Consider the following 72,089-nt stretch of genomic DNA (forward strand, 5'->3'; position numbering starts at 1 on the left):
CCTGAAATCATCATCTGTGCTGAAATCGAGTTGGATACTTAATCATCTGAGCCACCCAGGTTCCCCTAATGTACATTTTTCATAAGAAGTAATACAATTCTCATTTCAGTGATAGGCAATTAAGATTTTGCTTTGAGCAAAATCTATAGAGCTAAAAAATCAACTCACTTATGCAGAGAGGAAGGAGTCCTGCTGGGTGCTGAGATGTAAATCTAAACCAAGCCTTAGTTGGATGTAGAGAGCCAAGGCTTTTGACTACGCACTCCTCCAGGAATCCAACCTGTGCCAAAGCCAGGAGTTCTGAGAGTCTGCAGAGAAAGATGCAAGACTCGGATGACAAAATCCTCCCCTCTACAGGGCAGGGCAAGACTCCAATCTCAGTGGGATATTGTGTGCAGACTAGCTCTGAGGAAGAAGCCTCATCAGTGGCCCACTCACCCAAGCTTCCAGAAAAGATGAGAAGGTAAAATAAGGCTGCAGTTCACCCAGACACCAGGGGTAGGCAGGATACCTGGGGTTCACCAGACTCAGGGCAGAAGGAAATGGAGGTCATTCTAGACCCCATTCACCCATGGAAATGGGCTGGTTAGTACAATGATCAGAACAGGCTGAAGGGCCAAGGGTGGGCCTGCTGGCAGATGCGCTGGGCCAAGCTGGGACGGGCACAGTCACGATGAATCCGGCACACAGTCGCGAGGCAGCAGCCCAGGGAAGCAGCAAGCACTTGCACAGTCCCTCTCGAAAATCAATATGTAAGCTCCACATCCCATGTGCCTAGAGGCAGCACTTCATTTACAGGAGCTGCCAAGGGGCTGAGGCCCGTGGTAAGTGAGGCTTGAATAGAAATCACTCTGGAAGCACTTGCTCCCTTCATTCCTCAGGCACTCACTGAGCACGTACAAGATGCTGGAGCTTGCAGATGAGCGGGTGGTCAGCATGAACACATCAATGCCCGCAACGGGCTAAGGAACCACGGAAAGTGCAGGCCCCTGCTAGCTTCTTCCTTAATTTACACTTAGCAAGGAGAGTTCAGCTTGAAAGTCAAGGTTAGCACAGACAACAACCTTTCCAGGCTTCTGTTTGTTTTGTTTTGTTTTTCACCAGGTCTTATCTCGGTGGCTGTTTCTCTAAAAGGCTTTTCTGCCAAATTCACTGTACATGTGGGTTTTGTTTTTTGTTTTTTGTTTTTTGTTTTTTTACTAAATGGGTTTTGTAACGAATTTCCTATGCATTGTGTTAAGGGCATGCAGAGGTTTCAGGGTCTGATGTTTTTATCACTTAGCACTTTGGAAACTACAGAATTAATAGGGACTTATTTATATAGTACTCGGTGCCATTTTCACACAGCAGCTATGAAGGATGTGATATGCTTTCTCGTTGTATTTAGGAATAGTAAATGGCAGTGTTCCACTAAGTTGAGCAGGACATGGACCTTCTTAATAGGAAAAAAATTTCCACATTTACCACCTACTCACCTTTATTTTTTTTAAGATTTTATTTATTCAGAGAGACACACACACAGAGAGAGAGAGGTAGAGACACAGGCAGAGGGAGAAGCAGGCTCCCCATGGGGAGCCCGATGTGGGACTCGATCCCAGGACCCCAGAATCCAAAGGCAGACACTCAACTGCTGAGCCACCCAGACATCCCCACCTACTCACCTTTAGATCCCACATGTGCAGTGAGTATTTGAGAATGGGCTGGAGTTTATAAGCTCCTGATTTCTATGCAACACCAAATGCATTATGCCCCAAGTCTGAGTAATTTGCTTATATTGTAATATTTCTTAAATAACCCACCAAAAACTAGAAATAAGTTTCCTCCACTTAGAACACTTCAGCCACTATAAAATCACAATAACACTTAAAATAAATGTAATCAAGGTGATAAAAAGCCACAAAACTTCAAATTAATGCATCTGTTTTAACATGGCAGGGGCTAATGCAACTATAAAAGTCAGTGCTAGAGCTTGTCTGGCCTATGGCAATATTGTGTGTACCACAAGCAGTGGGATGCTCCCAATACTTCCCTTTACTGAAACTACAATAGGCCTTTGCTTGTACAACACCAGGTGATAACCTTGGTCCTTCCCGTGGAAAGGAATCTCATTGCATATACCCTAGGTCCACCTCTGTTCTTGCACTGGCATGTGACAACTAATATCTGCTGTTTTGCTACTCCAGGACCTCTTTACCACACACATGACCACAGGGTGCTTATTCCCTTCTGGTTATCTAATCAGGTTCACGATGATGTGTCCCCCTGCTATCTCTAACTGCAGCTGCTTTTTCTGTTCAGAGGTAGGTGCTGAAATGCCTCCCAAAATCAGACATGGAATTATAGCCCCAGATTGCACTGGGTTCCCAGAACCCCATGGCGTTTAGGTTCTAAAATCAGCACCAGAGGCAAAAATTAAAGTCTAAAATACCCTTAAAATTGTCTTACATTGCAAGACAAGCATGAGATCCATCACTTCATCTATACAGCCCTTTAGATATAGGGTAATTCTTAAGCTCACTGAAGTTTGAGAACCACTGACAGACTATAGGAAAGACCAAAAGGGATGTCTTTCCACAGAAGTCTGGGCATCCGAGTCAACCCCGCCTGCAGACAACTGTAGTCCCCAGGGATAAATGGGAGGCCAAGGAATTCCAAAGTGTTCTTGCTTTCTGGGAGAATCTATTCTCTTCCAGTATGGAGTTTCTAAACCTAACGTATGTTAGTAGATGTGGACATATTATAAGATCTAAATAAGATAATTATGGACTCTCATCCCAGGACAGGTATATAAAGTAACTTGGTAGGTTACAAGTGTGTGCATGTCATTCGGTTATTCAGTTTTGCATGGTGGGTTGATGGCTTTTCCTTGTTAAGTCCCATCATTAACTCATGCCCAAACGTATTTGTCTAGAATCTTCTTTTTGCAAAATGTGAACCTTGTTGAAATATACAATTCTATATGTGTTCACTAAAGAACAAAATGAATCTTATTAAAAATCAAGGTTATACTATACTGTGCCCAAAGAATCATTCTGTCATCGGGCTAAGGATCAGAAGAAATATACGTGTGCACAAAGGTATCATGTGCAAGGAAGCAAAAAGTATGTTTGGTTATTAAGATGGCGAGGCTGAAATATGATAACAGATCTGTCACCCTTAATCAAACCAAACCAACAATCAGAATATTTGGTCTGCGTAATTTTCCAGAAGACATTTTAACTGTGTGTACTGAGTCCTCTTAAAGCAATATGGCAAATAAATAAATAAATACATACATACATACATACATACATATGGCCTCTGCAGGCAAAGTATCCCCAGTCTCTTGCTTCAACAGTCTTGGGATCAAACAGACCCAGGGATGCCCCTTCCACCAGTCTGCAACCACCCTCCAACCTTTTATATAGGCACAACCTTCAGAACCATCTTCTCAGTCACCCTCTGACTTCAGGATGAGCCAACATCCTCACTTGAGCTTAGCTCCTTATTACTGATCTACCATGAGCTCCCAGATTCAACAGAATTATTCCATTGAGGTGGAGGTTGCCATCAGGTTCCTGGTCAACATGCATCTGTGGGTCTCCTACACCTACTACTGTCTGGGCTTCTATTTCCACCGTGAACAATGTGGCACTGGAGGGCTGGACCACTTCTTCCATGAGCTGGCTTAGAAGAATTGCAAGGGTGTTGAAGATGCAAAACCAGTGCAGTGGCTACAGCCTCTCCCAGAACGTGCAGAAGCATCCCAGGATGAATAGAGTAAAGCCCTGTATTTCATGGAAGCCACCCTGGTTCTGGAGAAGAACCTGAACCAGGCCCTTTTGGATCTGTGTGCCCTGGCTGTGTCTACACACAACTCCATCTCTGTGGACTTCCTGGAGAACCATGTTCTAGAGAGGAGGTGAAACTCATCAAGAAGATGGTGGCCACCTGACTCACCTCAACAGGCTGGCTGGCCTTCAAGCTGGACTGGGCAAATAGTTTTTCAAAAGGATCACCTGCAAGCATGACTAGGCATCTCTGAAGTCGTTGAGGGGCTCCTCTGGCATCCCCCTGGTGCCAGGGCTTGTCCCTGCAGCCACTAGGTAGCTTAGCTACCCTGGAGACCTCTCCCAAGCCATGAACCAAATGGAAACAATAGAGCTTTTGTGGGGGGGGGGGGGGGGGGGACAGTATGGCCTCTGTAAATATTCAATTACAAGAACTAAAAGGAATGATTCTGCTAAATTTTTCCCTGTTGCTGCTTGCTGGCCTCCTACCACCATGATAAATTTTCTTTCCTATATTAATTGTCTTTGCTACTCCTACAGACACTTGGTTCTGGTCATTCTCACTCCCCTCCACAAGCCTGGCGTTCTCTAGCGACCACTGTGTCAACATGAAAGGCCTTACCCACTCTGATTATCCCACTTAGAAACTTGAATATGTCTCCCTTACTTCACATTCAGGCAATCCCCAACCCTGCTATCTGCTCTGGAGAAGAGCCCAGACTGGCCTCTCTTCACCTGCAGTGCCCCATCGTAGTCTAAGCCATCAACATCTCCCACATGAACTACTGAAATACCCTACTAATTGTGTGCACTTATGCTCCCCTCCAACCTGTTCTCTACACAGTAGCAGAGTGATCTGAAAATGCAAATCTATCATGTCCTTTTTTTGACACTTTTACTTACTGTCATTTTCTCCTAGAATCATAACGGAATCCTTCCCCTACCTGCAGGGCATGTTTCTGAAGATCTGATCCCTGCCATCCTCTCCACCCACAGCAGGAGCCACTCCTCCTCCTCTATTCACCACATTTGGTCACTCTCAGACTTGGTAAGGCCCCAACTCTGTGGCTTTTCAGAGGCTTTGCACCTCCTTGGTCCTCAGCCTGGAGTGCCTGTCCCTCCCGGGAAGCCTAAGCCCTTCCTATACCCCTCAACTGCTCCCCTTGTTACATCATCTTATTGTATGGCCATAGAATAGTGCCCACCCCGCAAGATATCCCTAATCTTTGGAACCTGTTACTATGTCACCTTACATGGTAAAAGGGGTCATGCAGCTATGAATCTTGAGATAGGGAGATTGTCCTGGATTACCAAGTGGGCCAGACATAATCACATGAGTCCTTAAAAGCAGAGAATCTTTCTCACTGGTAGTCAGAGAAAAATATGAAGTTAGAAGCCTGGTCAGAGAGAAATGACTCTGATGGCTTTGAAGATCCAGGAAGGGGCCATGGGTCAAGGAAAGCTGGCAGCTCTAGCTGGAAAAGGCAAGGCAATGGGATTCCCCCTAGAGCCTCTGATGGAATGTAGTCCTGCCCACAACTTGGCTTTAGCCTGGTGAGACCCATGTTAGATTTCTGACCCAAAGAACTTTAAGATAATAAATGTGTGTTGTTTCAAGACACTAAGTTTGTGGTAATTTGTTACAGCAGCCATAGGAAACTAACACATGTGATATTTGTGGTATCTGTCATCCCTCTAATATCAGTAATTATTTATACCACGTGGTGGTTAAAAAGCACCAGCTCTGGAGTCAAACAGTCTGGGTCAGTCTCCCGCTTTCCCGCTCACTAGCCAGATGGCTTTGGGGAGTTAAGATAACAAATATGCTAAGCTACCATTCCCTTATCCAGAAGAAAGTGATAATAATGCTTATCTCCAACGGTGGTAATGAAAATTCAATAACATAATATGAAGAAGAATTTAGCATAATGACTGGCACGGAAGTAAGCATTCTATAAGAGTAATCCACCATATTGTGATGGTTAGTTGTGTAACTATTTCTTTTCCTCTACAAGATTATAAACTCTGTGATGATAGGCATCATGACTTTATTGCTCATTGCGGTATTTCCAGGACCAAGCACTGAGCTGGATAGAATATGTAGTCAATGTAGAAATGGATGGATGGATGGATGGATGGATGGATGGATGGATGGATGGATGGATAGATGGATGGGCTTATATGTAAGCTACTTTAGGTACCAACCATTACATAAAACCCAATTTACCTGGTTAGCTCCACAATATGTGCTGAGCCATTGCTGTGCATGCTAGGCATTGTGCCCAGTGCTGCTGAAAAGGAAAAACAGAGTGTCCTTTATTGTCTATGAGCTTATAGAAGCTCAAGATTCTCAATGGGAACATACAGGGCAACAGCCCTAGACAGCGTGGACTGAGCATCATGAAGGTGACAAGCCAGGAGACTCTTCGAGGCATAAAAGAGGAAATGGTCTCATTTATGTTGGGTGATCTGGGAAGTTTTTCTGGAGGTAATGAGATGTGAGACAGTGTTTTGAGTCTGGGCAATGTTGCTATTGGATGAGAGCAAAAAGGGAAAATCATTCTGGTAATGTTATAGGATAGGGGAAGTAAGCCTGCAAGAGTCAGTCTGACCCAGTGCTTAGATGGCTTGGAATACTGGCTAAAGACTCTGGGCTGCCGCTTAAAGGAGGGGAGGATGGGTGATGATTTCTGACCCAGGAAGTAACACAATGAAGCAAGTCTATAAGACAATGGCAGTCTTGGCCTGGACAAATAGCTGATCCAACCCAATTGTGGGGACTCAGTTCCTAGTTTTTAAAAATGGGGGTGAAGCCAGATTATAAGAAGTTGCCGATCTTCGATTTCAACACCTCTCTGGAATTTGTTGTTTTGAGGGCATGATCTGGATCCTTGCCCTTGACAGTCTTGATATCTAAGTCTGCTTTGTTCACTCTCTTGCCCTGTTAATGATCACTGTGATTTCACTGGCTCCCTGAGCTGGGCAGCTCCTCTTCTGTGGGTTCCCACTGTGAACCTATCCTCATGCTCCTCCCAGGGTGCTGGAAGTTTCCTCTTCACCTCTCAGCAGGGCAGTTTCAGGAATCAGTCATCCATGGGGCTTGTCTCTGAGTGTTGAAAGTGGAATAAAGGATAAGTCAGATCTTTAGCAGTCCTTGCCAAGAACCCCAAAACCCCAAAACCTCAGTCTGTGGGTGATAACCCTCCCCATCTGGGCATAAAAGTAGCCTCCCTTAAAAAAGCAAGTTTCGTCTCATCAGCAGCTGTCACAGACATGGGGCGGAAACCCAGCCCTATCCTGGGAATCCACTTGCAAACAGACAGGTACAGAACCTTTCTCCATCCTTGATTTGTGATGCCAAACTCTATTGTAAAACATTTGCTTGAAGAAAGTATCAAAGTGGGTTTATTTCTATTACAAATAACACCCAAATATTTCCCAAATGGTTTCTGAAATCAGTCCTGTGCACTTTTTAAAAGCTTTAAATGTTTCCAAATTCTTTTGAAATTTGTAGTGATTGATACAGGTTTTTGAGTTTAGTATTACTGCTCATGTCACATTTTCGCCTGATTTCCAGTCTTTTGTGGTATCCTTGATTAGTAAGGTACTTGATTTTATCTTTTACTGTGGGCCTTTGAATGTAGGAAAATGTTGAAATGATTCATCAATCATAATAAAAGACTTCAAAGGGATCCCAGTTAAACTTCAGGATTCTGAAGCACAGTCAACTTCTTGTATTTCAACTTCAGGACAATGAGACTAGTGGAGAATTTTGCTTAAAATGCCTAATGAGTATGTTAGTCACATCTAAAAATCATCTGTTGTCCACATGTTCACTATATATGTATACATATATATATGGAGATTGTGCATTACATCCGACAACCATTTATTATGTAGCAAGATATGGTTTTGGCTATTCATTTCCACTGATCCAGTCCCCGAACATCAGAGGCCACTGTTAAAGAAAATTCCTTGGGGTGGGAGCCCTGTCCCACCAAAGCCAGAGAGACTGCATCACACCTGATTCATGCTGTACAAGCTCCAGTTTGAAACATAAAGTTTAAACCCAGCAAATGATTACTTTTAAATCACAATTCGGAAACGTTTTTTTCTGTTGTGCTTATATGAATCCTACCTTATAGTTTTCAAATTAAGTGTTTGGACGAAGTATTTAAAAAGACAAGATATCTGGTATGTGTTTCATATTAATAAAGATTTTAGAAATAATAGTGCAGATGTAAAAAGGAACACCATCAAAAATAAAGAACGCTTTTTTAGATCTTAAAAGTTCTCATCACAAGGAAAAACTTCTCTATGTATGGGGAGATGTTGACTTATCGCAGTGATCATTTTTAAATATATACAAATACCGAATTATTTTGTTGTACACTTGAAACTAATATAATGTCATATGTCAATTATACTTCAAGGAAAAATAGGAACTTTCCTTTTGAAATAGACGTTTAAAGTTCATGGTCTTTATATACAGGCTTCCAGTCGTTTATACATAGGCAGGCTTTCGGTTATGGAATGAATAAGTCAGGGGAATAAAAGGCACAGCAAAGAATATAGCCAATGATCCTGTAGTACTGGTGGCATGTAGCATGGTGACCTGTAGCATGGTGACAGCTGGTAGCTACACTTCTGGTGAGCATAGCATAATGTACAACCTTTGAACCACTATGCTATGCACCTGAAACTAATGTAGAATTGTATGTCAACTATACTCACATAAAAAATATCGTAAATATAATATAGTACATGGCTCCTATTTCTTGTCATGGATTTCATGAGTAGTTGCTAAATCGAGGTACTGAGGAACACAGCAATCAAACACATCCCTTCTCTGGGGTGTTGTCCACAAGCTCAAGAGAAACAGACACTTAAGTGCCTGTAATTCTGGGCTGACTGGCAAATTGCAAACCAGGGTCGTAAGTGACATCAAGCCTGTAAGGAAGGGCAGCGTGGGTGGGCTGGTTAAGCATCTGCCCTCAGCTCAGGTCATGATCCCAGGGTCCTGGGATCGAGTCCCACATCTGGCTCCCTGCTCAGTGGGGAGACTGCTTCTCCCTCTCCTCCCTGTTCCTGCTCTCTCTCGCTATCTCTGTCACTAAATCTGTTTCTCTCAAATAAATAAAAATAAATAAAAAAAAAAACTGCAAGGAAAAAGTGATCTGTTCTCAGTGGTGGAATCAGGAGAGTCTTTACATGGTGATTCCATTTACGCTAGGTCTTAAAAGGTAAGCAGGACTTCAACACCCAGAGAAGCCCCCAATCAAGAATAGCATGGCCATAGGCCAAGAACATGAGAAGGATGGCTCAGCTCTAAGGCAGCTGGTACTGGGGGGGCTTGGAGGGCAGGCCAGGTGAGAGGCACTAGGAATGCAAGATGGGGGTAGGGTGGGGGGACATGACAACACCTGTCCTCAACATGGTAAATTAGAACCAGGTTGTAAAGGGCTCCAAATGTGTGCTAGGGACTTAGGACATTTCTCTGCGGAAAATGGGTTCAGAGAAGGTTTTGTTTTTTTTTTTTTTTTTTTTTTTTCAGAGAAGGTTTTGAACAAAGAAGGACTTGAGACAGATGAATCTCATGGTGAGCTGAAGGTTGGAATGAGGAGGAAAGATTCACTGGGAGATGAGTGTACGGCTTATGCCAAAATCAGGTGGGCTTCAACCTGAAAATCAATGGTGGAGACAGGAAGAAAAGCAGGTGCATTTCAGCAGTAATTCAACATGGGTAACTGATAGCATCTGAGGGGCTAAAGATGACTCCAGACCTTCCAACTGGGAAAGGTGGACAGTTAGGGAGGGAATTAAGAAAGAGAATGCAAGAGAAAATGCAGATGTGAAAACAATGAAGTAACCGATGCTTCCTCTTTTAATAAGTGACCCCCAATTTGAGTCTTAAAGTCTTCAGGTTTGCTGGTTAAAAAGGAAAAGCTAGGGACGCCTGGGTGGCTCAGTGGTTGAGCATCTGCCTTTGGCTCAGCGTGTGATCCCGGCGTCCCCGGATCGAGTCCCACATTGGGCTCCTTGGGGGAGAGACTGCTTCTCCCTCTGCCTATGTCTCTGCCTCTCTGTATCTCTCATAAATAAATAAAATCTTTAAAGAAAAAGCCAAAAAAAAAAAAAGGAACACACTCCAGAAAAGGAAAAAAACATAAGCAAAGCCACAGAGATGAGAGTCTGAGGCTGTCACAATAGGCAGAAAAAGAATATGGTGGCATAAAATGAGGCCCAAGTGGCAGGATGGCAGAGGGGCAAATGTGAGAAATATTTAGGAGGCAAAAATCAATAGCATCTGATGATGTAGGGGATAAGGGAGATGGGGAGGATCAAGAAAGTATCTCAGGTTTCAAGCTTAAGTGACCCCGGGGAATTCGCTCCCACATTGGAAATGGAGAAGAGATGGGAAGAAGGATACAAGCCAGGGAGAGATGATTGATGCCATTTTGACAGCGCTGAGTTTAAGGTGTCAGGAAGACAGTTTCGACCCAGAGAGGGGTGCAGAGGTGAGCCCAGGGAACCAAGGAGCGGAGATGATGATGTAGATTCGAGGAGCATTACATTGCCAGCAGCAAAGAAAATCCTGCCTGTCGGTGGCATTGCTTTGAAAAAGCAAAGAGAAAGAGAGCCTGCAAATCTCTCTCTGCCGACAAAGGAACCAAAGACTGAGCATTCACATAGGTCAGAAGAAAAGAAATAATCTGAAAGTAGTGTGGTCAAGAGGTCTCGATACCATAAGACCCCTTGGCGGTAATGAGTGCAGCAAAGGATAAGTTCCTGATTCATCCATAAGCAGGCCACGTGCTATTCCACCCACCATGGAATCATCCGGTTGCGCAGCAATTCGGCTCTTCATTAATTCCTGCTGATAAATGGAAATACCTTTTATGCCACCAGGATCTCTGAAGGATGCTTCCTGCTTCTTGCACCTATGCTCCAATCAATGCTTCGCACTTTGAACATTCATACGCTAGGGCAATCGGAGAGGCAAAACCATTTACAGAACAGATTAGAAAATACCCACCTGAGTGGCTCAGCTGGGGAAGCAGCTGCCTTCCGCTCAGGTCATGATCCCGGGATCCTGGGACCAAGCACTACCTGGGGCTCCCTGCTTCTCCATCTCCCTCTGCCCCTCCCCGCGACCACGCTCTCTCGCTCTCTCTGGCTCTCTCTCTAATAAATAAATAAACGCCTATTTTTAAAAAAAGAAAGAAAAAGAACAAGACAATGTCCCTCTAATGCTCTATCGAAAGGCAAGAGATTTCTGTATCGTAGGCCCCTAGTGATGAAAGGTTCAGACTTCAGGTGTTCTTTATGGACAGAAACTTCTTACTTAATCGGAGCTGGTGAAAGAGCACGTCTGCCCAGATTCATCCACTGAACTTTTCTGGTTTCAGCCCGAGCAGCCCCGGGGAGCTCTCTTTTGGAGACTTGCATAAATGTGGAAAGTGGATGACATCACCCGAACCGGGCCCTCGGACGAGCTGACACCACACTTAACACAAGCCCAAGAAAGGCAGGAACCCAATCAGCTCAAATAGGCACGGCGGCCGAACTTGATCCGCCAGGACTTCTCGCTCCTAGAGCAAGATGAAATAATCACTGTCTAGAACCTCTGGGTCTTCCATTATTAAATGGAGCAACTTCTGTAACCGAAGTCGAATAACCTCACAGGCCTGCTGACCACCCTTGGCGACAGAAACAGCCAGCAGCGCGGGTAACGAGGCCCCGGCTCGCGCAGCAGAGGGAGCCAGGGAAGGGAAGCGGGTCTTTAACCCTTAGTTACAGGACGGAGTGGCTCATCAGGCGCCCCCCCCCCCCAGCCCTCTCTCCCCGGCCCTCTCTGCCCGCCTGCCACCCCCCTGGGGAGGTTGTGTCCTTCTTTCATTCCTTGTGTCAGATTTCGGGCTGACACGTGGTAATTGATTCCGTTGCTGGTTAGACCGGTGTTAAGTGGGAGGGATCAAGTTTCAGTGAAAACAAATAGCACTTCATGGGTCTGACCTTTCCTCTTTGGAGCTTTTGTTGTGGTCGGCCCTGGGATGTGCAGCCCTGGGATGTGCTGCTCCAACGTGCGGGTGAGCCCCGGTGCGCCTCTGCCTGCAGTCCCCGGCTTCACCTTCACCCGCTCCCCGTGCGCCAGTGGCAGCTGGGCTGTCTCAGTGTCACTTCTGGCTTGATGACAGCCCAGCAGCAGGTGGGAGCTCGGATTCACACCAGAGAACCCGTGTCCAAGAGACCAAGGCGGCTGAGCGGGGCCAGAGCCTTCTAGGGTCACACACCTTCCTGGAGATGACTGCCACTCCCTGGGATAAGAAGAGTAACCCCTCGAATGACAGCACGCCTGTCCACGTGCTGCTTCCAGCTTGGGGCACAATCCCGGCTTTGTGCTCCATCCACCAGAAGGAGGTGTCAGCACGGAGCCTTGACCAGCCTGAAGTTCAAAGTGACCCCAGAAGAATGAAGACGTTTTGGCTTATTGTCTTGAATGCCTCCTGCATTTTCCAGAACTTCTTCAGGACCGACGGGTGCATTTCCCCAGGGCTGGGGGGCAGCGGGGGGGCAGTCTGTCCTCTGCAGATGCTGCCTTTGGCTGAAGGGAACCACTTTGCACAAGATCATACCCTTTTCCTGCAACAGCTGGAATCCAAGGACCCACTGACAGGTCAGGAGCATGACAGCCTGACCCTCCTGTTTTGACTCAGCATGACTCCAAGGACCACGCCAGTGTCCCAGGGGGGTAACAGCAGCATTGTGTAGCCTCTCATCTCCCCCTTCCTGCTTCCTTCCTTCCTCCTGGATCGTAAGAGTGCCCCCTAACAAAGATCCCACATGCTAATGCCCCCCTCAGAGTCTGCCTCCCTGGAACCCAGCCTCACACCAGAAGTGCTTCAGGACAGTGGAGGCTCGCGGATAGGATTCTGGAGCTTGACTACCCACTGCCTGGCCAGCAATGAGGACCCCACCACGTAGCCCCTGGCTCACAGAGGGAGTGTAGTTGCTGAAACTTCCACCACAGTGAACTAGGGTGGCCTATGGGGCAGGAAACACTCAAGCATCAGTTGCTTGAGAAATCCCTATGGGATGGAGTCTTTCTCAAGACATGAGATTCCCCATTGCTGGGGGCTGCTGATGTTTGGGAGAGTCACCATGAAGGTCTAAGGACATCAACCATCAGCTGAATACTAAGCGTGGCAGCCAGAAGTCTTCCTTGCCAGTCTGTGAAGGGACTTGGCCACTCATATTCAAATTGCAGAGAAAGCTAAGGATCAGGCCCGGGACTCACTCGGAAAGCCAGCAGAGCTACACAGAACTTTATCCCCCAACCTGGCAACTCTGCTAGGGCAAAACTCCGAGCTCCTGTATAAAAGAACGGCATCCTGACGTACGGAGTAGGGCTGTCCAGAGCGATGCCCTCCGGTCTTGAATCCTAGAGCCCCTTGAATTCTCTGAGCCTCCAGAAGAGGCCACTCCTCCCAGTCAGGGCTAGAGCCTTCCTATTGCTTGAGGACATTGTGCAGAGACCTTTACCCTGAGAGATGCACACACACACACACACACACACACAGAATCTCTACCCCCTCCCCTCAGGCCACTAGCCTTAGGTCACAATGATGAGCCAGGGAAATAAATGCTGGGCTTTCCAAGGGAGGAAAGGGATGGCCCCTGAAGGACCTGCAGGCCCCAGGCACCATGTCCTGGCTGGAGCCGGGAGAGGATGGAGACGCTGGCCCTCGGGGCTCTGGATCAGGGGCAGGACACAAAGTCGAAGAAGGAACAGTGTATCAACAAGGGAACACTGTCCTGTGCTATGGATGCAACACCTGGATCAGTCTGCTCAGGCTGCTGGAACAAAGCACCACAGACCCGGAGGCTTAAACTACAGATATGCATTTCCTCACAGTCCTGGAATCTAGAAGACTGGTATCAGAGTGTCAGCAGGGTTAGTTTCCTCTGAGGGCCTCCTTCCTTGGCTTGTAGGTGGCTGCCTTCCCCCCCCCCCCCCCCCCCCCCGGGTCCTCACGAGGTCTTCCGTCTGTGTGTGTGTGCGTCCTAATCTCCTCTTCTTCTAAAGACACCAGTCAGATTAGATTAGGGCTCACCCTAATGGCCTCATTTTAATTTAATTATTCCTTTGAAGAGCCTGTATGCAAATACAATCACATTCAGAGGTACAGGAGGTTAGTACTTCAACATATGGATTTATGGTGGTCGCGGGGCGGAGGGGGGGGTTACACAATTCATACAACACCCCGAATAAACTCCAAGAGGTAGAACTAGCTTGCTGCTGGAGTGGCTCTTGGAAGCTTGGAGCAAATGATGGCCATTCTAAAGAAGAACAAAGTGCCAGAACTGCATGATGGACAGTGAAGGAAGGATAGAAAGGCTCAGGGGAGTGTGGGCAGCATGACCGAACATTCCGTGTGAGGCCAGAAAACCCAGCAGATGCTCTTCCATGGGAAGACGCTGAGGGCATGCCACCTGCTGAAGCGATGACGAGTGAGCTGGTCAGCTGACAGCATCACTGGAAACCTCAGTGGGTGCCCTTCTCTGCAGGGCAGGGCAGCAGGAGACGGCAATACAGAATTCTGCAGCCCAGTGGTTTAACAATGGGGATGACAAGACCCAAAATACGAGGGATCCCTGGGTGGCTCAGAGATTGAGCGCCTGCCTTTGGCCCAGGGCGTGATCCTGGGGACCTGGGATGGAGTCCCACATCTGGCTCCTTGCATAGAGCCTGCTTCTCCCTCTGCCTATGTCTCTATCTCTCTCTCTGTGTCTCTCATGAATAAATGAAATATAAAAAAAAAAAGACCCAAAATACGAGAGGCCAGCAGCTGTACTCAGCTACTGGAAGCTGGACTGACAATTGTCCTAATGAGTAGCAAAGTCAAAGTCATGTTCTGAGGGCGATCTCGGCAGAGGTAAGAGATGAGTGTTCCAGAACAGCGCCCCCAGAGGCCAGGTACAGCAACTAACCAAAGTATTGCTCCATCCATCTCTCCCCTCACTCCCCACCAAGTCCCCCTCCCCCCTTCCCACCTCCTCCCCAGAGGACTCCGTGCTGGAGGATCAGGACACTGGGTGAGTGAACCCATTCCCTAGCCATTACTCTAGACCGTACATGAATCACAGGGATGGGAATACTTGGCAGTGGCAACTGCCCACGCAGATAAGAGCTACCATAGTGAGGCAATCTAAGGGGAAGACTCTAAAACTGCCCCCTACCCTAGCCAAGATAGCAAATTAAAAAACATCATATCTTGGGGTGGATTCTAAAGCTTAGAATTACCTTCAAAGATTTGCAGGATGCATGGCGTGGCCCCTATCATATCACCATTTAATTAATCAGTCTGGTCCCTACAGAAAGAAACCAGACGGGTGCTGGAGGATGATGGACGCCCGTGAACTGAAACTGAGGCTTTCCTTGCTAGACAGTATATCTTAACTAAAGTGGAGGATGCTCAGGTACACAGAATAGAGCCTCTGATCTGGGGATTGTGCCCTTTGCACCCATATCCAGAAGGAGGATCAGAAACAGTTTGCCTTTACTCAAAACAGACAAAGGTATTCACTTTCAGTGTTGACCCAAGGCTGTGTTAACTCTCCCCTCTCTGTCATCATACAGTCTGAGGAGGCCTGGACCAGCTGGACATCTGCAGAGCATCACCCTGGTGATGACACCATGTGAACGAGGCCTGATGAGCAACAAGTGGCAAATACCCTGGGGCTTTTTATAAGTCAGATTCATGCAATAAACACAATGGGAAGTAACTCCATGAGGACCCAAGGGCTTGCCACAGCAGTACAGGTCCCAGATCATGCCTGGGTGGCTCAGTCAGTTAAATACCTGCCTTCAGCTCATGTCATGATCTTGGGCTCCCTGCTCAGCAGGGAGTCTGTTTCTCCCTCTCTCCCTCTGCCCTTCCTGCTCATTCTCATTCTCTCTCTCTCTCTCTCTCTCTCTCTCAAATAAATAAAATCTTTAAAAATAAAAAATAAAGAACCCAGATCTGGGGTATGCCAAGACATCTTAGCCAAAGGAAAGAACAAATTATTGCATCTCCCCCTCACTAAAGCAAAGACTTCAGCACAACACTCAGTGGGTTTCTTTGGGCTCTTTGGATTCGGCAGTTAGGAATACTGCTCACATCCATTTAACAAGGGACCCAAGTGTTTTGAATAGGAGCCAAACAGGAAAAGGGTCTGTAAAAAAGGTCCAGGCTGAAAGGCAAGTGGCTTACCAATTTAAGCCTTATGTCCCAGCAGACCCTATGGCGTTAGAAGCATTAGTGATGGAAAAAAGACACTGTGTGGAAGTTTTGGCAATCTACATTAGGAAAATCACGACTCAGGTAGACACTTAAATTTCTGGAGCAGGCCATGTCAACTACAGCAAATAACTACACAAGTCTAGAGAGAACAGTTCCTAGCATGCTATTGGGCCCTGGAAGAAATGGAGAGTACCTGACCCCAGGACACCAAGTAACCAGTCATCCATGACAGGCTGGGTTGCATCATACCCATCAAGCCACATGGTTGGGCAAGCCCAGCTGTAATCCCTTGTGAAGCAGATCTCCATATCAAGGGCATAAGCAAGCCATACAATCAGGCAGCCCAGACCCCCCACAGTACTTACCACCATTGCATTACCACCATCTCCTTAGCTCATATTTATTGCCACATGGAACATCTGTTTTGAACAGCTAATGGAGAAGGAAAAAGCCCAAGCTTGATTTATCCTGGGGTCAGCTGAATATGAGGGTACAAGCCAAAAATAGCCAGGGGCTGCTTAATAGCCTCATTCCCAGGGTAGCCTTGAAAGACAATAGTGAGAGGGAATCATCCCAATGGACAGAGCTTTGGATGGCACATTCCCCATGTTTAGGGGAATTAAAAAGTGCCAGCGTCCAGGTAGCATAAACCTCTTATACCTCAGTGGGATGTCCTGGGTAGTCTATGTCACTTGTTTCCAAACCTAGCTGAGCATCAGAATTACTTGAGAAACTTCTAAATGGAGGTCCCCAAGCCCTTCCCCCCAATTACTAAAATAGACACTCCAGATATGGAGCTCATACATCTATATTTTAAACAAGATCCATAAGTGATTCTGATATCACTAGTCTTTGAACTGGTGTATGGGAAACATTGGTCTAAGTGATTAGCAATGTCCCGGTGAGGATCAACAATATTGATAATATTGATAATATAGCAAGCATGTAACTAAGTCTGTTGTGGTAATCATTTTGCTGTACACACGCATATCAAATCATCACATTGTACACCTTAAAATTATAAAATGTTAAATGTCAGTTATTTTTCATGTAGCTGGGGAGAAAAAGACAAAGTATTTTTTTTTAAAAAGCAAACAATGTAACACAAATGCTTTAATACATATTAACTTTTTTTTAAATTCTCACAACCACCCTATGAGGTATGTGTTACTGTGTTATTATTAACTTCATTTTCTATTAAGAACATTGAAGTTGCTCAAGGTCCTATAGCAAGTGATTGACAGAGGCAGCATTGAAACTTAGGCCCTGCGCTTGGTCATGAAGCCATAGTGAAAAGAGCAGTCAAGAAGAGAATGAGGAAGAAAATCTGTAATCCACAAAGCACGTACAGATTGTATAGCGAATTCCTGTATTTACCTTAAATGAAGACAAATTGTTTTCCAAATTCTTCGACTTCAAGGACAGAACCCATTTGCAATAGCATATGAGCGCCACCTAGTGGGCAGATAAGGCCGCTCCGAGTAAACGCTCTAAGTTTCAGCAAGGACAGAAAAGTTATTAAAATTAGTACACTCCAGTTTCCTAATTCGGGAATGAGAGAATTCCAATTCCAGAAGGATGAATTATTTGGACCTCCATAAAAGTTTTAAAAATACAGTGAGGATGGGACGCTTGGGTGGCTCAGCAGTTGAGCATCTGCCTTCGGCTTAGGGCGTGATCCCAGGGTCCTGGGATCGAGTTCAGCCTCTGGCTCTTTGCAGGAAACCTGCTTCTCCCTCTGCTTTTGTCTCTGCCTCCCTCTGTGTGTCTCTCGTGAATAAATAAATAAAATCTTTTTAAAAAAATAGAGTGAAGATATAAAAAATGAGGAAAAACATCAAAACAGGTAAAGTCAATAATAATCATAGGAATGATGTCAGCCTGGGTTTTTGCTTTTTTTGTTTTTTTGTTTTTTTTTTTTTTTATGAAGAGACAATGGTAATAAAACATAAAAGAGAAAAGGCCATATGGAAAACCATTTTAAGTTTATATCCTTATAATAAATTTATTATAGGCATACACTAAAATCTTTTCATGACTAAGTAATCTTTTCCAGGTATTCTCTTAATCCAGCACCTTCTTCCTGTCCAGGTGTTAAGACAGGGCTGCCTAAGAAGCTGAGAAGTGCTGGAAGTTTAGGAATCCACTACTTGTCTTCTTGATTTTCAAGACAGTCATTTTCTCTAAGATCTGTTGAACCCACCCACACAGCAGCAAGGCAAGATGGCACTGAATTCATGCAGTGGGAGCCAGTTCATTGTGTGTGGAGCAGGGCTGGAAAGAAGATGGCAAGGGCCATGAGCAGGACATGATGTCAGGGTCCCAGGAGGCATCATCCAGGACAGAGCCAGGGTACAACAGAGTTGGAAGACAGAGGGTGTTTCCCTGAGCAGAGGCTGGCCTCCAAAGCTGATGACAGTGTCTCCAAGTCCTCAAACCCATCAGGGTTCATCTCACTGCTTCCCAAATTCCTATTCGACTTTAAATAGGAGACATAATAGCCCTTTAGTGGGATTTGTTTTGGGGACAAATGTCCCCACGAAATGGATAAATCTGAAAAACCTGATGCTAAACGAAAGAAGCAAGACGCAAAAGGCCACATGTAGGATTCCATTTATTTGGCTTATCCAGCTATAGGTGAATCCATAGCGACAGGATGCCAACTCGCGGTTGCCAGGGGCTGCGGGGAGCAGGGCGGGGTAAGAGTCTGGGAAGTAACTGCTTGACAGGTTAGGAGGGTTTTACACTGGAGTGATGAAAATGTTTTGGAACTAGATTAGGGGAATTGGTTGTACAACACTGTGCATGCGCTAAATGCCACTAAATTGCCTGCTTTAGAATTGCTAATTTGATGCTACTTAAATTTTACCTTAATAAAAACATATATAAATATATGTATTTATTTATACACTTCCTTCCGTGGCCAAGCCCAGAAATATTACAAAATTTTAACTCTGTCTTCCATTTTAGGATTTTAGACCAGAGTATTTTCAATTTTGAGTATTTGGGTGAGAATTATTTCTAAGATTGAATTAGGAACTGAGGCCATCATCCTCCAAATGGAGAAGATTATTCCAGCCTTCTATGGGAACAGGGGCTGCTAGTAAGAAATGGGGGTGGGGGAGATGTCACCTACAGGCCGTCGAAGGGAAAAGACAGCTCATCCTTAGCAGTTAAGTTGTTCTACAAAGAAGTCAGAAAACAAGCTACTCCAACTCAGAGCTGTGCTTTGCACCAGGTTTCGATGCTTGGATGGCTGGGGTAGGTCTGACAAGAAGCAAGGAGGTTTGGCCCTATCTCTTCATGACCCCAGGGCACAAGAAACCTGGAGTCTGGAAGAAGCCAGCACCTCATCTGCAAAGCTTTCTCTCGAGAAGCATCAGAAGGCAATCAGCAACTGGCCGACAAGCACAAATTCCAAACACACACCCAGCTAATGGAAACCACACACACACACACACACACACACACACACACACACACACACACGAGATATTTTCTACCTGCCAGTGACAATCTGGAGCAGGAGAAGCAGAGAGAAAATAGCCTCGGGGGCTTTATTCAGAATACTCTACATCTAAGGGCAAATTGAGTTTCTCAAAAATAAAGGCTTTCTGTTTACAAACATACTGTTTTTGCCAAAAAGAATTCTTTATTTTAGGTGCTTTGGGAAAACTGCAGAGTCCTCGGGTTTGGGGCCAAAGACGCCCAAATGTTGCAATCCTAAACCTTTGGCAGTGACAAAAACATGTTTGCAAGTGGAAAGTTTTCGGTGCAGACTTTTCGTGTTGTTTTGTTTGGGTGTGCGTTTGTTTGCTTGCTCGGTGCCAAAGGATTTCCTCCACATCTTCCCGGAACCGGGGAGCGGGGGTCGTCACTGCATTCAGGACATTGGCCCCAAACCACCTGCACCCTCATTTGTACATCGCAAATGGCTGGAGGCCATACAAGAGCAGCCATGGAATTCAGGGAGCCACCATTTCCCGTCTTCAAACTGAACCTGGAGCCTTGTCAGGTGGCACAGTCAGATGGACCAAGAGGAGCTCTCGCTCCCTCCCTGCGGGGTTTCATGTGGGCACAGTGGATTTCTGCCTTTGTGTCTCTGGTTAACCCAAATTTTCTCCCTAGGTCCAGCCCCAGCAGGTCACCTTTCCATCCCTTTCCAGTCCTTGGGTGGCTACTGCCTGTGCTGAGGCACCAGCCCAGCATCTTAACTCTGGCTTCCTACCTTCCTGCCTACTGAACGTAGACACTTAGAGAAGACCAGCCCAGCAGAGCCTTTCCAGATAGTTCATCACGTTGTATCAGAGCCGGGCCTATAGTCTTGAAGTCCAAGTGTTTCAATTTACGAGGCACAGGCACTTCAGAACTCAAGAAGCTGAGCCTGAATCCTGCCCAGGAACAGAAGAGGGTCCGAGGGCCCCACGCAGACACTGGACAAGGGCAGGTGAGGGAGCAGGCCTCGCGGAGATGGCATGGGGAGAGCCCGAGTCAGAGCCCAGAGCCCTCCCATCACCGGTGGAGGAGCCGCAAGGGGACAGATTGGGTGTCCTCATTCAGCCTTGCGGGTGTTCCAGAAAGCTCTGAGCTCCGGTGCCTCCTCCCCTGTCTGGTGGGAGTCTAGGCGCTCGGCAGGGACAACCCAGGGCTGAAGGCTGCTCTCGTCCTCTCCTCCACCTCAGACCACCCCACCCACTCCTCCCTCCTCACTGGCCTTTCAGGGAACCACATCTTCTGAGTCACTCACTCGCGATTCTTGGCATCGACGATGCTGCCTCCATCTCCCCCCTTAGCTCATGTACTGCCAAATACCATGGATTTTACCTCCCTGGTGTCTTTAACATCCGTCCCTGGTTTTCATTATCGTTGTCACCACTGGATGCCAGGATCTCATCATGTCTCGATGGAGCCAATTTAATATTCCCTAATTAATACTCCACCTATAATTAATACCCTAATGTCTCCCTCACATGAGTCTGTAAACTTCTGTGCTACTTGTAATCAACTCCTATTTCCCTCCTTAGGCTGTATCCCTCTCTGTTCCCCCTCCTTCTTCCCCATCTCTACAGATACATCACCACCCCCATTCCCTGTTCCAGATAGACTGTGGGTTTTTTTCCCCCAGTGTCTCCAATGCCGGGGTGATAGTGTCTCCCTTTAGCACCCCACCCTCACCCCCCAGAAGCTGTTCTCTCTGCCTGGAACACTCTAGCCCTCCCTCCTTCCATCTAACTCCTACTCATCTCCCAGATGGCCTAGGTGTCATTTCCTCCAGGAAGACCCGCCATGCTTTCAGCAATGGGTGGCAGAAACACTGATTCCCGTTGGCAGAGATGATAAGGAAATATATTAATGCCATTAAACAGGAGACTCAAAGGTAAGGTGTAGGTGGGTTCAGGGGTGTCATGTTGCTGTCACCAATGAGCTGTTTCTTGTTTCTTTGCCACTCCTGGTATCAGCTTCACCTTCAGCAGATGCTTCCCCCTGTTCTACTCCAGAAACTATAATGTCCAGGGGAAGAAGAGAGTTTTCTTTCTGTAGTTTCTCTTAGGTGCTGAGATATTTCCAGAAGCATCCCCTCCTTCCCTAACCACCACCAGACTTCCCCTTACAACTCTTGGCCAAAATTATTTCCTGTGTCCATCACTCACTCAAGCACTGGTGAGGGGTGTGGCATTACTGGCATTACCTGTTGGGCTACCTCTCATACTTGGATTTGAGGTCAGCCTCCCCCGAGGCACAAGATGGTGTGGCAAGCAGTCGATACCCTATCAAAACCCAGATTCCGTTTGGAAGGAAGTGAGAAGCAACAGGTAACCAGAGTTCACTCTCCTTCACATTGGATTCTGTGTTCCTTTTATGGCTAGCTGCCTTAGTCCATCTAAACAGGAACCATAGACTAAGTGGCTTATCAATAACAGAAATTTCTCACAACTCTGGAGGCTGGGAAGTCCAAGATAAAGGAACCAGGAGATCCAGTGTGGGCCTGCTTGGTGAGGGCCTGCTTCCTGGTCCACAGGAGGCATCTTCTCACCCTGTCCTCACATGACAGAAGGGGCAAGGGCCCTCTGGGGCCTTTGATAAGAACACTAGTCATTAAGGACACCTCACAGTCATGAGAGCTCCATCTTTATGACCTGAGGGAATCACTTCCCAAAGGCCCACCCCCTCCAGACACCATCTTATTGGGGGTTAGGATTTCAACAAATGAATTTGGAGTGACAAAAGCATTCTGCAAATGCAAAAGCACTTGCATCTGCCCCTCAAAAATTCATGTCCTTTTCACATGCAAAATACATTCATTCCATCCCAATAGCCCCAGAAGTCTTAATTCATTGCAGCAGTTATTCTAAAGACCAACTCTCATCTCCATACCAGCTGAATCAGATATGGGTGAGATTCCAGGTACATTTATCTGGAGGCAAAATTCCTCTCCAGCCATGAATCTGTGAAACCAGGCAAGTTACATGCTTCTGAAACACAATGACGGGACACACACCAGGTAGACATTCCCATTCCAAAAGGGAGAAACAGGAAAGAAGGAAGGAATGACAGGTACCAAGTAAGTCCAAAATCGAATTGGGCAAATAGCATTAAACCCTAAGCCTGGAAAATCATCCCTTCTGGCTTGATGCTGTGCCTCCCAGCCCATTGGGCAGCACTGCCCCCCTCCCCCCACAGCTCACTGACTGGCCCTGCCTCTGCAGGTGTATAGCAACAGGGTTGTCACCCACCAACTTCTGGGCGCTCTCTAAGCCAGCAGCTGAGAAGGCACCAGCCTACACCCCCTCCTCCTGGCTCCTCTTTCCCCACCAAAACTCCATGCTGAAATTTCATCTGTTAAAGCACAATCACAGAGGCCAATTCCAAAATGAGACTTTTCTGATCTTTTCAATCATGCATACTTGTCCCACCTGTTTAGATTTATAATCTCTAATGATATCACAGAGCATCCTGTACCCATATCATAGAAAATTGGATCCATGACTTCTTTGAAGTTCCTTAATGGCAAAGCTGCTGTGACTTACCTCTGCACTCCCTCTAGCACCTGACCCCGTGCTTCACACATGTTGGGTACGCTAAAAGTCAGCAAAGGGACACCGAACTCGGGATTTGCAATCAAGCATTCTAGTCGGAGCTCAGTTAAGCACCTACCGTGTAAACTGGAACAAGTCTCTAGGCCTCCAAAATATAAAATGAGGCTCTTGGATCAGATGTTTTCAAGACCCCATACAGCTCTGTATTTGTTTCTTAGGATACTGCTGCAACAAATTACCACAAACTGGGTGATTTAAAACAGAAATCTATTCTCTCCCAATACTAGAGGCCAGAAGTTGAAAATCAAGGTGTCAGCAGATTTGGCTCTTTCTGAAGGCTTTGAGGGAGAATCTTTTTCAAGCCTCTCTCCTAAATTCTGACAGTTGCCAGCAACCCTTGGCGTTCCTTGGCTATAGATGCATCAGTGCAGTTTCTGTCTCTGTCTTTCCATGCTCTTCTCCCTCTGTGTGCCTCTGCTTCAACCCTCCTCTCTTTTCTCTGATAAGAACACTAGTCAGTGAATCTAGGGCTCATCCTATATCCAGGATGACCTCATCCTGGGTTCCTGAACTTGATGACATCTACAAAGACTCTATTTCACAGGTACCATTCACAGGTACCAATGGATAGGACTTGAACATAGCTTTTTAGGGAGCAATTCTATGCACTACAAGCTCTAACACTGGAATTCTACTAGTTATTCAAGCCTGGTAGATGTCACATTAAAAAAAAAAAAAAACGCACAAACTAGACCACTGTAGGCTGAAATATTTCCTTCCTTTATAAAATTACATGTATATTCCCATTGCGGATCACTCAACCATCCTTGATTTGAAGGTTGAGCAGCTTTTTTGAAATTTTTCTCTTTTCATTTCCTAAAATATTGAGGGTGAGTCGACCTCCAAATTTCAGATACTGATCAAGAACACTACCTGTACACTATAGGATTATTTGTCTTGGCTTCTGGTACCAATTCACAGCCTAGAAGTCATCAAAAGCTCTATCTCAGAGGGCACATATTGGTCCTAGCTGCCTTTTCACATCCTAGTGCCTTAAGATTCCTGACAATGAAAGTAAGAACTCTTGGAAGAATCACAGGGAGGCCCCTATGTTTACTGAGCCCCTGGCCTGTTTCAAGAGAAACACAAGACCACAAGGAAGTCAGCAGCAACCCCTGTCACCGCAGGTGGCACACTCAACATTCCCACCACCCCTCCATGCAAGTGCCATTTTTAAAGCACATGTGTCATTAGGAAAGGCACTTCTAATACTTCTTTATCAAGTTGCACCAAATGATGCCATTGATGGATGAGGTGGTTCAAAACAAGAGGCGATCATTTGTCTTTCTTGACAAATGTATCTCTGCAGGCTTCATGGCTGGCAGACCAATCCTATAGAACCCAAACCCTCAGAGACAAAGCTCCACCAGGGAACAAGGCTGAGCTGTGTGCTGGCCTTACGTTATGTCTATTTTAAAAGTTGACTTTGGCAGGTGTGTTGAACACTACACAATATATCTACTCCCAGAAAAGATAAGTGGGGAAAAAAATCAAACACTAAATTTTCTTTAAATTCTCTCTTGGAAGCAAACACCTTGGCTCAAAATCCTTGCTTCAGTGATGATGGACTAGTTGGAACAAATTATAAAGATAATATTGGAGCTATAAATAATTTATTTTAAAGAACCCAAGTGCTAAAGTATCTCATGAGTAGCAAATTCTAAGGAATGTAAGCTTCCAGATTATATTCTATCTGAGGCAACATTTTTCCAGAACTCCTGGAACATGTCTAAGTAATGAAATAAACTCAATAATCTTTTAAAGGGCTCCCTGTTAATAGATATTAGGGGCAAATGATGATTATGGACTCACGGTTGTATCATGGGATAAAGGAAAATGAGATCTCTAAATATCCAAGATGAAGAAGTTCCACGGCCAGGCCAACTCTAGTTCAAATAATCAGGAATGTTTCCAACTATTGCCAACTTTCTCCCTTACGGCAGTAAATGCATTTAAAGGGTCCATTCAAAAGGGATATTTACCATTCTTTCCAGTTTCTTCCTCTGTCCTACCTCAAAAGACCCTAAACACCCTCCCTAGGGCTCCCTTTTCCTACATTCTGGAACAAAATGACAAAATTAAACTCCATAAAAGTTTGTGAAACACAACCTTACAAAACCTGTTATTGACATTCAACAATGTATTTTTAAACTAATAATGTGAATTTTTCCATGCCGAAGAGTCATATAATTGGGTCACCAAAAAAAAAAAAAAAAAAGACACAGCTGTAATAGAAAACATTTCGGAAAAGGATATTCATACTTCAAAAGCCCTGACTAATCATAAAGTGATGCAAATTTGAAAGGAAATACTTAGATTGTATTTTTACCCAGCTGAACAGTCAGATGTTTAGAAATGCCCTGGATTTTTCTAAATATTTCCTCTGTTAATAGCAAAACAGCTCAAAAGCTCTAAAAAAGGGGGGGAGGACACTCTGAAACCTTGATTCTGTGTATTTTTCTTAATTACAGCTGCCCCATTCTGGTTGCAATAGAGGGTCTGATTATAAAGACTTTGAAGCTAAGATATTCACCCAGAGTAGCTACACAGAGTTATTTTTATGAAAAATACTAAGAAGTATGAGTCTGGGAATATGCATAGAACTTCAGATGAGAGGCTGGAAAAAGAAGGAGGTGATGAAGGACTTAGCACATTTTCAGTTTGTTTCTCTTACAACCTGTGAGAGAACCCAGACAGTCGATGGGCTCCAGGAGCAAACTCAAGATGGCTGCTGTCCAGAGAGTTTGGCAAAGCCCAGGCAAGGAGGAGAGGCCTGTGGTGAGCTGGCCTCCTAGACAGGAAGGTGGTGACAGCAGCAGCCGAGTTGCATGGCATGTGAGCCCACAGGACAAGCTCTGGCAACTGCCTAAGCAGTCCCTTGTGGCCTTTTCTTCAAAAGTGAAGATGGGGGCATCTGGTCAACCACAGGTGAGGTGGCACTTCAGGAAGAGACTGAAAACTGTCAATTCAGCCAACCCTAATGAGGACCAGACACCCAGAAGTATTTGCAGAGTTGGCGGGACGGGAGTGAGAAGTAGCATTGGCTTGCATCAGACCACCACCAGCTGAGCAGGCCTGCACAGTGAGGGAGGAAGGAGACAGTGTCCCCTGGAACTCTCTGGGCAAAAGGCAGAATTTGAAATGCAAATTCAAACAGGCTGTGGTGGGCGTGTGCCAGGTTTGTGCCTGGGTGACTGCCTGGCCCTTTCCCCAAAATAGCACATAGAACCTGTGAGAAATGTGCTCTGGCCCCTTCTAGATCCCAGCCCTGAGGACAGTAGGGTGGGAACCATTTCCTCAAAATCCTTATCATCACTTCCTGGCATTTGTTTCCTGTCTTAAAGCCTGTCCCTGAGAAATGGAGAGAAAACACAGCTCACAGCAGTGCAACCTGGGGACTTACACCCCAACATCCTGGAACCACCAAGGCCGGCCCCTCTGGGAATGGAGCAGGAAGAGGAGTTTACTACAGAACTTGAGTTCAAGAAGAAGGCTTAACTTTTTAAAGACATCTGAGGGTAAAGATTATTTTTCTAAATAATCATTGAATCTGGCCATCTTCAATTAGAAGTTAAGCCAATAAAAATGTTCCAATCAAGTCTGCAATATAATTTTTCCTCAGTGGTCTTATGATCAACAAGAAAAACTTCCTTGTTTTATTTCTTTGAGAGGGAGGTGAGAGGACAGAGGACCTATAACTGCAGATAGCCTGTGACTCACTTTGAGCACTGCCCTCGTGGTCACACAGGAGAGAATCCATCACAGGAACGCAGGGTCACTGTGATGCATGGAACTATGTGCCTCCTCAATCACCACCACCCCTACCACATTTATATGTTGAAATCACAACCCCCAGAACTTCAAAATGTGACCTTACTTGGAAATATCATTGTTGCAGATGTAATTAGTTCCATTAAAATGAGGTCATGCTGCCATAGGGCAAGCCCCTGATCCAAGATGGCTGATGTCTTTATAAAAAAGAATGTCAAGCGAAGAGAGAGAGCCATACAAAGAAGGAAAAAGATAGGAAGACACAAGAAGACAGCCATCTGCAAGCCAAAGAGCACCTGAGGCACTAGAAGCTAGGGGAGATGCCTGGAACACAGTCTCCTTCACAATCCTGATAAGTAAGGAACCCACTCAACCCTGCTCACACCATCATCTCAAACTTCTGAGCCATGAGAAAATACATTCCTACTGTCTAAGTCACTCAGTTTGTGTTACTTTGTTACAGATGCTCCAGGAAACTAATACAGTCATGTATGATTTTCATGGGCCCTGGGCACTTTGGGCTATAAAAAAATATTCAAAATTACTCTGTGACTGTGTTAGTATAAACATAAATAAGATTCAGGCTGGATCATATGCAATTTTTACTGCTGACTTTTAAAAAATGAAAACATCTTCATGGGCCCCTAGAATTGTCATGGGCCCTCAGCACTGTACTCCTGAGCCTAATGGAGATGGTGGCCCTGTAGATATAGTCACTGGGGTCCCCAGGTTTGGGCACATGCCTCTCTGTTCTTTATCTTGACACCATATTGAAACTACCTGTCATATATCCACTATTGCCTCTCCCCACCCTCTGGCTAGAACATACCCAGGCAGAAAAACTGTCCTGTTTATCTTTGCAGCCCCAGCACAGCTTGGCACACAGTAAGTGCTCAATAAATAGCTAGCGAACCAACTTGAACCAAATCAACATGAACCGATAAAGATCCAGTGTTATTTAAGGTCATTACTGAAACACGAAGCAAGAAAAGAGAAAAAGAAGGAAGTTTTGGCAAGAAGAGACCCTTAATAACTGAAGCCTTAGCTCCTGGTAGCCGGGTGAGGATCTGGGAGCTCATCCCAGGAAAGTTTTGAAACTGAAATAAAAATGAGTGTTTTATAACCATCCATTCTGTTCCATTTTTTTTTCTCTCTCTCTCCCTCTCTCCATCTTTAAATTTGTTTTTCACTCTCCAGGACTTGGAGAAGTTCACTTACATCAGAGCTGCTTGCCTGTCTCTGGATGAGGGTTTCTCAAATTACAACCTTTCCACTGAGATTTTTCTGACAGTGGATTTGGTCTTTCTAGACCCAGCCCCACTTATAGTCCATGCCAACACTACAGTCTAAGTTATCCTCATCCCTGAGCAATCTCTGCTTTTCCTGCCGACCACTCTGCATCTTTACTATGTCTCCAAATAAGAAGTTCTTTTCTGCACCAGGATCCTAGGGTGGCAGATTAGCAAACCTCCCTTAGCCCTTTGCCACCATTAAAATTTTTAAAAAGAAAGAAAGAAAGAAATTATCATTGCACTGGGCACTGAGGAGAGATAAGAAACACAAAAACCTACTTATTCCTGAGAAGATAAGACTTCTAGATTTCTAATTGTGTGTCATAAACTTCCTAGAAGAGCATTCCCCAAAATGCATTCAATAGAATGCTAACAGTGTCACACAAACAAAAGGTTCCAAGGACATATATTTGGGAGGTACATGGGTTTAAAAAGCTAAGCCAGTTTCTATAATCAGAACTTCTCAGAGCCTTTAGTGCGTTAATTTGCAATAGGATTATCTATGAGGCAGATTAAAAATTCAGCACTTCATGGACAGACTTAACCATGAATTTATCCTATAGGGGGAGTGGAGAAAATGGAGTTCAAGGGGCATGTGTTCTAGGAAATGCTCTGACAAACACTGGCCTAGCCACGATATGTTGTTTCAAAGGAGAGACACCACGACCATTTGCATAAGGATCCCCTATGGACTGAGGTGGTTAGAGAGGGAATGTTAAAAGTAGTATGATTCATATTATGCTCAAAACATAGAGCAAGGAGCGGGAAAGAGAAGTATGTTTGGAAACATAACTTCAACAAAGAAGAAAATTTATGAGATGTGTTTGAAGAGAACCAGAAGACTGGTATGGAAGGCATACTGTGGAAAAGACCAGAAGAAGAAAAAATAAATTTATAAAAAAATAAAATAAAATAAAAATAATAAAAAAAGAAAAGACCAGAAGGCCTGGAAGGAGCAGGAGAAAGAGAAGGAAAGAGGACTAAGACTCTAACTGTGAGAACCTCATCCTGGAAGCATGAGAAACAAGAGTCAACTTCAAGGCAAAAGCACAGATCCTGAGTGCTGGAAGAACACAAGTGAATTTGGCTCCACTCAATACAAATGATTCCTACCGTCTGCTTGACAGGGAGGAAAAGTGCTATGAAGGAGCAGGGCATGACCTTGACAAGTAGGGAGCCATAGGTGGTGTAGGGGCAAGGGCCCTGGGCATGTTAGGAAACTCATATTCCACATCCAGTGCTGCTGGATAAGAGGAACTGACATGATGGTCCCTTACCATTCTAACACCCTGTCAGTCTCCAATGATGTAAAAGTCACATCTACCCAGAGCCAGCAGGGCTGGAGAGAATGGGGCATTTCGAGATCAGATACCACACTCCATTCTCCCACAGTGAGCTTACCAGAGATGGTTTCAATTGATAAGCCTCTTTGCAAAGGGAGTGCAGCTGTCCTGGTCTGGGCAGCTGTGCAGCCCTATACAGCTGCCTATGCCATTTGGACAAAGGGTGGGAACCCAAAAGGCATGAGTTCTGAGAGAATCAAGGGACAGAATTATTGAAAGACAAGAGGACAGAAGAATTGCAAGGGCTGTCTTCTTGCCTTTTGAATTCAGGAAAGCTGATCAACACATCCTCCTGAATCTTAAATGATGGAATCAATCAGATGCACTTATCTACACCCCTGAGAATCAATTAACAGCTCCTGAGCCTGTAAAATTAACAAATCTGTAATAGCCTCACAGGTTTGCAGAGTGGGTTGTACAGCATAAGCTATATAAAACAGAAAGCACCATGCCTGGCCTAGAGTAACAAGTCGTTATGGGGCTTTGCAGTCTACACGTATTGTGCTCAGACCTAATTATTTCCTGAGATGCATCACTGATGTGCTACACCCTCTACCCTGCCACTACCCATCTCACCCTCAGTGCTCTTCCCTGCCTCGCTATGGGACCCTGCTCAAACCAATCACAGCTTCCTTCATGCCAATGCTGCAATGGACAAAAGAAGGACCAAGAAAAGATAGACCCACTTGAGCATCTCATACTTCTTTTTCCTTACAGCCAACACCACAATTTTAGTTAAAGTGTTGGAATAATTTTGTTTTCCATTATTAGCATGTTTCTTACTTACCGGGATGAAATATGGTTTCCTCTGGTTAAAAAAAAAAAAAAAAAAAGCCCAATATTTTGTAAAAGATGAAGTAATGCCTAGTAACCATGGCTGTTTTTAAAACCCCTTCCTATCAACACTAAAGGGACTTGGTTTAATGTTGATCCATGCCACAGTATATTTGCTTCACTTCCAGCTTCTGGCTAACCCCTTAATGGGTAAGTTAATTGAGTAACATGAGTCAATTAATCAGAATGCATAGCTATTTTTATGAACTCAACTGCCAACACATTAATTCATGACATGTGTTTCATAAGTTGGAAGAACGGCTAAAATATAAGTATAGATTTTTACAAGATATATGGTTCTAAAAGTCAGATGGTGTGAATAATTCATCCATCCATTCATCTAAGAAGTGTTAATTAAGAACGTACTATGAACCAGTCACGATTCTGAGCACTGAAGGTAATAGATGAATCAAGTCAAAGAAGAGAAGCAGGCATACAAACAAGTCCTTACACACATATTTATGATGGAGGTGTGGACATGGTGGGGTGGTACCCAGTGTAGGGGCCACATGCCTGTCAGAGGATCAACCAAGGTTTCAGAGGGGCAGAGCTGCATCTATAAGAACAAGTAAGGATTCACTGGATGATATATAGAGAAAGAGGCTATAGTGACAGAAAGACATTCCAGGTATTAGAAATTTGCTCTGAAAATGCCTCAAGGCACCAGGGAGCAGAGTAATTCAGAATGCTTAGAATGCAAGGTCTAAGGAAAGAGAGGGAAGTGATGAACAGGAGCTAAGTAGAGGAATAGCCAGAGCTTAGAAGACCTTGAGTAGCAAACTAAAGATCTTGGGCTTTATTCTGAAGGCAATGCAGAACTTCTGAAGGGTTTTAAGCAGGAGGGGTGATGTGCTAAGATGCTTAAAAGATCATTCTGGGGACAAAGATCATTCTGATGACTGGAAGGAAGAGACTAAGCCAGGAGATAATATCAAGGTTCAGATGAGAGATGATCAAGGTCTAGGGTGAGCCAGAGGCATCTGGGAGAGAGAACAGACAGTAGATTCCAGATATATTTTTTTCCAACTTTACTAAGATGTAATTGACTCAGGTATATTTATTTATTTATTTTTGTATATTTTTTATTGCAGTTCGATTTACCAACATATAGTATAACACCCAGTGCTCATCCCGTCAAATGCCCCCCTCAGTGCCCGTCACCCAGTCACTCCATCCCCCCACCCACCTCCCCTTCCACTACCCCTTGTTCGTTTCCCAGAGTTAGGAGTCTCTCATGTTCTGTCTCCCTGTCTGATATTTCCCACTCAGGTATATTTAATAGCTCAAATCAGTAGGATTTGCTCATGGATGGAAGTGAAGTGAGAGGCAAGAGTCCGGGGTAGTGATTGGATGAGTGGCACACCATCAACTTACATACTGTAGAGAGGAAGAGAACCAGGTGGCGGGGGGAACATCATGAGCTGCATTCAGCCATGTGGATTTGAGGGCCCTATGGACATCCAAACTGCAGGTACTCAGCAGGATGTTATACAGGTGGGCCCAAAGCTTAGGAAATAAGTCTAAGCAGGAGAAAGACATTTAGAAATCATCACTGCGATCATAATGGAACCAAGAGAGAACATGTGATTGCCCAGGAGGGGCAGATGGAAGAAAAGTCCAGGAAAAGGTAAATCTGAGGATGACATAGCAACATAGAGGATGATTAAGAGAAAAAGGTCTGTACATGGAAACCCCCAGATAAACCATTTAAGAGCATGCAGCCAGCAGTGACAAATGGAACAAAGGAGAAAGAGGAACATGTACTGGATATGCCAATGTTTGCAAGTTTCAGTTTCCATGAGTTTGAGGACTGGCACTGAGTATCTGACATGACCAGGGAAGAAGCAATTATATATAAAAAAAAATTTTTTTAAGGAAAGGAAAAGAAAAGAAATCCAGTGGCTCTCAAACTTTAATGTACATTGAAAACATCTGAATGGTATTTTTAAATACAGTTCCTCAGCCCCACTCTCAGAGTTTTTAATACAGTGGGGCTACAGGAGATTCCGGGAATCTGCATTTTTAACAAGCACCTAAGAGTTTCTACGAGGGCAGTCAGAGAATCCACTCTTGGGGCACTTGACGGGATGAGCACTGGGTGTTATTCTGTATGTTGGTAAATTGAACACCAATAAAAAATAAATTTATTTAAAAAAAAAAAGAAAAGAAACACTGTAAAAGTGGCTCTCTTAAGTTAAAATTAGGTACTTTTTTTTTTAACAAAAGTATCTTATTAACAGAAATATTTCCCAGGGGTTCATGATACCCATTTCTGTTGTACTCATAGAGATCCAAGAGGCCACCAGATTGTTTTAATCTCCCCAATGACTTCAGGTTTGGAGGCTTCAATATCCTCAAAATGAGATCAGGGGTTCTCATAGCTAGAAGAATAACCTGAGCATTTAAGAAAATCTGTCTATAATGTCCTGGTTCCACCCTATCTCCCAAATCAGGCTCCCAGACATGGAGCCCAGAAATACAGATATCTGAAGCCCTCCACCACACACACACCCCACCTAGTAGGTTCTGTGGTTCAGCCAGTTTTAGAAACAACTGAATAGATCATCTCTAATCCAACATCAATCCTTAATAGTCCATGAATTCAATGCACATCTGCAAGAGGAGTTGTGTTTTGGCTGCCAAAATAAGGCCCTAAGAAACCTCCCTGTCAAAAAGGAAGTTTAAAATTCCTTGATGTCAGCGGAGCTTGCGATAGAAACTGTAGTCCAACTGTGAGTTTTCAGAGTAAATATTATTACAATGATGTAGAATTTTAGCTGGTCCTATTAATTATGCAGTTGAAGCACTTCGATGAATTGCGGGTGCCCTAATGTAAACATTTGGTTCAGTAATTGTTACTCTCAAGTTCAATGGCCTCCTCAGATCAGTCAGCAAAGATTTACCATTGTTGTTATAACAACAAGAAGAGTCCAGGAAGAATGAGTCCTTTCGCCAGCTCTAACACTGGAAAATTCGGTAAACATATATTTAAGTCAGTGCCAAACAATAAATTCTCTGGCTAATAAGGATTATTAAGGAAAATGAGATGTCTCATAAGTAACATAAAGGGCTAGTAAACACTATCATTTCAAAGCCCCAGTTCTCCAGAGACAAAGATGACAAATTCTTCTAAGTAAACTGGTTATACCCCTCACCCCTTCTTCTTTCCTCCTGTGGTGATCCCCATCAGGTGCTAGCAATGGCTTGTGTTCCAGACTAGAGTTTGCTAGAAGAGAAGGGGTAGAAAGAGACAGGGGAGTACATGGCAGGGTAGCACTGAAAACCTGCTAGCAAGCCCTGCCTTTGCTATGTCCACGATTTTCTCTTATGATGGCCCTAGGGAAGTGCCTTCAGCTTCCTACAAAACAGAGACTTCTATGCTTAAAAACCTTAGTAGGGATCCCTGCACCTATATCATAAAACTCACATTGTTTAGAGTCAAGCAAGAGCATTTTCCCATTGGGCCTTGGTTCCTCCTGCCCACTCTTCCCTACCCTCACTCCCCAGTACCATATACATCCTCCATTCCTGGGACATTAAACTTCTGACTCTCCACAAATCAGGGTCTCTCTCTGCATGTGCTAAAGCCTCCAAAGCAGTAGCCTTCCTGCTCCCTTTCCTCACCTGCCAAATCTCTCAAGACCCAGCTCAGACAGTACTTCCATGGTGAAGCCTTCTCAGACTATCCCAAACAGACTTGTGGATCCACCCTTGGTACTCTGGAGCCCTTTGTTTAAACTCCAGTAATATCAAGTATGCTGCTAAAAAATTATTTATCTAATTGCCTATCCAACTCTTCTGCTAGACCATGAACTCAAGGCCAAGCTCATAGTAGACTCTGTTAGATCATCAGCAGAAGGGAGGGAAGGAAGGAGGGAGGAAGGAAGGAAGAAAGCTGAAAAGAAGGAGAGAAGAAAGGAAGGAGGGAGGGAGCAAGAAAGGAATGAAAGAAGAATGGATGGAGTGATAGACAAAGGGGCAAAAAGAGGCAGAAATAACTGGACTAGAGTCAGAAGCTTCTATTTCTCCACCTGTTGATATAATAAATGTATATTGGGAATAACTATTAAGTTCAAGACATTGTGCTGGGCATACTGAGACAAATAAGACACAACTGTGACCCCTGCAAGACACTCACAGGCCAGCAAGGAATACAGATAAGCACACAGACAATTGCATTGAAGCCTGTGAAGTCCACTGAAGGTACGCAAAGGCTGCTATGATATCATATGGGAGAATTTGCCAAAACAGTCTAGAGGAGTCAAATGGAAAGCGGAAACCTAAAGCATGAGTAGGACTGGAAGCAATTTATTTCCAGGAGAGGGACAGTAGGTGCAAAGGAAGGAAAATAAAGAAAATCTTGGACAAAGAATTGGGGCAGGAGACATAAGGTTGGAGAGGGAAGCGGTGGGTAGCCTCAAAGATGTCTAGCGTAAGCATGTGGACATGAGAGAAAGTGCTCGCTGAACCCTCAGCCTTTGTACGTGCTGCTCCTTTTACTTAGAATATGCTTGGTTTCCGCTGGAAAAATTCCGTCACCCTTCAATTAGAGGTTCCAGGCACCCTACACTTTCCCATTATAAATTCATCCTTCAAAATTCATTGAGTTATTCTATCTAATTCCTGGCTGCCCCAGTAAACTGGAAGGTTCCCCACTCTAGGCATTGTATCTGTCTTGCTCATCATGGTATCCCCAGCACTTAGAAAGTGCCTGCCTATGGTGAGCCCTCCATAAATGCTGGTTAAATGAATATAAGAAAAGCATGGTCTTCTTAACCAAGTCTTTCCATCATGGTTCTCTGAAATAGATTTTTTTAAAAATCCCACCTGGAAAAATGTTTGAGAAAAATCTATGAGGTAGAAAGAATCCCAACAGAGAGCTTGTTGTCACCCAGCCTCTGACACTCACACAAGAAGTGACCCCCAGCAAGACATGGAAGCTCACCAAGTTTCTTATTTATCAAATGGGGCTACTGGCCTGGATGAAATCTAAGGTTGCCTCTACCTCATCAAATCAATGGTGTCTACATTATAGCTCCAAAGCCATCATGACTCATGGCAAAAGTAATTTGGTGATACTGAGATGGAGGAAAGCACTCGGTGCCATTTACCTACAAGACTCATTGAATTTGTCCTAAGGGAAGCTGCTGCAACATGCACTCTCGACTTTATTAGATATGAAAACACAGTCAAAGAGGAAAGGAGAGGTCATCTCTCCTGCACAAATAAACTTTCTTTTAGTAAGTCCCCAAGAGATGGATATGGAGAGCCCAACATTTTCCACTTTCAAGTTTAAAATGGCCAGAAAGAACCACAATCCCTAGAGCCAAACCTGGGAGAAGGGCTGGAGGCGCCTCCAGCAGCAAAAGGTCACGTGGCTTGCTCTATGCCCAGGAGATTCAGAGGATTAGAAACAAACTAAAGCCATGATTTAAGTAATTTCATCTATGTGTTTCCAGAGATTAATTATATTTATTGCATCTGACACCAGTCAGGGATAGCAAACATCTTTTGTGAGGCTTACAACAATATTTAAAAAGCATTACTCGTAATGGCTGATTTTGTTTTATTGTATCTGACTCAAAGCCAAAGGTAGACAGCACTTAGCTGTCTGTGGACATTAATGTTTGGAGAGTAACAAAGACAGCTCCCCTCTCTGGCCTGCTACGGGCACTTGCACATACTGCCCATCCCCTCTCTATATGTGACATTGGGATGGGGGCAGGGAGGCAGTTCAACACCTTCGAATTTGTTGTGCAGCCACTGTATTTAAAGCACAGTGCTAGGCATTGCCGGATTCTCAGAGGTGAATAAGACCAGGATCCCTGCCCCCCAGGTAGGCATAGGACTCATTAATAGTCTAACAAACACTACCCCATAAAGACAATACTACATGCCATACAACGGGTAAGAATATATTCAAGAGAACAGAGAAGTAAGTGCCAACTAGGAGCAATCAGGAAAGGACGTGGTATATGAGATGAGCCAGCAAAGAGGAGGTATCTCTTAGGTCAAGACAAATAGAAATTGAATCCTGGGTGCCAAGAATAGCATAGGCAAAGGTGGGGAACTGAGGAAGGGTGGGGCATGTTCAGGCAAAGCTTTAGATAGCATGTGGGGTAATGGCACATAGTGGGACAGGAGAAATGGAGCCTGTGGTTGAAAGGCTTGAATGCTGCCTAAGGAGGGGCATATATTTGGTAGTCAGCAAGGAGCATGCATGCCCCTGAGCAGAGCAGTACCATGAGAAGATCTACACTCCAGGGAATTTGTGTAGGGTGTTAGATAGCAGCCAGCGGGGCCTTTCAGAAAGTGCCCTCCATGGCCCAGTTGAGAGCCACTGCTCTAGAACATAGTCACACTTGGAGATTGGGGGCTGTAGGATTGCTTCAGAAATTAACATGGGGGGCTTGGTAAATTTTAGTCACCTGGCCTGGGGACCTAACTATGGTGTGTCCTACAAAAAGGCGATTTTAAATTTCCAGCCACCAACAGAAACAATATTCAAAAACAATTCATTTGTAAGTTGGAGACTGCCCTCCCAAATGATGGAAACTTGTTTCATATCTTTAAGGGGTGCTTCCACTTTTCAAACAGAACTTGCCATCCAGTGGAAAAGATGAAAGTATTTTGGACAACCAGGAGATCCAAGCATGAGGCCACTTACATCCACCTGTGCCACGACATCGGACAAGAATGCAGCCCACCGGGGAGGCCCCCCAGTAGCTACATAGTGGTTTATCTCCACAAGCCTTAAAAAATATCACAAAAGGGGAATGTCTTTAAAATCCATCACATCTTCAACAGAGTTAATTTTACTGGAAAATTGTTCTCCCTTTTTAGAACATTAGTCCCTAAGGACAGAGTATGAGAGGGAAAGACTTGTTTTTTTATGAACTTGCCTAAGAAAATTGATACACCCTAAAGCCCATCTAGTTATGAAATTCCATTGCATCTGTCTCTTGTTTGTTTGCTTTGAAACCACCAATCTAAATCTACTTGAGACACTCAATGCAAAATAATAATAGCTCTGTTCCTTTTTATTTGACTTTAAAGGAAAAACTAGAAGAAGAAGGGGATCAAGGTCTCAGTTAAAAATCAAGAAAATATGCCAGAAATCGACATCTATGCAAAATGAATCAAGATCAAACCTCTGTATTTTTGCATTGTTGCTGAATTTTTTTCTTTATAAAGAAGTCATTTATGTCTTTTTTTTTTCCTGCATGTTTTCTGGATCCGTCATCAGTACCGCATATTTTATTGTGCCAAGTATAAATCCTTAAGCATCATAAGAAGTTTCTACTGTGTCTTTGAAAAAATACAATTCAAAAGATCCATAAAACTGTACTGTAAAATTATGGATGCTAGCATAAATAGGGATATACACACTTACATGTCTATTGAGAAATGCATGTCTATTTAAATACTGTTTTTTATTTTAACATCATTTTAGACTTACAGAAAAGCTGAAGAATAGCATGAGGAATTCAGAATATCCATACACCTTTCACCTAGATTCCCCAAATATTACCATTTATCGTGTGTGCCTGTGTGTGCATGCACACTTGTGTGGATATGTAAGTTGCATACACGATGCACTTCTACCCCTAATTGCTGGAGTTTGTGTCTCCTCAAAACAAAACCATTCTCTTACACAACCACAATATGATTTGAAAGTAAGAAAATTAATAAGCTATTGTTCAGACCTATTATACAGACTTAATTCTAACTTTGCCAGTTGTCCAAATAGTGTCCCTTAGAGCAAAAGAAAATCCCAGATCCCACATGGCGCTCATTTGTCATGCATTCAGCAGTATCGCCCTTGTGTATAAAGAGCAGAGACCAACTGTTTCTATCATACAAAAACTCAGAAAATACTGTTCCCTTGAGTTCTTCCTGAGGAATCTACTAAAGCCCATGTTTCAGACAACAAAAATGACTAGAGAACACATAAGGACAGATGGTGAGCACTTAACCTGTAGCTGCTTGAAGAACTAAGACTAAATGAAAGTTAACAGAGAACCTTATAATATATATACTATAGGACCATGTGAACACAGATCCGACTGTGAGGATGTAGTAAAGCCATGAAATAATGGAAAGACAAGAAATAGCATATGTAATACAGTTAACTGTTCTGAGGAATCATGATTGGTGGTAATAGTATTATGTTGTTATTCTGAGACTGTTGTGTTTATACCAAGAGATAAAGCAAGTAATTATGGGATAGTTTAATCCTATATACATGGGAACTAAGATTTTTGGTGTGAAAGAGGGGAGATACAGATGTAATATAGAGGAGGTAAAGTAAAAACCCTGTAGTCTTTAATTTGAATTAGAAGTTGGTGTTTTATTCATCAATTGCCATCAGGGAAATACAGATCAAAACTACAATGAGAGACTACTTTACACCCATAAGAATGGCTAAAATTAACAAGACAACTGTTGGCAAGGATGTGGAGAAAGGGGAACCCTTTTACATTGTTGGTGGGAACACAAGCTGGTGCAGCCTCTCTGGAAAACAATGTGGAGGTTCCTCAAGAAGTTAAAAATAGAGCTACCCTATGACCCAGTAATTGCACTACTAGGTATTTACCCCAAAGACACAGATGTAGTGAAACAGATGGCCTGCACCCCAATGTTCATAGTAGCAATGTCCACAATAGCCAAACTGTGGAAGGAGCCAAGATGTCCATTGACAGGTGAATGGATAAAGAAGATGTGGTATATATATACAATGGAATATTAGTCATCAGAAAGGACCAATACCTACCATTTATTTTGATGTGGTTGGAATTGGAGGGCATTATGCTGAGTGAAATAAGTCAATCAGAGAAAGACAATTATCATATGGTCTCACTCATATGTGAAATATAGGAAACAGTGAAAGGGACCATAAATAAGGAGGGAAACTGAATGGGGAAAAATTAGAGAGGAAGACAAACCATGAGAGACTCCTAATTCTGGGAAACAAACAAAGGGTTGCATAAGAGGAGGTGGGTGGGGTGATGGGCTAACTGGGTGACGGGTTATTAAGGAGACACATGATGAGATGAGCACTGGGTATTATACTATATGTTGGCATATTGAATTTAAATAAAAGGAAAAAATGTTTTTAGAGAAATTGGTGTGTTGTTAATTTTAGCCATTCTGACTGGTGTGAGGTGGTATCTCACTGAGGTTTGGATTTGTATTTCCCTGATGCCAAGTGACGTTGAGCATTTTTTCATGTGTATGTTGGCCATTTGTATGTCTTCTTTGGAGAAATGTCTGTTCATCATTTCTGTCCATTTCTAAACTGGGTGATGGGCATTAAGGAGGGCTCTTGATGTCATGAGCACTGGGTGTTATATGCAACTGATAAATTACTAAATTCTACCCCTTAAACTAATAATACACTACAGGTTAATTAAATTGAATTTAAATTTAAAAAAAATTTAAAGGAATTAGTGTGAACTGATATGGCATTTTATCTGCTTCTAGACAGATGACAGATAGGTGGTGAGAGAGACAGAGTTTGTCTGTCTGTGTATGTATGCGTGTTTTCTTAGCTCTGTCCACTGAGAAAGCCTAGAAACAAAGGCCAACCCAGTTCTAGAATCATGTCAAGGAGATACGAGAGCAGCTGATCACAGAGGTCTAAGTGGAAGAGCTTCTCTAACTCACAGATGGGACAATGTGACTTCCATAAGGATGAGAATTACAAGAAATTGGAATTCATCAAGTATATTTAAACCTATGAGCTCATGATGACATGTTTGAAAAACCTAACAGGTAAACTTTTGAGGATGACAAAGAACCAGTACATGATCTTGAAAACTTAAGTAAAAAGGAGTGCCTGTTTGGCTTAGTTGGTTAAGCATCGGCTCAGGTCATGACCCCAGAGTCCTTGGATTGAGCCCAATGAGACTCCCTGCCTCCCCTCTCCCCCTGCTCCTCTCTCTGCTCCTTTTCTCTCTCTTTCTCTCTCTCTCTCTCTCTCTCTCAAATAAATACATTTTTTTAAAAGAAAGGAAACTATCAAACATGTATCTTACTTTCCAATATGTATAAACTATTAGATAACCAAATAGTGGATGAAAGGAAGTATATCCTTTTAAAACTATTCCAGATAATAAATGAAAACAAAGTGATAGTCTTAGAACATCACTGTTCTGCAGCTTCCAACAAATGAATGGATCTAGGTGACATGCATCATATCCTCCAACATTAAAAATAAGAGGGAAAAGAACAGGTACATGACAGAAGAATACAGCACCAGCTATAATCACCTATCCCAGGGGCTGATCCTGAATCTGCCTCTGGATCCAGCTGTCAATTTATAGGAAGACAGGGAACACAGGAGCATGTTGAACTGCACAATGAGGGCACAATCAGCAAAATTCAGCCTGGAGCATAGTCCACAGGTCAAATGGGCCAGGTTCTTCAAATTCATATATAAAAACTTTTCAGTAGGCAAAATTATGATGTGTAGGGCTGCATACTTTTAACTAAACCATAAATATACAAGAAACTTAATACCATAAAAACCATAAAAGTGATTACTTTTGGTGGGAGTAAGGGAATTCTAGAATAACCGGCAAAATTCTATTACAATAAAAAATTTAAAAATAGATTTAAAAGTCAAAAAATAAAACAGTTGTTATTTTAAAAAGCCTTTCCAGAACAGGAATCCATTATGATTATATATACAACATCAGAAAACCCATACAGTGTTCATCTATATATATAATAAATGTCTGGAAGAAGGCATGAAGCCTACATACAAAATAATGAATGATGAGCAGTAGGATGTACTGCTGGGACTCAGATCAGGATGGAGGGGAAGCCCAGAAGCTTAGTACCAAAGGATTCTCACTTCTTGCAGGATGTCTATACTGTTTACATTTTTACAAGCAACTTTTCATGTATTATTCATGCAGATTAAATTATTCCATCAATCAAGGAATGAGGGAGTGATGAGTTAAGGAATATGTAAGCTAGTGGGCTAGTGACAGTAAGTAGATGAGTGAGTGAATTAAATGAATGAGTGAGTGAGTGAGTGAGTGAATGGATGGATGGATGAATGAATGAATGAATGAGTGAATGAGTGAACGAATGAGTGAGCAAGTGAGTAAATGAATGTAGCATGAAAAAAGTACCCCAGTACAATAGGCAGGTCTTACCAGTTAGGTCTTCATAAAATCACATTAGTAAACCACAGGGAATAACAGATCATGCAAAAGTCACCCCAGACACCTCATGTTCTGCATATTTGAAGAACCTTGAATCCCCAGTCACTGACTCCACGAGATTTACACTAAAATTTTATAAATGAAAAATTTATAAGGAAACTTGACAATGGGCCAGTCAAGTATGAATTCGGAGCCCAATGCCACTTTGATTGATCCCCTGTGTCCATCCTAACACCATCTTGCCTGCTCCCTGAGAACCCTTAATTAGGAGATCCCACCAAGAAGTCTTGCTGGCAAAAAAAATTCTAAAGGCCACCTCTGCACACATCTAGAACTAGTTCTTTGTGACATTCCTTTTAAACACAGAACCACAGCCTCTAACTCACTTACCAGCCAGTGTCCAAATTCAGAGCAGAGAGGCATTCTTTCAAAATTGATGGAATTGAAAAACGACTCTATTTCTGATCAAGTTTCTCCAACTTGCTGTGTTCAGCACTAGGAATTCAAGATTTTAGAAAGCTGGTCAGGGGAGAGTGTCTTGCTTAACTTCTCTGGGTTTCAATCAGGGTTACCTAATATTTGGTTACCTAATATTTTTTTAAAGATTTTATTTATTTATTTATTTGAGAGAGAGAGCAAGTAAGAACACAAGAAGAGGGGAGAAGCAGAGAGGAGAGGGAAAACTGCACTCCCCACCAAGCAAGGAGCCTGATGGGGGGCTCGATCCCAGGACTCTGGAACCATGACCTGAGCCAAAGGCAGATGCTTAATTGAGTCAACCAGTTGCCCCAGTCAGAGTCTTTAACTGTAAAATGGAAGGAATATATCACCTGCCTCACAGAGAAGTTATACAGCCTCAAGAGAGAATTATGTGAAATGCCCAGTACAGTGCCTGGTTCATAGCAAGTGCTTAGTAGGTATTTGCTATAGTTATTATTTTTTTCATTAAGGTGAAATTCACATAACACAAATAAACCATTTTAAGGAAAATAATTTAGTGGCATTTAGTATGATCAAATATTGTGCTCTGAGACATTTTCATTACCCAAAAGGAAGTCCCATATTCATTAAGTAGTCAGCTCCCTCTTTCCCTTTCTTCCTGGCCCTGACAACTGCCAATGCATCTTCTATCTCCATGGGTTTATCCATTCTGCACACTTCATATAAATGGAAACATATAACATCTGACCTTTTAGGTCTGGCTTCTTTCATTTAGCCCCATGTTTTCAAAATTCATCCATATTATAGTAATGTATCCATATTTTATTCCTTTTTAAGGCTGAATAATATTCTATTTTATGTGTAGAGACCACAACTCATTTGTTTGTTAATCTGTTGAGGGCAATTTGGGTCATTTCTACTCTTTGGCTATTGTGAATAGTGCTGCCGTAAGCATACACATACATGTATTTGTTTCAGTGCCTGTTTTCAATTCTTCTGAGTATAAATCTCAGAGTGAAATTGCTGGGTCATATGGTAATTCTAGGTCTAGCTTTTTGAGGAACGACAAAACTATCATTACTTCTAAAACATTCATTGCAGTGCCACTAAGTACACGTACTGTTTCATGAGGGGGATAAATATCTATGATCCAGGAGTCCCTATGAGAATTAGTTTCTGGTGAGCATCATTTTTCTAAAAGAAAACAAATAGTTATTACACACATTTCAAAATTTTTGGGTAAATAAGTCTATTCTTTTAAGTAATGCTGATAACTTCCAACTAGGTCAAACTTGACTGTCTATAGTACCTAACTAATAAAATGTGTTTCTAGGCCTTCCCTGTCTGAGCATGCATGAATGCAAAATGGCAGAAAGCCTGTCTGGCACAATTGCTCACATCTCACTGAATGCAGTTCAAGAAATAAATAGAATAGCAAGCCTGAAAGAGGAGCTATTAATAGAGCTCACAGAAATACAGGTTGAGGACGCCATTGTGTGCTTCAGAAAAACTAATCCAGGGCAGAGACTCAAAGAGCAGAACAAAAGGACACGAATGCCAAGACATGGAGAACATCTCCCACTTATGGAAGGAGGCAGGGTCAAGGGATGAGAGAGGAATGTTAGCTTCATGCCCCTGCCAGTATCTTTCATGGCTAATTACACCCCGACAGCCTATAAATTCCTCTAATAGTTTTCAATGGAGAAACTATTCTTCTACCCATCCCCTCAAACTATTAAGTAATGTAGCTGATTTAGACTGGCTTCCAGAATCGCCCAAGTGGCGCTGATTATCACTGATGGGTGTGGACAAGAGAGAAAGCAAGAATGCATTCTTCTGAGAGCCTTCTGGGCAAAAAAACACCATGTATGGTAAATATCAGATTCCACATATCAAATGTCCCCATTTCCCAACTGAAGCAAGTATCTAAGAAGCACCTCTCCTCCTCCTCTCTTCCCATTCTGCTACCTCTAAGACTAGGACCCAGCACAATAGCTAACCTCTCCTACTACCCAGCTCTCAAAGTCATTTTTCAGAGTCAAGGAATTTATCTTTCTTACCAGGGAAGAGTTCTGGCTCCAAACATATCAGCTAAAAAATAAAAATTCGACTTTGCAGAAACAAAAGCTCATTCATCTCCAACCAGCAGCTTCTTCCATGGTCCTTGATGAAGAAGATAACACACAGCATTTATATGGCAACTTTTGTCTTCAAGATACTTTATAGACCTAGGTCAGGAAAGAGGAGACAAATAGTAGGTTGACAGATCACTTTCAAAACCCTGTTTAGGGCTAGTCTACATTTTGTTTAAATAAAGCAAAAAATGGATCAAAGGCCCATAGTTCTAAAAAGAGTAAACGATCTATGAGGCATAAGAAAATAAATAATAAAATAGGTGTCAAGTCCCCAGAGGGAGACCCGCATCTGCTAAAGCCCACTGACTTTGGAGTCAAACACACCTCATTTCAAATCCTCATCTTGCCATTTACTAGTTCTCTCTCCTCTGAGAGCATCAGTATTCTCACTGGAAAATGAAAGAAATAACACAACTTACCAGATAGGTTTAAGTGACATAATGTCTGGCCTGACAATCAGTAATTATGGTGGTATTGGTAATAATATATTGGTGACCCAATCTAATTTGTTATAAGACTAAACCTTTCCAAAATATTAAAAAGCTCAGAATCCCTGAACACATTGAAAAGTAGCATATATTTTGCATTTTTTTTAACAATTTGGAAATTGTTTTTTTAAGATCTTTGCGGTTAGTAACAGGACATTAATGATATAGCATGAGGGCCTGGGCCAAGGCTCTTCTAAGGGGCTTGAGTAAAGACATCTGGGAGCAGGAGAGGCCTCACATTAAATCCACTCAGATGACTTCAATCTCTCACCATGCTCGCTTCCATGTTACTTCCTTGTTGAGTGTGGACTGAGATGAAGTGGTGTCATTTGTGGAAGGAATTTCTCCAAGACACAGAAAGGCTTATAGATAAATACTGATTTAAGACTAAAAATTAAATGTCAGTTACTTTTATGAGTAAAGATAGGAGTGGAGACCTTTGAGGCTTATAATTCTTCTCTCATCAACAAAGAATTTAGACATGTGAATTACTATTTAAAATTTGCACATCTGGAACAATTTCCTACTTTATCACAACCAGTCAAATAGGACCTGCCTGGAGAATTTTGAATGTCCAACTGGGCACTCACTAATGACCTTAATATCCATTTCACCAGCGCAGCTCTCCCCCATGAATTACAGAACCATCAACTTGGCAAATTGAACACCAATAAAAAATAAATTTATTATAAAAAAAAAAGAAGAGAAAATGGACAGAAGTTGCTGATGGGTTGGCCATGATGTGTGGGTGGGAAGTGAAGAAAATGACACTAAGGTGGACCTTCAGTTTCTACCTGGCAAAACTGGATGCAGAGAGAACCATTCACAGAGGGTGGAGACACAGGAACACAGGAAGAGGGAAGAAGCACAGAGATATTGGGAGAAGATCATTAGGGCAGATTTGGGCAAGTGGAATTTGAGATGCTTGTGTAAGCAACATCCAGTGCTCATCCCGTCAAGTGCCCCCCTCAGTGCCCGTCACCCATTCACCCCTACCGCCTGCCCTCCTCCCCTTCCACCACCCCTAGTTCGTTTCCCAGAGTTAGGAGTCTTTATGTTCTAAGGGAAGGGAGAAGAAGTGTGTGGGAAATATCAGAAAGGGAGACAGAACATTTTCTCTTCTAATACTAATCAGACATCTTCACTTTTCCCCAGTTCCATGGCAAACAACCTATAAAGTCAAGAGACTAATTTTTTTCATAACTAGTCTCCCAGCATCCTTCTTGGCCCTGGCCTAAATTCTTCCCCACAGTTTCCAGAATGATCTCAAAACTCAGAGTTCTATCTTAAATCCTTCCTTGGCTTCCATTGGCCAGGTAAGGGAGAAAACTTTAAGCACTAGAACACTCTCCATGATTGGGCCTCAGACACTTCCTTACTCTGAGCTCCAGTCAGAGTCTTCCTTTAATTACATGCCCACTTCTGCCACAGGATCTTTGCATATGCTCTTCCCCACCTCACACACTCTCTTTCCCTTTTGCATCCAATTAAACAAATCCTACTTGCCCTGCATATCTCCATTCAAAAATTGCTCTTTGAGAAATTTAGATCCATTAGTTCTGTGTGGTTCCATGTGGCTTTGTATATAGGATCATGGAATCATCTCTCTTTCTCTTGCTGCCCTCCTTTCAGTCTGCATGTATCCCTTCATTGCAGTGGCTATTATGACTGCCCCTCAACTAGCCTGTGAGTTCAATGAAAGTAGAGCCTGTGTCTGGTTTGTATAGCATTATATCCTGACTACCAAGCACAGTGCCTTGTGAAAAGTAAACACTTGGTAAATTGAATGAATGAGCAAATAAATGAGTGTGAAAAGGTATAAGGCACATCAAATAGGAGAATAGGGGAGATTTACAAGTAACCTTAAAAAGGGTTCTGTACAACAAAATTCCAGGGCAGGGCAAGGGGAAGGCAGAGGACCTCTGTGTCCCAGGTCAGAGTTTTACAGCAGGGCCCCCAAGATCCTGGCTTTGTTGCTACCAGCAAACTCCGCAGGAAGAGAGGCGCAAACATTTGGGTACCTTCCTCTCATTTCACCTCTCTGAGGATCGTGGGTTTCAGATGGAGAGTCAACAGTAGGGCTGAAGATGAGTGAGATAAAGAGGAAAATGTGAGACTCCCTGGGTGGCTCAGTGGTTGAGTGTCTGCCTTTGGCTCAGGTCATGATCTCGGGGTCTTGGGATCAAGTCCTGCATTGGGCTCCCTGCAGGGAGCCTGCTTCTCCCTCTGCCTATGTCTCTGCCTCTCTCTGTGTGTCTTTTATGAATAAATAAATACAATCTTTAAAAAAAAAAAAAAGGAAAATGTCACCATGAAACATTCTAGAGCTATCAGTACAAGATGTAAATGTGCCAAAGAATATCAGATAGAAATTGGACCTATCTAGAGTTTTGTAAAATGAACCAGGTAAGGTCACAAATATCCCTGTGTTTTATGTCCCTTACAAATTATGTAGTCCCTTCACTGTCTTAAAAACTGTTGGAAATTTCCAACTAATGGGGAGAAATACAGTCCCTAGCCTTTCCCCGAGATGTCTGAGGAAGTGAGACTAGACAGGGGTTTTGTGGCATGTCACAAAAGCCACATCATGTTTCAAAGGAAGATGGGAAGAGGTGTTCTGTCCAACAATGTGGAATTCTTCGGCTGAGAGCAGCAACTAGATCTTCTTCCAGACTGTGAACTGCCAGAGGATGTTTGCCTAAATGCTAAAAGGACTCCAGTCATGCGCCTTTTCTGTTTTGATAATTACTCATTCATCTAAAAGGAAAAAAAGACATGAAAATGAACATTTCTCTCAAGTGGGTGCCTACATTTAAAATAAAGCATCTTGAAGGAACTAAAGAATTAGCAAAGCAAGGACAGGACTGTCCTGCAGAAAGACAGCAGCCTCCGCAAGAGCTGCGGCTCAATTCTTTTCAGCACCAGACTTGAAAGTGTGTTTGTTTGTTTCTTTGTTTACTTTTGAAACTTGGGCTTTAAAGCAATGTATATGACATCCAGACCTTGCATTTCAAGCAGAACAACAGAATTCTAAACTCTAGCTTTATATAAAAGTAAAACATGACTACTTGGCTGTTTTCTCTGCCCCAACACATAGGATTGAGAAAATGCTTGAGAACATTTTATCAGGAAATACATGCCATGTTGTCATGCATCCAACTTCTTCTTCCCCCTTCTGAAGACCCGACCTGTAGTACTTCGCTTCTGAAGACCCCACCTGTACTACTCTGTCCCCTCTTCCTGAACCACCTGCAAGTCAATCCAGAATCCTCTTCTTCTGTTTACTAAACTTCAATCTTTACCCCCTGCCCTTTTCTTGCCTTGGCAAAAACCCTAAAGCTTTCAGGGTGGTTAGCAAACGGTAGGTGTAGGCCTAAGGGTTAAGAATTCACGCTCCCAGATGATAATCATCAGTATATTGTTCTGGAAAATTAAATACACCTGGGCCAAGTTTCTTAAGGCTGTACTCTTTGGAGATGTTTCAATTTTTTAAAAAAAGAAGAAACAGTTCAAGAATGTGAACTTCATTTCTCACATATATTTTCCTAGGCTGACTGGCTAGCTGGCTGGCTTGCTTGCTTGCTTGCTTTGTTTTTTATCTTTTCCTTTTTTTTTTTTTTTTAATTTCATTATGGGCTTTGGGTTTTCCCCAGATTTTTACCTACTCTTGTCCTTCTTGACATATGAGACATGTGTTTGTATTCTTCCATCTTAGTAGGAGCATTAAACAACAAAAGAAACTGTTCAAAATGTCCTGTGCTATGATTCAGTTCAGGCAATCACCATCCTCACACTGTGCACAGCTCTCCGGTGACAAAGATAAACAGCACCTGGCAATCTAAGTGGTAGGTACATTCATTCAAGAAATGCTTATTTGATCTTTCTATACACCAAAAGTGGTGCTTGCAGCAAGGGTCCAGAAAACCAATCAAGATGTTTTGGTTCTCAAGGAATTCCTATCTGTTGGGAATGATGGATTAGAATAGCAGTGAGGCTCTGCCAGAGGAGTGGACCCCTGTGATAGAAGAAACACCAAGGAATGATGCATGTGATGGGGTCACTCATTTACCAGATAGCCAAGATGCCATGGTGGGCCTTCCAGGCAGAGAGCAGCAGAACCAAAGTCACAGATACATAAAAGGATGTAGGGCAATAGAGAGACAGGGCATTTTAAGGTGGCCAGACCAGGCTTCTGGGAAGAGTGGCAAAAATGAAGCTTAGATGTATCTATTGAAATAGATTATGAAAGCTTTGGTGTGTAATGCCAAAGAGTTGGATTTATCCTGCAATAATAAGAAGGAAAAATACAAGGTAAGCTTTTGGTTTGGCAAGGGACTCAACAAAGAGTTATAATAGAAAGTGTAATCCTAATGTTTCTCCTATAACTATAGGAGAATTATACTTAAGGAGAATGGAGGGGAGAGAGTCATCCTTTTCAATTGAGGACAACTTGAAGGGGACTTCAGAAGGAAGATGGTTTCCAAACAATGCCTGAAAGGATAAAGGGATCTCAAACCATGAGTGATGAAAGAGGGCCACCTATTCAGCACAGAGATAGAGGGTGGTAAGCATACATGGCTTTGTGCAGGAGCATGGGATCTGCCAAGGCCAGCCTGAAGCTGTTGGAGGTTTGGAGTAGGATATGAGCCCGCAAGTTAGCCTAGGTCACACTGTGGAGCCGTTTGAATGCCACATTATGGGTATTGTTCTAAAGGCAACAGGAAGCCTACAGGACTGGTGATTTTGAAGTTAACTCTGGCAACATTGTAGAGTATGGATTAGATGTGGAGAGAGACTAAGCAGAGAGACCAGTGTGAGGGCCACTGCAAAAACTAGGCAAGAAATTACAAGGGCTTTATGGCCAAGCATGATACAGCTGGACTGTGCCTCCTAGCCTCCATTGAGAGTGGGTGAGACCACGTGGAGTATGATCAGAAGAAATGGGTTCAGTTGCAAGATCTGTTCATCAAACCTCCTGAGTATCTCTTCAGTGCCTCTTTCCTTCCAGGTGGCAGTGATAAAGCTGAATCCAGGGTTCCTTGGTGGCCCAGTGGAGGCTCCACCAGCTTGAGTCACTACATGGCTCATGGACTATAACCAGTGTACTTGACCAGTTCTCTTACATGAGCAAAGACTATCCTTCTCTTGGTTTTATGCCATTTGTGCTTTGAGATCTCTTTGCTATACCAGCGATGCCTTCCTTACCTAACATTGCCCTCAACTGTAATGGTAGCACTGAGGATGGAAAGAGACAGAGTCAAGAGACATTGTGGAGGTTAGTCCTCAGGAACTGGCTACCAATTTTAAGAGCAGGTAAGGGTGAAGAGTCAAAGCTGGTGCCAATATCTCCAGTCTGGACGAAGGAGAGTTTTGTTAGGTCCTTAATCTGAAAGAGTGACTGTAGGAGGAGGAAGGGGTTTTAGAGGAAGGTAATGAGACCCATTTCGAACATGTAGAAGTTGAAATATCTGTGGGGGACCGAGGTAGAGCTGTCCAGTGGGCAGTTAGGAACACAGGCAAGGAATTGGCCCATAGAAGCCTGAGTAGAGCTGCACAGACACTCCCAGAACAACCTGAGATGCCCGGGAAGCCTCCTGTGTACTTTATTCACACTTTGAGGAAATGTTGCAAATGTCAAAGACTACAGATTATATTAATCAGTTATTTAAAGTATTATTGGTAACCTTTTAAGGTAAATACTGAATGAATCATAGGTGATAAGTTGCCTTGAGTTAAAAAAAAAAAAAAAAAAAAAAAACCCGTTCTGCTACTTAGCAGCATAGCAAAAGACTTTATCTCTCAGGGACTCAGTTTTCTTCCTGTACAAGATGGAGATAATACCTCTGCCCTTCCAGGGTGGCTATGAGGAATAATTGGAGTAAATAGCCCATGTTATATGGGGATCTGCACCTTTGTGTTCCATTATCATAAACCAATGTCAAAAAGAGCTAGTACTTACAGAATTATTCTACACACACCACCAGGTCCACCCAGTTAATCTTGACAATGCTCCTCATAGGTATTATCACCTTCCCCACTATCGAAAAAGGAACCCAAGACCAGAGAGATTAAGGAGCTTCCTCAAGGTCACACAGCTAATGGTGAAGCTGGGCTATGGTTCCAGCAGGCAGACTCTGGCACATGGGCTCTTCCCTACCACATGACACTCCCACAGCAGGCCACTCTTCCTGGAAAGCATAGTCCCCTTTGGGAGCTCAGTGTCCCTCTTCAGCCTTGGCCTTTCCTGAGCCCTGGCCTAGGAAGCATTTACAGTGGCTGTAAGTATGTGTTCATCAAGAGTTTCATCAAAGCTGTTGACAGTTCTCCACAGGTGAGAAGTGATTATGAGAACCTCTGACTTGTTCTTGAAGGGCAGTTTCACAATAATGGGGAAAAGTCAGGAATTCCCAAGAAACAAATGCCAGTTGGTAATGCTGGGGCATTTATAATGTTCTTAATTTTTCAAAGCATGTCTGTAAGCTACATCTTCTTTCCACTAAAGTAAATTGGGGCTCAAGCCATTCAAAGGCTCATGGAGGTAAATAGGGAACACTGGCAGAGAACTTGTAAATTGTCACTCTTGAAAGATGCTTTTTCTTGGAACTCTCCCTTTTCTTTCTCATCCTGGCCCATCACAAGCCAGAAGAACAAATGCAATGGGAGAGAAGGGGAGATGGGTCATTCTGGCTGCTGGGCCCTCTCATGGGTTGTGGGACCCTCCCTACTGGGAAATAGCCTGGAGCCTCCCCAGAGGTTGTGCCACTATTGTTCCCATGGGTTCCTCTCTTTCAGATTGTTCTACTGTCTGGTCAGGGGACAAGATCAGAGTGGAGGACAGGCTCTGCTACAAATTACTGAATCTAAACCATAAGAGGTGAAAACCAAAGCAGTGGGATGATACTTTGGAAAGACACCAGGGATGGGGCAGCTCAGACCACAGTGCTTGATTTGGTAAAGTGTGAATTCTCAAATAGGGAAACCCAGGACTCTCTCTGCTGATTCCATATTTATTAGTAGGACACTCCAAGGAGCTTCAAAACTGAGAAGTCCAGAGCATTTCTGAATAGTTTCTGGCCCCATCTGCTGAAGCTCCGCAAGACTCAGTATCTCCCCTGATCTGCCCTCAGCTGCCTCCCCAGGTCTTCTTGTTGGCGTCTGAGGGGAGCCATGTGCCCTGGAGTCTTTTCTTCATGGTACATAGACTGTTCCAGTCCCTTCTCAGGATTCCGCAAAGCTTACAGGCCTTCCCTTCCCAGCTACAACCCTTATTCCTAAGCCTTGGTGTCCATCATACTCTCATTAAAAAAAAAAAGAAAAAAAAAGTTTTCAATTTTAAAAACCACAAAATAAAAAAGTCAATCAATATATAACTTAGAAGTCCTTCTAATAGTCTCTGTACCCAACAGCCCTAATGGCTGGCTGGTGCCTTTTTTCTTCTTTGCTCAGTCTGCAGCTCATTTAAGCATCAGTGGAGATGACTCATGCTCTAGTTCTTAAAATCAAACTTGCTCCACCAAACCCAAAACCCTGTATTTATCCAAATTGTAGAAACATGCTCTTACCACCCATCCACCAAAATACCTCCTATTCAGAACAACAGAGTGTTAATGGCTGATTCCACCCTCCCAATTTCCAAAAATATTCATACTGCTTCTTCATCAGGGCAGCAGCCCTCAATTTTCCTCTCACAGAGAATTCCACTCACAATGGGCTTACCAATTCACAGGTCTTACAGAGCACTCTTAATGGGCATTTCTTAAAAGTTGATCAGAGGGTCGAGGTATGTATACCTTGACCGGTGGGATCCCCTGATTCAAGAATTTCATTTTGCTGTTGAGGAAGCAGGCCTACAATGCTAAAGAATTTGCCCAAAGTCCAAGTTAAAAGATTTGCCTGAAGGAAGCCTCATCACCCTCCAACACAATACAGATGCTCAAACAGCTTTCATATTTTCGCTAGGTCTAGAAGAAAGAAATTACCTCCAATTTTCTCATCCTTTTTAGGTAAAAAATCACTTAGCTGTCATTGGTAACAACAACTTCTTTCTTTATCAAAGAAGACTTCATGGTGGAGAAAGCTCAGGTTCAAAGAGTATTGTTGTGAACAGGTGGAAGGAAGGCTCTTCCAGGCAGCCTGAGCAAAAGTATGAAGATGGGACCTCCTGATATCCATAACAAGACATGGAGTAAACAGTTCCATTGTCTGGAGCATAGGCAGATGAAAAAGAATAGTGAAAAGCAGATTTAAAAACTTTGTACCTTTACAATTATTCTTCCAAAGTAATTAATTTCTAATCATATTAATATACATAGAGAGATATAAGTCCCATCATGTGTAATTCCATATTATTGTAGCTTCAAGAAGTCTCTACCCCAAGAACATTGGGGAAAGTCAAATTTTGCTAATTATAGGAGGGAGATTGACTACAAAGAAGAATTTCCCAACCATTGGATCTTTTTATAAAAGGCATGCACTTCCAACCAAGTAATGAGCTCCCCACTGCTCAATGCATTTGAGTGGGGGCTGGATGACTGCCTGCTTGGAAGGTAAGAGAGATTTCTGCTTTGATGGGAAGTTGGCAGAAGGATATTGAAGGAGTCTTCCAAGTGTAATAGGTTGTAATCTTTTGGGTAAGAACTAAGCATCCACCTGGATTCAACCCCAGTTCTGCTCCTTACCAGCTGGATGACCTGAGCAAAGCAGCTAACATCTCTGTGCTCCAGTTTCCTCAATGGAAAATAAGGATATAAATACTAGTGCCTACTTCAAGGGTTATTGCAAGGATTAAATGATTAAATTAAATGAGTATCAGGGTCTGAGACATAATCAATGTTTGGTAATTGTTGGTGGTTGTTCTTGTTATGAAGTTGTTATTATTATTGTGTATTCTGGGTTTTCATCCTCCTTCACTCTCCAACACCACAGCATGCCTTGTAAGTAGATGCCACTAAAGTGGCTTCACAACACAACATGACATCCTTCCAAGTACAGACCATGCACAAAATACCCAATTTTCTTCTGATGGTTCACTTTTTTCTCCTTTTTTTAAAAATCAAAATGAAGCATAAGACAAATGAAAAAGAATGATGAGACTCACATCTGAACTGATATCTTCATAACCATTCTTCAGATATAATCAATAATTACATTAATTACATTAACACTATATAGAAAGATAAGTCCCGTCATGTGTGCTTCTATCTTATTAGCTAGAATTCAAATATTTTTCCACCCTCAACCCCTTGAAAACCACTTCTGGTGGGGAGAATGGAAAGTTAGCTTGAGGACCCTTCCTGCATCTCCACCCTGGCTCCCCAGTGTTGCATTTTTCAGAAAAGTTTACCCTGAACTTCCATGATCCTCCTTCCACCCCCCTGCAAATTTACACACAGAGCACCTTTGTGAGGCATGGACAGAGCACAGAGAAGTTCTGTCAAGCCAAACAAGTTGATTCATGAGCAAAAATCCCCCAACTGTGTTCAAAGATTAAATTGGAAAATTATCAGCTGCTTCTGGTTGAAAATTCCACTGAAACACTTCACAGGGTGCCTGCGCCTTCAGTACATATAGTTCCCAGCGCTTGCACAATAGTCTACACGTGCAAACGCACACGCTCAGTGGTACGTAAGTGGCGTGTGGCCTCAAGATGTCTGTGTCATCTGACAGCCAATGGTTTCCTGCATATTTTCTGTGTAAACACATCCCTGTCTACTAATGTGCTGCAGCCCACAAAGTTTAACAAGGTTCAGGCAGTGGGGCACTTGGATTTTGAACTTTATAGCACTAGACGCTTAAGTCTAGCAATGGGGAGTTCTTTATTTTTTGGCAGCCTTTTATGTTGGTATGCCTTTTATGAAGAGTTCCAATGCTTGGTAAGGAACAGTTATAGATCTTCAGTGTCCTATATGATAGCCACTAGCTACTTGCTTTTGATACTTGAAATGTGACTAATCCAAATTAAGATGCATTATAGGTATAAAATACTCACCAAATTTCTAAGATTCAGTATCCAAAAAAGTCAACTCACTAATATCTATATAGATATATATGTTATGGTAGTAAATTGTCTATATTGGATTAAATGAAATCTATTATTAAAATTACACTTATTTCCTTTTACTTTTTCAGTGTGACCACTAGAAAATTTTAAATTACACATACAGCTCACATTATATCTTGATTGCACAATGTTGCCCACAAGTATTTATTAAAATCAGAATCTCATTGAGGTGCCCGAGGAATCTGCGTGGTTAACACACACCCAGGTGATTATGATTTTTGCCATCTGTGGACCCCTGAAGTAGCAGCTAGTAACTTGAACCATGAGTCAGAACTCCTGGATTCTGTGCTTCATTTGGGTTCCTCCTCCTTTCTGGTCCTTGATCTCCTCATCAACAGAAGGAAGGTCTTGGATCAGACCTAGAAAGGCATACAGCTTAAGACTTCCATTCCCATTACCCACTGACTATATGTCCATCAACCCATGAACCCAGGCCAACAGAGAGCCCCAGAGACTGACTGGACCCACATGGATAATAAATTCAGGCAACTGTGACTCTAGAGAGGCATTCATGGTCTTCAACCACAGGTACTCCTGAGAAGTCAGGGAGAAAGGATTACCTGCCAGCTTTCCAGAGAAGTGCAGCCAACTTTGGCTAAACCAAATAAAACCTCATTTATATCAATATCAACACCACCACCAACTGACCAAGGACCTGCTGCATGTAAAGCACACACACACACACACACACACACACTCATGCAAATCCTAGAGCAAATTCATATCCCTAGGATGTCCTAAAACTGGCTAAGATTCCAGGACCAACCTGGGGCAGAACCCAGCCCACCCTCATTGAAGGCCACTTGAAGCAACCTACTAACCTATTCAAATGGAAAATCCTTTTTCAGACAGGAAGTGGGAAACCAACTTTCTTTTTAACCTGATGGAATTATCAATTTCACCTTTCCAAAAGAGCTCTGACAAAAGTTGTTAAAACAGCCTTCAGAAGCTTTGAAATGCACTTTCCTGATGGAAAAGGGTTTTCCAGTAGAGGGGAAAAGCGGCTTATTTAAAATATTTCTAAAAGTAACCAGTGAAATAAGTAAAAAAAAAAAAGTCTGTAGCTTTTGGAGAAGGAAAGATAGGAAGCAGAGAAGGAAGTGGGTAAAATCCACCTCAATCTAAACCTCAAGTGCTCTTAGGGCAAGGATGTGAGATAGTCTCAGATTCCTGGCTACCAGAGTGCACCAATAGATGGATGTTAGGTTTCAGATGGTAGTATTTCAAATAAATGTTTGTTGGCTAGTGTGTCTGAAGAAAATTCACAGGAGGACCTAAAAGGAAAAGATGCTGGCCCTAACCTTTTCCTTAATCAATGTAAAAATCCCCACATTCTCCATCACTTTATTGACAGAACAAAGACAGTAGTAAAGAGCCAGAAACAAACTGGTCACACTGCAGTCACTTAGATATCAGTCTCCTATGGCCCAAAATATGCAGTGCCTATGGAAAGGGCTTTGTCTCCACTAAATAATAATCATCCATGACACAGGGCTGAGACAACAGACACCATACTGAATGTAGAACCCTTGTGGAAGAGACCAATCCCTACATCTTGCTTCACTAAAGACACTCACATTTTTAACCTCAGACCTGCCAGGGTTATATATTCACATTAATTTGGTTCTCATGCTTGGCCAAAGTGTTGACTTCTGGCCAAACTAATGAAACTGGGGATGGCCTGTCCCACAAGAACTTTACCATCCCAGATGGACAATTCCTGCCAGCAGGAAGACACATTTATAAGAAGTGTAATAAGCAGATCTTGGACCCAAATTATGAGCTAATGCCATGAACAAATACACACAGAGATTCCAGGTAACCTGTAATTCTGTTTACGGCACAGGGCGTTCTTTCCTGGGACTTCTCCTCCTCACTTATCTGATTAGTAACTCCAAATTCATGTGATCTCTTTCTCAAAAGTTTTCCACTACCACATGTACAGGTAATAGTACTTTGCACAAGAAGATGACCTTATTTAAACAGAAGCAGGATGGTCCAGGTAATTAGCTACATACATTGCCAAACAAAACCTCTAGAACCATTACCAACTGCTATGGCCATCTTCACTTTATGATCTCATCTCTTTCTTCAATTTTAGTATATGTGCTGTCGAAGCAAGCACTTATCTCTTTCTTCAAACATAAAAATTAGTAGTAGACTTTTTGCTATCCTTGGATGCCAGCACTGAGAGGGACATCTGGGTATGGCTAAAGTATTGGGGGTTAGAGATGCTGGATCACCAGGAACCCATGTTAATGAACAACCAAAGAACTTCCTGTCAGAAGACATCCCAACAAGCAACCCTTGGTCATCAGTGAGAAATGACTGAAAGCAGACCTTGGTATCCAGTCTGAGCCCAAGCCCAAGCCCAGCCTGCCATGTTGAGAGATTATAATGGAAATGAGGGCTGTGTTTCACTGAAGATATCCAAGGCATTAAGGTAAGGGCAGCACTACTTTAGTTACTTTCCATGAAATACAGGACTAGGTAAAAACAGTAATTCTCTCCACAGAAGACCACACAGCTGTGGCCCCAATGGCTCTGACACATCATTCACTCAAGCAGAGAGGATGGCACCCAAGGGAATGGACCTGGGAGGGGAGGCAGCCCTCATTCCTGGGGGTACAGAGGCTCTCCAGGGGTCTTGGTGGCAATGGAAGCAGCTGCCCAGCATCAAACAATAAAATGGTACCTGCTACATGATAACCAAGCTCATGAGTGATTAGGAGAAAGGTTTCTGAGGGTTGAGCTCCCATAAAAGCAAGAAAAATCTGTGTCATCTATACTAACAGCTTCTTTTAAACTTCATGAGTTCTGTGCTCGCTTCGGCAACACGTATAATAAACTTCACGAGTTCTATGATCTTAACAACAGTTTATAAGTTCAACCATTTTCTGGAATGCAAAAATTGCAGACACACTGAAGGGCTATGGATTCCTACACAGGGTGTCCCAGAGATCTCTTCTGGTCAGATCTCCCTTAAGAATAAGGCAATTTAGCTGGCTTAATCTGAAGCTTAGAGGAGCTAAAAGCCTTTCAGTGAGTAAACAGGATGCATAACAGGAGCTGTATGTGTTCATAAGAACTTGGTGCCAAAGGGTCAAGCCTGGGGGGTTCACCTGTCTAAAAAGTGGTCATCTTCACAAAGGAGTGGAGAAGTGTAAAGAGCACTGACTCCGGGGCACATGAGTAGCTCATTTGGTTGAGCATCCAACTCTTGATTTCAGCTGGGGTCATGATCTCAGGGTCCTGAGATCAAGCCCCACATCGGGATCCACACTAAGCAGGGAGTCTGCTTGGGATTCTCTCTCCCTCTCCCTCTGTCCTCCTCACTGCATGATCTCCTCACTGCATGATCTCTATCTCTCTCTCTCCCTCTCTCTACAACATAAATAAACACAACTTTAAAAAAGAGGAAAAAAGCACTGATTCTGGACTCATAAAGATGTGGACTTACATCCCAGTTCTGCCACTTGCCAATACTATGAATTTTAACCAATTAGGTAAGCTCTTGGTACTTTGGACACCTCAACTGTCAAATGAAGATTCTAATGAATATCTTGCAGGACTTTTTTGAGAATTAAACAAAATATGCAAAACTCCTAAAGGAATGCTTGGCACCCTAACCCTAACCCTAACCCTAACCCTAGGGAAAAGCATAAAACAAAAGCATAAAAGAAAGCATAAAAAACAAATTAGAGATTGATCCCACTAATGGAAAGTTCAGGAACAGTATTTATGAAGTCCTAGAATTTCAGAAATAAAATCTCATAGATCATATGGTCCAACCCCCTTAATTTTGGACATAGTACTGAAGCTGTTAAGTGTCAAACTAAGGCCACACAGGTAATAAAGAACAGAACAGAACAAAATCCACGCTTGACTACTGTTGTGGGTTGAATTGTGTCCCTCTAAAATAAGATATGCTGAAGTCCTAACTTTCAATACCTGTTATTGTGACCTCATTTAGAAAAGGGGTCTTTACAGAGGTAATCAAGTTAAAATAAGGTCATTAGAATGAACTCTAATCCAATGACTTGTGTCCTTCTAAAGAAAAGGAAATTTGGACACAGAAATACACACAGGGAAAACACCAATGAAAGCTTGGAATTACGCCACCACAACCCTGCATAATTACCAGAAGCTGGGAGACAGACCTGGAACGGGTCCTCCCCTTGAGCCTTCAGACAACAACTGCCCTGTAGATACCTTGATCTTGAACTTCTGAAAGTTCTCCCCTAACTGTCAGACAATGAATTTCTATTGTTTTTTTTTTAAGATTTTATATATTTATTTATGAAAGACACAGAGAGAGAGGCAAAGACATAGAGGGAGAAGCAGGCTCCTCACAGAGAGTACGATGTGGGACTCCATCCCTGGACCAGGATCATGCCCTCAGCCAAAGGCAGATGCTCAACAGCTGAGCCACCCAGGTGTCCTGAATTTCTATTGTTTAAGCCATTCCATTTTTGGTGTTTTGCTTAGGCAGCCTTAGTAAACTAACACAACTACTTCTAGTACATCATGCCAATACACCAATAGTTTTTAAATCCCGTTCTATAAGACCCTACAACTCCTAGAAAACAGTGATATGCTTGCTGATAATGGTTCATAAGTGGGCCTCAGGAGGAGGTGAGGGGGGCCTGATATGTACTATTTACCAATTTCCATGGTGTAAATACCCCCACCATAGCCAACTTCAAACTACCAATGTGTGGTCAGCAAGTGCAAAGTTAGGAAAAGCTGTACACCATCAGCTCTCCTGAGCCAGTATGAGCCCGTGGGAGGTACTTCAGGGGCTGCCATAGACAAAGGGAAGACCAAAGAAGCAGGACTCAAGTATCATTAATAGCCAAAAAAAAGCACTGTATATTTGAGAGTAATGCTACTCCAACCCCCCTCCCAAACAAACAAACAAACAAAACAAAAAAAAAAAACAGGAAACCATCACAATAAACCATGACCCTCAGAAGAATATAGCCACCTCTTTTTTCAACCTGTAGCTCCAGTTATGTATTTATAACCTGCATCGACCTCTGGAGCCCTGGATTAGTGTCCATGAAGGTCTAATAGCTTTAGAGGTTACCCCCTGGGGCTTCTTTCCAGAAGTTACCCTCTTTATTCCTGGCCTCTACTTCCTGTCCATTAGGGGTCATGCAGCTTTGCACTGACCTAGAGATGAATTTCAAAAAGAATACCTTTCTTTTACATTTAGCCAAATTCTTTACAAAAAAAAAATCTCTTTGGGGAAAAATTTCTGGAAGAATATACTCACAGATTCTGAGTCTTTAATCCAACTATCCAATGAGACACTATGAGAAGATTTCCTTTTACTGGGCCTCTTCCCCAGGTTGATGCTTCTTAATTATAACGTTGATGTCTCTAGACTTCACACACCAGTTCAACCCACAGGCCTCAGTGTTTATGATAGTTTCATTTAAGTTTCTTTGCCAAGAATCAGCACAGGGGACATATTTATCCCACAGTTCAACTATTTCTTTTTTTTTAAGATTTAGTCATTTATTCAGAGACAGAGTAAGGGAGGGGCAGAGGGAAAGAGAGAGAGAGAATCCTCCAGCAGACTCCTTGCTGAGCACGGAGACTGACACAGGACTCAATCCCAGGACCCTGAGATCATGACCTGAAAGCAAGATCTGACCACTTAACTAACTGAGCCACCAAGGCTCTCTGCATCTATTTCTAATAAAGAAAATGTATAGAGTAAATGCAGCAAACATAATGATGAAAGAGAGGGGGTAATATAGGGGTTCTCAACTGGGGGAAATTTTGCTTCCTAGGAGACTTTTGGCAACCTTTAGAGATATTTTTGATTACCACAACTGGGAAGGGGGGGTGCTACTGGCAAGAGGTGCTGTTAAAAATCTTACAAAGTACAGGACAGTTTCCCATGATAAAGAATTATCCAGTCTAACAACACTGGGAGGTTAAGCACCCCTGGATTGGGGAAATGGATGACACAGAACATAATGGGATACATTTGGTGAAGGTCCCATCAAGGGTCTAAAGGGCTAGCGCTAGCCAACAGAGTGGTCTCAGGATAGTGGCCTATCTTGTATATTGACACTCAAAGAAGAGCCTCTGAACAACAAAGTCATTTTCAATCATAATATGAAATAATTAATGAAATCATTAACAGTCACTATGCCTTTGACTCATTCTTTAAGACAAACAATGTTTTTAAATGAAGAAATTTTCATTTTAAAAATTTTATCTAAATTCAGGAAAATATTTCACTCATGAACTAAAAGTTGCACTTATCAATTAAAAACATTTTCACCTTGTGACTCTCACTGTTTCACTGTTTTCAGTTCTAAACACGAAAATTCTGAGCAGTCATGCAGAATAACAGAACTAGATGAACTCAAATTTAATTTCTTCATCTTTATAGTCAGGGTACTAACAATGTTCATTTCCAATCTACTGTTTAAAATACAAGACCGTGTAGTGCTCTAGCATTGGAGGTACAAACTGTAAAAAAAGAAAAATTGAGCTCAAATGGTTCTGAAACTTTTTAAATTTAATATTACAAAAAGCGCATATAGATGAGTCTCCATGTGTGGAGGGCTGACTACAACTAGAGCTCCTCAATTAATTTCTACAGAGAACAGAGTTTGCCTATGAGCCAGGCTTGAAGTCAACTCCCAACACTTCTGCCATTTCTAATGGTCACACAGGCCAGCCTTTTCAATGTGGGAAAGGCCTACACCAGGACATGAATTAGTGAGAAGGTGAGGATCATTGCGAGGGGGGCGGGGGGGACAGAGGGGGGATGGAGGGGCGGGGCAGGGGTTGTATGTTGGAATCTGGCTACCATATTTGGCAATTCATTATTAGGTGTTGGTTTTGCATGACAGGGACCCCACTCCAGCAACAGCAAGAGAAGTCTCTTTTTCTGCCTCAATGCAAGGACTTTCTTGCTATAGCAGTGAATGTTTTCAGTGTCCTATTCATATTCCTGCTGTTTCACTAATGGCCAGCCCTCATCTTACAAGACAGCAAGCTGATGTGGTGAGCAGACCCAACACGGTGATTACAAACAAGATAGTATGGCCGTCATGGACATCTCCAATTAGCAAGAAATAGGAGCAGTGACGGTTCTGAATGGAAATACACACTTAGAAGGAAGTGATATTTCGATAAACGACCGAGATTCCTCCAACCTCCAATTCACTGCCTGAAATCACTCAGAACATTATGCCACATCTCCTGTGACTCGGCCACTCACTCGTTCCATGAATTTTCCCTCTGCATCCACACTCAGGAAGTTCTCAAAAACTTGCTGAATAAGTAATACTATCAACAGATTTGTGGCCATTTGACATTTTCATCCTAAATTTTGCCCCCCTCCCCCAAAAAATACCAAAACATTCACTCAAATACTACACAATTTCAAAAATTATTTTGATACGATTAAATAACATGAGGAGATCACTGTGACAAAGTAGAAAATCAGAAACTGTTTTGATAGTATTTTTTAAACTTAAACAGCTATTATAGAAAACATTGTTTGGATGAATATATAGTAATTATACATAATGGTTGTGTTTTAGTGTTAGAACAAAACTGACATATTTTTCTTTTCTTTAATTTTTTATATTTCTGTTTTTTCCATAAGATTTCCAACACTATTATGTGACAGGGAGGGGTCTTTAGTTAACACTGTGCATCTAAGCAGCATAAGAAGTAAAACAGCATAGTAGAAAGAGCTCTGGCCTGGGAAAGAGAACACCTGTATTCTAGTCCCAGCTGTGCTGCTAATTTGCAATATGAAGTCTTTCCACTTCTCAACCTCTTTATTTGCAAAAGGTGGGAATAGGGAGTACTAATCACTTGGCAGGTGTGTTGTGTGGATCAAATGAGATGCCAAACACAGCAAATATTATTATTATTTTTTACTTTTCTATTTTGTTCTAGCAATTCAGGTAGAAGTGTTCCTCTGATTGATTAAAAAAGAGACCACTTTCAGAGTTGCTTTAATTGTAAATCGCAAACTAACCAATAAAAAAATAATTCCCAAATACTACATTTTTCATTGTTTAGTCTGATATATTATAGCTAGAACATTTCTTTTTGAAGTTGAATATATTCTTTAAGAGTGTTTTCCAATTGTCATGCCTTCCAGACACACCAGCACTAGCTCTGGCACAGCTGGGTGTGTTAATGTGTGAGACATCTTAGGTGAGAGCCCCCCCACAGTAAACTACGGCTTGAGACCCGGTGATATGCACCAAAATGGACAATATAGAATATATAGATTAAACTCCAAAAGAATCAGGTACCCATCTCTCTCTTCATTTGATTTACTTATGTGTGTGTACGTGCATGCATAGGCGCATGCGCGCATGTATTCCACAGGTTGCTTCAGGAGAACTGGATCACCAACAACCCACAGCCAGTGGGTTGAACTTGATGCTGCAGAGAAACAACTGGGATGTGTAGATTTCCTGTTTTCCTATAAGGAAAGAATGAAGATGGCAGGACTCGAGGATGCTGGAGCAAAAAAGGAGGTTCCTGGGTGGCTCAGTTGGTTAAGTCTCAGGCTCTTGATCTCAGCTCCAGGGTCTTTATCTCAGAGTGGTGAGATCAAGCCTCAGATTAGGCTCCATGCTGAGTGTGGAGACCAACTTAAAAAAAAAAAAAAAAAAAAAAAAACCAATAATGTAAGATTCTGAGAGCACTGAGAGTGACTAGTTGCACACAGAGTGCTGAGCAGGAACCCTGAGCTTTCTCCCCTAGGAGCACAGAAAGACCTGGAACCTTGGTTAAGCATCCTTCGTTGGTTCAAAGGATCCCAACAGAAGGGAACCACTGGGGCAGAGAATCTGCAGAGGCCAGAGAATGGGGTATGTTAACATAAAATGCAGCTCATCTTAAAAACAGAAGCAGAAAAGGAAGCAGGCAGGGTAAGAGAGAGCTCAAGAACAGTCCTGAAGAGTGTTCCTTGGAGAGGACACCCAGGAAAAAGTGGGAAGGGATAAAATTTCCAAGGAATGCTTGCACTTGCTCCCCCCAGGTCCAACTAATCACAGACCCAGAGCTGTGGAGGAACACTTACTCATCAAATTTGATGCACCCCCAAAACACAGGACTTGAGACTGATTTGCTGTGAGGTCCAAGAAAGAATCTGACTCAGAGAACTGGTAGATGCCCATGGGAGTCCCCACAAGAGGTTATGAATATTCCTTCTTTAGAAGTTGTTTTTCATACTGCCGATTCTCTTATTCTGAGATAGTCTACATTATGTTCTAACTGAGGGCCAAGAAACGAGTCCAACAGCTTCACGCAGTACTCTGCAGCCCATTCATCCTCTCTCCTCCAGCCTGCCCAGCACAGGCCAGTAGCTGCTTTCTGTTTTGAGGCTCACCACGTTCAGGATACTGGCATGGGCACTGTTTCAGTGAGGATAACTGAAAAGGTGCTTCTATTCTTAGCAAAGGCTTCAACATCATCAACTCCTATCTTAAGGTTTTTAAAAGGCCCCAAACCCTAAAATGCCAACAACAAGTTCTTTAAAACTTTCTGACTTTATGTTGGCTGCCTTAAAAATTGTATGCTTGGTTTGTCTTTAAGGCAAGAATATTTTAGATCTGCTTTTGTTAGCCTCAGATGGAAGATCTGCACCTTTAGATGAGTATCTTAACCAAAAGAATAAAGCATTGTGCCACCTCAGCTACTAAGCCCAGGAACCTGGAGAATGCTGAGCCCAGGGAGACCTTTCAGAGAATTTAGCACTTGGCAGTCTCCTGTTTCTTTCAAGAGATTAAATCATAAATGTTCCCCAGGGCAATCAGACTGACCTTAATAAAAGATCTAGGTAAAGAAATGAGGAGGACACCTTGATCCATAAATCTGGCCCACATATGAGGAATGTGGCAGGGATAAGTGAGGACAAGATTGGGTCTGGAGTCCAAGAGACAAGACTCTTACCTCTCTGAGTCAAGTTCCTCCCAAAGAATCAGGACCTTAGACCAGATAAACACAAAAAAACAAACAAAACAAAACAAAATAAAAAAACTAGCTCCAAACTATGCTTCATTTTCAAATCCAATAAAACAATTAGGTCATTTTCAAATTCCAGTAAAATAATTGAAACAATGAAGTTCATAGGATCAAGTACCTGCACTTTTTTAAAAAATCTCTTTTTCCCCTCAATACAATATGTAAGATGTCTCAACATGAACAAAAACATACAGAAATAAAATCGTCTATATTGGGGCTTATAATCCACATACTGATAGAGACGAGGAATCACTCTCCAGTTCCTTCCTCATCCTGTATCATCTTGTGGAATCTCCCCTACAAAAAGGTCCAGGAGGGCAGATGACAGTGAACAGGGAAAGAACCCAGGCAAGTCACAGCTGTGCTGGCTTGCCCAACACGGATCTACTCCACCAGCCCCCACACAAGCTTCACAGCACCAGCTTACACCAGCACAGTGCCCAGGATCTCTCCTTCATCCGGCTGGTCTTCCCTGGTCTCTTTTGCTGATTGTCTCCATGGGAACCCTTTCTCCCTGATTCAGGAGTATCCTGGGATTATGATAAGGTAACCTGTACTCAAATCCAAACTCCTACATGTAAAACCTGTCTGACCTTCTGAGCCTCAAGTTTCTTGTCTATAAAATGGACTTACAGTATAGTAGTTCCTCAAAAAGTTAAAAATAGAGCTACCCTATGACCCAGCAATTGCACCACTAGGTATTTACCCAAAGATACAAACATAATGATTCGAAGGGTCACATGTACCCCAATAAACATAGCAGCAATGTCCACAAAAGTCAAAATATGAAAAGAGCCCAGATGTTCATCAACAGATGACTGGTTAAAGGAGATATATATACAGTGGAATATTACTGACCCATTAAAAAGAATGACATCTTGCCACTTGCAATGACGTGGATGGAACTAGAGAGTATTATGCTAAGCAAAATAAGGCAGTCAGAGAAAGACAAATACCATATGATTTCACTCATGCATGGAATTTAAGAAACAAAACAGATGAATATAGGGGAAAGGAAAGAAAAATAAAGTAAAATGAAAATATATAGAGACACAAACCATAAGAGACTCTTAACTGTAGGAAGCAAACTGAAGGTTGCTGGAGAGAAATGGGGGGATGGGGGGTAACTCGGTGATAGGCACTAAGAAGAGCACCTGATGTAATGAGAACTGAGTGTTATATGTAACTGCTGAATCACTGAATTCTACCCCTGAAACTAATAATACAGTATATGTTAACTAAATTGAATTTAAATAAAGAATTTTAAGAATAGGCTTATGATACCCACAACTGAGAATTTCTGCAAAGATGACATGAGATCGTACATAGAAAGCACTTGGTGGTGCTCTGAGAACCTCTGTTTCTTTCCTTTCCTTCTCAATTTATTTATAAACTTTATGCTAACTGGATGCCAGGAATAAATTAAAAAGTATTTAATATAGCTCAAGGAATAATTTTAAAAGAATTTAATGTAGCTCTTGTTCTCCAACAAACACATAAAGAATTATAGAATGGTACAGAATGTTCAAAGAAGGAGAAGGAAAATGCCCCCAGAGGATGTAGAGGTGCCCATGAGAGAAATGAAGGAAACCATAAACTTCCAGTCTGGAAAACCAAGAGGAGATATATGTTTGGATGGTACCAAATCTAGAAAGATTGGGCACAGAGTAAATACAAGGACATTAGCATCAAATCCTGATATATTGTAATGTTCCCTCCTTGGATCCCTCCAAATCTGTTACTCCTTCTACGGGATGAGAATAATAATAATACCTACCTCAAAAGATCACAGAGAGGATTAACTTTAGATAATGTGCATAAAAAACTTAATGCAATGCCTCTGTGTTAGTTTTCTAATGGCTGTTTTAACAAATTATCACAAACTTTGTGGCTTAAACAACACACATATACTATCTTATGATTCTGAAAATCAAAGTCCAAAATGGGTCTCACTGGGCTATATAAAATCTAGGTGTCAGCAGGGCTGCATTCCTTTTGGAGGATCTAGGGGAGAACCTATTTCCTTGCCTTTTCCATCTTCTAGGGGCTACCTGCATGTCTTGGCTCATGGCCCCTTCCTCCACCTCCAAAGCCAGTAGGGGAGGATCTTCCAATCTCCCTCAACTCTACTCTTCCTATTTTTTATAAGCACTAGTATGGCTACATTGAGCTCATGTGGCTACTCCAGGAAAATCTCCCCACTGAAAAATATTTAAATTAATCACATTTACAAAGTCCATTTTATTATATACAATGACATGCTCACAGGTTCTGGGGATTACAATGTGGACATCTCTGGGGGCCATTATTCCACATTATACCACAGCTTGGTATATAGTATGTTCTCAACACGTGGAAGCTGCAGCGGCAATAAGGAGGAGGGAGAGGCAGCAAAAGAAGTAGGCAGGGGCCAAATGAAATTCATTGCCCAAATATTAAAAACTGGTTCAAAAGTGAGTTCAAACAAATCTACAGATGATACGTCCAAAAAATGTCTGTAAAGCTAAAACCAAAAACACAAGAAATAACAAGTGTTGGGAAGGATGTGGAAAAAAAGGATCACTCATGCACTGGTGGTGGGAATGCAAGCTGGTGCAACTTCTGTGAAAAACAGTATGGAGGTTCCTCAGAAAATTAAAAGTAGAACTACCATACAATATAGTAATTCCACTACTGGGTATTTACCCAAAGAAAATGAAAACATTAATTCAAATAGATACACCCACCTCTATGTTTATTGCAGAGCTATTTACAATAGCCAAGATATAGAAGCGACCCAAGTGTCTATTCATAGATAAATAGATAAAGATGTGGTATATATATATATATATATATATATACACACACACACACACACACACACACACAATGGTCTATTATGCAGCCCATAAAAAAGAATGAAATCTTGCCATTTACAACAACATGGATGGATCCAGAGGGTACTATGCTAGGCAAAATAAGTCTGAGAAAGACAAACATCATATGATTTCACTCATATATGGAACTTAAGAAACAAACAAAAGAACAGACAAACAAAGCAAAAACCAAACTCTTAAATACAGAGAACAAACTGGTGGTTGCCAGATGAGAAGTGGGTGAAGGGATGGATGAAATACATAAAAGGGATTAAAAGTTATACATATCCTGATGAGCACTGAGTAATGTTTAGAATTGTTCAATCATTACATTCTACACCTAAAACTAATATAACATTGTATGATAATTATTCTTCATTTAAAAAAAAAAAAAGGTTTCCAAAGGAAATCTAAGGGTATTTATGCTATGCCATCAACTTTTGAAGGCTGGCATTACAGATAACAGCCAACTCTTCTTTAGTAAATATGTTGGGGCCATTTAAAAAACATGAGAATTTGTAACTATGTGTGGCAATGGTTGTTAACTAGATTTCTCATGTTCATTTCACAATATATACACACATTGAATCATTATGTTGTACACCTGAAACTAATACGTTACATGCCAATTCCATCTCAATATAAGTACGTACATACATACATACACATATACATACATACATATATAAGATCATGAGAATCTTAGTGGTATTCTTCAACTCAGATCAGCATTTTTGACTAGAAATTGAAGTTGCCCATGAGCTGCAAATGGAGAAAACCTGGCCTGTTGGGCACCATCCATCATCACCTAGAGGAGCAATGTGTCTCTGCTTATAAACTCTTAACCCCTCAATTCTATGCTTCTCAATAATTAACACATTCATTTGTGACAGTCCTACTTATATTTTTAAGTACTTTTTTGTCCTAAGATATCTTGATCCTATTAAAGTGCATGTTCAGAGATTTTCTTATGTTTCACCTTTCAGAGCAAAGACACTAGCTCATTTAATGTTTTAGCATAATGCTATTTAAAAGCAAAGAAATACACTCTATTTCACAAAATACAACACTTCACAATAAAAATTAAAATGGTCTCCTTGCTCATTTACTGAATCAGTGCCTTGCCCATCTATTGGCATCACCAACATTGGGCCTTCAACCAAAATAAGATTACCTAAGAGCATATAGACAGTACCTTTATCTTAAAATGCTCCCAGCATCTGACACCTCATCCAGGCTAGACTTATCCTCCAAAGTATGCATGTTGTACATTTTTCAGATACCTCATAAGTTACATGTGTGGTGAGAGAAGGGACCTTTGATCCTAGAACACGCCCCAACAAAAAATTTTCATTCTAAACCTCAGTTAGAACATTCTTAAAAACAAAAGTGTTAAAAAGGGTTTCTTCTCACAATGTCAACCAAATGGAGGTTGAGGGGAGAAAAAAAACATTTTGCAAAGTGGTCTGTAAGCCTGTACCCCACAACTAAGTTGGACTGGCACCAAATTACATGAAAGATTATATAAACCTTTGGAGACCTTACCATCCAGTCTTGCCATGGTTTTGGCTACTGGTATCTTAAAACTTCCTCCATGTTTGGGGATTTCTACCTACACATGCTGCCCATCATAGTAGCCTATCACTATAGAAGTTGAAAATGCTTGCTCCTATACTTGGGAAGGAAGGCTGGTCACATGACCTCTCCTGACCAGTCAGATGCTCTGAGTGATTCTATGACCCTGCACGGAGGGATCCAGCCTTATTTTTCTTCACTGCACATCACTATATTTATGGGTTCATTTACTCTATCTCCCAACTAAATGTAAGGCTTCATGATGGCAGCAAGTTCTGTTCACTGCTATATTCCTAGTATCTGAAATAATGCCTAGTATCTGAAATAAAGTCATAAAAGGAACATAATGACTTTCTGAAATGAATAAATAAATGGATAGATAAATGGATGCATGTACTAAGAAAGGCAATTTGCCATTCCCCTTCCCACATTATCATGCATAATAAAGAACTTATTTGTACATCCCTTCACCCAACTATTATCATTAAGAGAAGGAAAGAGTGGGGCAATACAAGATCATTTTATTGTTTTATGTTAGGATGCATTCACCCTTTCCACTTTGCAACCTGTTCTCCTGAGCAAAACTCTACATACTCTTTCCCCTGGCAGTGCATATTTAGAAGGATATTTTCAAAAGAGTAGATTATCACCATTTTGATGACTGCAACTTCCAAAACTCCCAAGAAGAAAATATTACAAAAGGATCCAAATATATCAGATAGTCAGCCACTGTTGGTCATCTTAGAGGACCAAAAGAAGCATTTCAGAACAGAGTCAAACAAACAATGCCTTAATATTTTTAAAAGGAAGAAGATTCATAGAATATACCATAATACTTAACATCAATCTCCTGTAAAATCTAGAGCAGATTAACAAAGATCTATGATAAATTCTTCATATCTTTACACACCTACATCACCATCCCACCTTATATTTTACTCTCCATGCAGATTATCCCTGGATTCCCCCACAATTACCCTATGACATGTTTTCCGGAACAATCACCATCATAGATGTCCTCCACTTGATAAACTCCTGGTTGTCTGCCTCTGTTATAAATTACAATATCCAGAGTTAGAAATAGTATTCCAGATACTGTGAGAACACAGAACCATCAATTACCTTTTGGTATCAATATATGTCTATCAAAGTAGCTCATGACTTCATTTTTCTTTTAGCAAATTCTTCATACTGCACATTGAAACTGTTAAATCAATCATTCCATACTCTACATTTTTCAAAAAAAGAGGAAGACATTAGGCCAAGTGGCAAACATAGTATACTCATCTAATTTCCCACCTTCTCCACACCCCTATAAACAACAGAAGAGATGGTTTTTAAAATAGTGGACCCATAACAGCTGTGCAAAAGAAGAAATAGTACCCAACACTAACCAGAAATTTTGAAATGAAAAATAGAAAGATAAAAATCAGACAAGATCAACTTGCTGGAGAAAACCACAAGCAAACACTTGTGCAGAAAAAAGCTGCTACAGAGAGGAGTGATTGTACTATACTCCAAGCTCCAAGATAATGGACCTAAGAAGGAAGAGTGAATCGGCAAAAACAATAGGTGATTAACTGGGCCATTGCCTTTGGAGCAGCCACACTTCTGGCTCCTCTCCTCACCCCACATCCCACTCCTGACCTTGAACTGAGTGGTAACCAACAACTGCACATAACACATATAAAAGTGATGGATTGGGACACTTATACCTAAGAGGCATCACTCACCTAAAGCTATGGCAGAAAGTGGCTTGATGCTCACTACACCCATTCTCTTCTTCCTGGACACACAAGAAGACTATATTGCCAGCTTCTGCTGAAGTTAGGTTGAGGTCATGCAACTAGTTTCTAACCCATGAATGCATTAAAGTGTACCCTTCCAGACCTGGCCATGAAATGTTGTATGCAATCATCCCCATTTTTCCTCGCAATCATCCCCATTTTTCCTCTCTAAAAGTAAAGAACACAGTGAAAATCTATGAGCAGCCCTGGAAAATGACAATACTCCAAGACAGAAAAGGCCAGGATCCCAAGATCGATAGAGAGAAAAAAAAAGTCTTTATTGAGCTACTAAGAGTTTTGGGTTATTTCTTGCTACTGACATGAGTTTCCCAATTAATACCATAGCCAAAAAAAAATCACTCAGAGGATATGGAGCAGCCACAGTGAGAAAACACCTCACCAGCATCTCCATCTTCTCTCTTAGGGCATTGACAGGAAATGGATGGCACACTCAAAATGTTGACCAAAGAGATATTCACAATGGACTATTTCAAGAGTTAAAGAGAGGGCTGAAGGAACCATGCAGACAAAGAGAAATTCTCGGAGGTTAACAACAGAGGAAAACTATGACCTCCCCAGTCCTAAAGGGGGAAAGGATGGAGCAGTCACTGAAAATCGAGAAGAGCTGTAGCCATAAGAGTAGAGTGTGCCACCAAGAGTTCTGACTATAGATTAAAAAAAAATCACTACTGCCAAAACCAAGATGACAGAGGGGAGGAAAGGGGAGGGGGGAGGATTAACACCCAATCTTCCCTCCTGTCCTCGAGACTTAGCTGGAGTCTCCCTTTAGCTGAACCAACTGGAAGGCAGCAGGCAAAGGAGCCCAGTGACACAGAGATCAGCCTCCTGGGGCTCAGAGCGAAGCTGATTAGTACAGAACATGGATTTGGGAGACAAACCAATAAAAACCAGAACACTTTCCCAATAGCTCATCCTCCTCAGCCCCCAGTCACCAGGGATAAGCACCATAATCAGACCTGGCACCCACAGAGGGACAAACAAAAGAGAGATGAGCAGACAACAAAAAATCAAAGACTTAAGGAAAGAACAGCATGAGATCACCACAAAGAAGAAATAATACCAAAGGTACAGAGTTATTAGAGCAAATAGATGAAGATAAACATAAATTTCATTTTTTAGAAATGTTAAAAGTGACT

The 72,089-nt window shown here is 42.5% G+C and overlaps 1 long non-coding RNA gene across 1 annotated transcript; it reads right to left on the minus strand.

Moving 5' to 3' along the window:
• Nucleotides 1–5,801: 5,801 nt before the first annotated feature.
• Nucleotides 5,802–52,797, minus strand: LOC111093501. The gene is made up of 3 exons (XR_005382006.1): nt 52,612–52,797; nt 44,070–44,237; nt 5,802–6,876 (listed from the first exon to the last, which is right to left on the minus strand). It is a non-coding gene; the product is annotated as an uncharacterized LOC111093501 (long non-coding RNA).
• Nucleotides 52,798–72,089: the final 19,292 nt, after the last annotated feature.

The sequence above is a fragment of the Canis lupus genome, chromosome 31 (assembly GCF_011100685.1).
Source record: "Canis lupus familiaris isolate Mischka breed German Shepherd chromosome 31, alternate assembly UU_Cfam_GSD_1.0, whole genome shotgun sequence".
Classification (NCBI taxonomy): Eukaryota; Metazoa; Chordata; class Mammalia; order Carnivora; family Canidae; genus Canis; species Canis lupus.